This window comes from Pleurodeles waltl, chromosome 7 (assembly GCF_031143425.1).
Source record: "Pleurodeles waltl isolate 20211129_DDA chromosome 7, aPleWal1.hap1.20221129, whole genome shotgun sequence".
Taxonomy (NCBI): Eukaryota; Metazoa; Chordata; class Amphibia; order Caudata; family Salamandridae; genus Pleurodeles; species Pleurodeles waltl.
This window is the reverse complement of record NC_090446.1, coordinates 26791301-26863389: the sequence shown is the minus strand read 5'-3', so window position 1 is coordinate 26863389 and position 72089 is coordinate 26791301.

The window sequence follows — 72089 nt, the reverse complement described above, 5'->3', positions numbered from 1 at the left end:
TGTGTGTACCGGCTGTAGAGTGTGTACTGTGTATGTTTGGTTGTCTTTGTGACTGTATGTGAGTATGCATGTCAATGTACAGTTACTTGTTAGTGTCACCCACACCCCCCCTTATTGTTGTGTAAGTTTAAAATAATTAACAATATACAACAGTAACAGGTAAGTGTGTGTAGTTACAGATACTGCCGTCACCGGCAGTGAAGTCTTTCAGCAAGCAGGAGCTGTGGACTGATGTCTAGTTCTGGTTGTATGGTGGCTCAAGACGAGTATGGCTTCCTGAAGATGAGTGTTTCCTTTTATAGAGTTAGTTTCCGCCTGGGTTTCCGCGGTGGAATTCTTGATGATGTACAGGCTTGTAAAATGTCTGGCAGAAACATGGATTTCCGCCGGCCTGCAGGTGCATTCACTCGTCTGTGGTGGTGCTTTGGCTATATTCCACAGGAAATACTGCCAAAGTCTTAATTTGATGGTCTTCTCCGCCAGCCTGTTGGCAGTATGACTGCCACTTCCAACATGGCGGTCCTGGGACTGCCAGACTCTTAATGAGGCCCAATGTGATTTGCTCATAATCACAGGAGTGGAATCTTATTCCCTAGTTCGAAAGTCAGCATGCAGGTCAGCTCTCCTCCTCACATGAGCGTGAAATACACATATTTACATCACGTTGGGGCACTATTTGGGCTTGTCTTCAAAACTACATCGGAAGACTTTTAACTGCAGATTAGAACACTTGTGAGACAATGAATAATCCATCAATGATGTGTATTTGTTACATTTTATCATCTGTCACGTTGTTTTATTCATTACACATAGAAGAAGCAAAACATCATTATTTAATGATTCTTTATGTGCAGGAAGGGACACCGTCCTGCAAATAAACAATCATTAATTATGTTTTGCTCTTTCTATGTGTAAGTATTTCACCTCATTGTGCCACTATAACGCTAGCCCTGATGTGGCATTCGTTTTTGGCATTGCCTCATGTTTATGATTTCTCATAAATCTGAGGTAGTGTCGAAAGCAATGGGTGGATTGTGGAAAAGCCCACATCAACACCCCATGAACACCCCTCTTCCCCAGAAAACTGAGTATTGGGTGGCATATTTACAAGGCAGCATTAAGGCACACAAAGTAGCTTAACGCTGCCTTGTAAATGTGGAAAAGGGCACAGTACCACTGGAGCATCACTGAAAGTGACACTCCAGTGGCAAAAGGGCCTTGTAAATGAGGGCCCAATCAAGTGGTTGATCAAATTGGAGCATCAGAAGAAGAGTCCAAATATCAATACAGTAATGGAATTAAATTCAAGAAGCCAGTAGACCATGGTACTCCTGAGAAAAGGAGAGAGCCTTTTAGCCATGACGACAGTGTAATGCAAGGGCTTGCAGATTGCCAAGTAGCGGTCAAATGCCATAATGGCTAGTGTATTTTATTCAATGATTGCATTAGTGCCAATGAAATATTCCTGTGTCATACAACCAGCAAATTAAATAGCTTTGTGCTGCAAGAAGTGTATTTCCACTCATTCGGGAAATGTTTCAGAGGAGTAACAGACATCTATAAAGCACAGGTTGCAGAGGAAAGTATACATGGGGTAAGCAGGTAAGAATCATAGCATACTAATATGATGATTGATGTGTTTCCTACTAGAGTTACCAGGGAGATAAGGTAAACATAGAATGAAAAGGGGAAACTGTAACATTGGATTATCAGACAATCCTAAAATAATGAAGTCTGTAACTGTGGTTTGGTTGTTTTTTTTTATGTTTCCAACATACATTAATCTGGTGGAACAACACAACCTTGCATGAAACCAAAACAACTTTAGCCAAAAGACAACATTACATTAGTAACTAATAGATATTAGCTTTGGTGATTAGCCATTGTTCAAATGTACCTGGTCCATCTCCTTAAACTGAGAATTATGTAATTAAACAGAGAACATTGATAAAAATCACATTGAACCAATTCAAGGGTTTTTCCTTCTGTCTCAATTTGTATACTCATACTTTCAAACACTGGATAATTTCAGAACATGTGAATTCATATTTAAAATACAGAAGCTATCCGATAAAAACAGTAAAACATAGTACAATGCCATGCCAAAACATGAGGCACTTGCATTATATAGGGCTGAGTAACTTGTTGAGCATGTACCTAGAAGGTAGCTTGTTAGACACATTGATTCATTTGATGCTGATCCTAGGAGGGGGCACAGGGACTGAAGTCATTGTGTAAATGTTCCTTCCAAAAATATTTACCATCATACCCATACAATCATAACCACTGACGTTCTTGGTGCAGGAGAAAATTAGCCCTAGAGAAGGGATTTATTGGTTCTTGAATTGACATTTCAAATAAAATCTTAAAATACGTTATTCATATGCCTTTTAATGTATTAGCACACAAAAGAAAGGGAGGACTGAAATCTGAGGAAGTAAAACTGATCCTGATTTACTGCCCTTGTGCATCAGTACCTCCGCAGTGTATTTGATTATTGGGTATTTTAATCTGCATTTGAATTATAGACCATTTTCACATTATGGATCAAAATGGCTGACTCACTCACAAATATTTTGAAAGGCTTGTCCATAGCTGAATTAAAAATTACTATTGTGAACCAAAACTTCCACTATTCACCTGATGCTAGCTATGCTAATGACTGCTGCGACCACATACTCATAATCTCTACCGAGAATCCCCTCCTCTACCACTCCCGTCAAGTTTTGCAAGTGGGATGATGTATTTTTTCACTGTGTCCCACTCCTACTACTAGTGAAAATACCATCAAACCACTCAGCAAAAATCTTTTATTTTTTAGTTTAAGAAGCTTTATTAAAAATTAAAAAAAATAACCATGAGTAATAAACGTAACATATGTGGACTTGAAACCATAAATATGTGAGCAAAATAGAAGGAAATAAAGATGTTTACAATTTATATATTTAATTGGGGAAGAAGGAGGATAAGGAGGCGAAAGGAAAGAGAGCAGGGAAAGGATCAACTAACAATTGAAGATCGAATAGCAATATGCATTAATTAATATAGTTTGAGGAAATAAAATACATGGTTGGTAAGAGATAAAATAAATCAAATAAGGCAGGGGAAAAAAGGCAGTTAACAGCAGTTTAAAGTTTTCAGAAAATACATAACTAAGATGATGCTTAGCTTTAAGATCTAAGAAATCAGTTAATGACACCAAAATAAGTCTTTAATACCATGTGGTCTGCACGATAATTCAAAGGTGACATCTAAACAATTATAATGACAAACATTATATCACCAAGCTTCGAACTAAATATTAGTACCACATTTCCAGTTGTGTTTGTTGAAATGCTAAGACTACCATAAGGATAGACAATCCTCTTATTTGTGAACTTAGCATGATAACATCTGATAAGCTTCCTTCAAAAGCAAGGATTAGGAGATAGGACAAAAGAGATGAAAAATTAATTTAAGTTGAGACCAGACTTTCCTCCAAAAAGCAGCAGTGAGAGGGCATAAAAAGAGAAGATGCATGAGGTCACCGTGAAAATGTCAATATGGCTTATGACCTTTACTATGTGTATGTGAAACATTGGCTATATATGCAGGAGTATGATATAATCTATGATATAAAAAGGACATAGATTGAGTAGTAGAAGGTGTTCTGGAAACTATGAGTGTTGTAGACCAGAATTTTTTCAGATTAAGATGGACAAAACACATCCTAAATCAGTTTCCCAGCAAAGCTCTACCTAATCTGTTAAATTTCACTGTACCACTTTTGCAGGCCTCCTTGCGCCGGAATGCCCCCTTTAATACATCATGCCTGCCTCAGGCATAATGTGGCACAACACTTTACAAAATGGCGCAATGCATATACTGCACCGCTTTGTAATTATAGCATGGGTAAAAACTATGTTAGTGGTGCATAAGCATCAAATAAATTACGCTTAGGTGGTGCTAGGTGCTCTTAAACATGCCTTCAAAAAAGTATTCCATATATTGAAGGCATGTCTTAGATACTGTATGCTAGAATGAGAAATCCAACAAGGTCAGACCATAGACATTAAACACAGTGCAATATTATTTAACAATCAGCCAATGACCTTCAAGTTTTTCTTGAGGAATAACAGTACATTTTAGCTTTTTATGAAATAGAGTAATGTCTCCATTCTTCTATTTGGGTGTACGGGAGACAAAAACGAACACATCCAATCACGTAGAAGCTTTAAAGACTCTACCGCTGTAAGATGGGTTTTAAAAATATTAAAAATAGAAGAAGTAGAGTAAAGGGAGAAAAAAAAGAAAGTCATAGGAATATGAAATAGTGACCAATAAAGGGAAGAAGAATAGGAACAGAAAAAGGGAAGGAGAAACGCAAAATAAATAGAACCATACAGGACAGTACATGTTAAAACTGATGACTGAGATGCGTACCTTATGAAGGAACAAGAAGGAAAATTGTGTGGTGACACACAGATGAAGATGGTACAACCAAAAAAGGGCAACATACCACACCACAAAATAACAGAGAACAGCAAGAAAACAGGCATGTAAACAATCTCAAAAACCTGCATGGGAAGTAAACAAAGGTTAACCAACAACCTATATGGGAGGCAAGAAAAAATTTGCAACAGAATAAACCATTTCACAAAGTCAACATGAAAAAGAGATACCAGCAGGGTCCTTCTAGACTTCAGAGTGAGAGTTAATATATTTCTTGAGATGAGCTGGATTTTTTAAGGTGGTAGAGCTATTCTGGAAGGTGACTTTGAATGTGCATGGATAAAAAAAAGCTATAACAAGCACCTAAAGATTGCAGTGCAGGGTCAAGATTGATGAAGACCTGCCTGTGTTTAGCTGTAGCTATAGAGACATCTGTGACAGGAAAAGTGTTGCAGCAGACCACAGAACTTGGGCCCTGATTTAAGCCATAGCAGTGCCTTGCTGCGCCACCTTTGAAAAGCAGGGATATGCCATATTTACAGGAATACAGCATAGGCCTGTGGTTCCCCCTCTGCTGGCGGTAAATTAAGCTGCCTGAGCCAACCATGCACCATAGCGCAGGGGTGTCTGCGTTGAGGGGATAAATTGTTTTGTGTAGGAAGGTGTCCCTTCCGGCACATAAACAATCTATTATGGCGAATTGGCACTTCTATTGGTGCTGCAAAATCTACAACCCTTTCCACAGATAAAACAACAATATAATTTTAATGTCAGGATATATAAAGACATACCTTGCTTTTTTATTATGCAGCACCCTACCTTGGAGCTTGATAGGCCTGATGTATGGGTGACTTCTGTGTCTTAAAAAGGGAGGCTTGGGCTATGCGATCAGTTTAAGTGCCAAAGTCGAGTTAGCAGTTCAAAACTGTACTACCAGGCGGCAGTGGCAGACTGGAGACATGTTTTCACATTGTCACAGCCATGGTGGCACAAGTGGCTCTGCAGCCCTGAGGTCGACACTTAAACTTACAATGCCTGAGTAACTCTGGTAATATATGTTAGGTACTTATAAGTAAGTATAGTTAAGCCAATTGGGTATTGCCAATCTAACATTATAAGGCTTAAGGTTCAAAGCACTGGCATCGAGTTCTGGTTGGCAGAATTTAATTTATTTGAAAAACAGCAGCATCAGTACAAAACTCTAGGTGTGATCATGCGAAAAGAGGCAATCCTAACAGTTATTGATAAGTTGTAGTGAGCATGCATTAGTGGATTCCTGGAAGCAAAGGACTTTCTTTTTTCTCTGATGAGTCTAGTGCAGTCCATGCCATAGTTTGGTCACACAGCACTATTATAGTAAGGTTTAGATAGTTTTAGTTTTTTTGTAAGGAATGGTGCATAACCCTGTGACAGGTTAAAACAAAATACCCTAATGATTTCAATTAGATCTAAGTGAGTAGGCCATATGTTGGCAGGGGCAACGAGGGTAGAGTCTACAGAATTGCTACAATAGCCAAACTGTCCTATTCATAGTTCCCCGCTCCCAGGAATTTTTGCCAACACAGCAGGAGCACCTTCATTGAAAATCCGGGAAGACAGCCAAACCACCACGCTAAAGTACCATGAGGGACCTGCAGAATATTTTTCATTTTGAAATGCCAAAGCAGGGATTTTGAAACAGGAGAGTGCTATGTCCCTGAAGTGGCGGTAATGTTCTCAAAGTCCATTGGGGGTATTGTTTTGTACTTGTGTGAAGTATACAGCCTTGCATGGTTACGTGGGCAGGAAAAATATCATAAGTATCACATCCCTAAAAAGGGTGTACCTTGAAACATCATTCAGTTGGAAGTCCTACAAAGAATGGCCCACCACATGGGGTTCCCAATGGTGGATCTAGTTGAGGATTCATAACTGTAAACAAGCAGCTTTCCCACTCCAAATGAGGTAAGGGAAATGAAGAAAGCAGGCAGAAAAATCCAATGATTTTTTTTGCTGGATGCCGCCTTCCCAATCACTCATTTCTAAATGAGGGTCCTTGAGTAAACACAAGAAAAGAGCTATTCCAAATGAAATTATGAATGCTGTTTACAAACTTTTCCTACTAAATGTTGACTGTATATTATCCTCCTTCAACAGTGGTTGTTTTTATTTTTATCTAATGTCAGATAATTAATACATCTCAAAAAACAATATGAACCTAAGAAAGGCACATTATTATTCTTGTAGTTTAATTTAAAACATTTATTCTAACAACTATGTTTATACCCTAAAGTTAAGCCTGAAAATACACTAATGTGTCACTTTAACTAATTCACAAGCTAAAGCTTGTATGTAGTCTGTGGATGACACACCAATCAAAGCAAAGCTCCAGGTAATATCACATATTTTTACAAGTACTAATATGTACAAGCAAAGCATGCAAATTATTTTGAACTTCAGTGTAATACTAACCTATTATCTGCAATGCTTAAAGGCACACCCAGCAGTTAAAAGTGCCATTCATTTAGCTTCTCTGAAAATAATGTACATATCCATTAGTCCATTTTTATGAATATATCTAAAGTGTGAAGTACAAGGTTTCCCTTAACACATTCTTTCATTACGTATCCAAATGACTTTAATCTCAAACATTTGCCACTAGTCTGCATAAAAAATGAATGGGAAAAAACTCCCATTGATCATCAGGCACCAACTATTTAGCACCAGCCTTGAAGCTAAGATTTTTTTTTCTCATTGTCAATTCTATTTCATTTACTTCATCTGTGTAACACTGTAAGATGCAGTTGATAGTATACAGCAACATTATTTGTGCTTTCTTTTCTCCCTATCAAATACTCATCAGCACTATAAGACTGTATTAAAAATGGCATATAACACATTTTTGGATATTTTTAAAATTTGTTTCATAGCTGAATGTATATCATTTTGATAGAATGTCCACATATGTAATACATTTAGCATTGACAGAATGGTCTCAGCCCTTGATTAACATGCTATGCCTATCGTAAGATTTTATTCGCCAACATTCTCTTTGTCACAAGTTTAACAATCAGTGCCCTCCCATAATTAATGACAGATCAATGTTTATTCATATGAAAATTTACCATCTCTTATTATAAATCACGTATTCTCTTGCCATGTTGCATTCCTGTGATGGGTTCTTATACGGCTACATATATGCTTTGACACGCGCTACTTGAACTCTAAATGTGAATCAGCTTAAGGATTTTGTGGGTTCCTTACAATACTGATTTTGGGGGACGCTGTAGAGAACAAATGTGAATTTGACTATCTATTTTTCTGCTAATTCAAGCCTGCATGCTGCTAAACAACAGTGAACCATATTGTATTTTAACAGGATAACAAAAAACTGTTGGAATAGCTCTTGCTTAGTACCCCAAACATACTTAGATACAAAAGTCAAATATAAATAAAGTTCACTTTCTTTGGTGGCCTCATGGAAGGTGGGCCCATGAGCATTTGCCCACTTTGCCCAAACCTTTAAACCTCTCATTGTAATATGCTGAAAATAATGTATGTTGTTTTATAATACCGTTTGTCATTTTTGCCATCAAATTCAGCATTTGTTTGCTCAGCACTCATTAAAAAACCACAAAGTCTCAGTATTTAGAATGAAAGTAATGACAGCTGTGAGTGGGCCTGTCAATATTTTTAGATTTTCAGCTCAGTATTGAGGGATACATAGTTCTATGCTTTTATATTGCATCTACCTTAAATGTTTTTATTGAGAGATACACAGTTGTGTTCTTTTTATAGTATCTACTTTATGAAGATTTATATTAAAGGTTTTTTATTGAGAGGTAAGTCGTTCTATTCTGTTTATCTTATCTACGTTATGTACAAGTATATTAAATGTTTTCTCATTCTCCTAATTCTTCTGTACCATTCCATCAATCCACAAACCGGATGATAGCTCTGGAAGCTCAATCTAGACTTTCAGGCATGATATGACGTGAAATAGAGGCTCATCATCCCAACACCCAGCTTACCTTATGCCTGAATAATACTACTACTACTAGTACTCTTTTACTTCCCCAAGACAGTAATGGAACAGAGTTTTCAAAAAAGCATAATAGTAAATTCAATAGATTAATTTTACATGTGCTTGTAGATTGGATTATCTGCTCTAATCATTTTGAGGCACTGTATGAAGTGACTCTTGATGGTTAGAGGTGGGATCTATACGCATCACCAAAGACATTCTGCACATCAGTCCAATATTCCAATGGCAATATTGTTCAAGTATGTCCAAATTCAGAGTGTGTACATGGAACATCCAAATTTAGCACTGCAAAGTGGCCTAGTTGTTGCATCCTTGACAACAAACAGACTAGTCATCAGGGTACACACCGTCCTGCTTAGTAGAGGTGAAGCTGCAACTGAAAGATTTGGAATGGAGGGAGCCACTCACTTGTGTCTGTGTGAATGACAACAACCTGTCCCTCGAAGGGGGCCCTAATCACATTCTAACATTATAATGGTTATTTCAGATGGAACTGAGCCATACAGGGCATATAGGGAGCCTCGCAATTGCTGTGGTATACAACTGTCTTGAATGCAAACCACATGTCATTTGAACAAGTGGATGCCACTGATGCACACGTGTATGTTTCCAAATGATACATTTAATAAAAGAATTGCACTGAATGAGAATATTTTATTCTTTTTTCACTGTTCACAGGGTCAACTGCTGCCACACGGTCATCTCCTGCCTCCTTCTCCCGCAGAAAAGGCACATGGCATCCCAAGGTAATGTTTTGCAACATGCAGCATGCCACGATTATCTGGCAGACTTTCTTGGTGAGTAGCACAGGGATCCACCAGTTAGATGGAGGTACCTGAACCTGGTCTTCAGGAGGCCAAAGGTTTGATTGATTATCCTTCTATCACCCATGTGCCTCATTGTAATGTTCTTTTGCCCATGTCCACACATTCCTCACAGGGGTCAGTAACCTTGATAGGTTGGGGTATACTGAGTCAGCTGCAAATATCGAGGGACATAATTTAGCCACACACTATCCTAAATGGCCCACACCACACCCAAACACCAACAAATACTGGGTAGGAACCAGGGCTCACCTATTAGCCACACCCGGTGCCTCCGTAGTTGGGCCATCACATTTGGGATGCTGCTATTCCTCAGGATAAAGGCATCATGGACAGACCCAGGATTCTTAGCATTAACATGGGAGATGTACTGGTCCGCCAAGCACACCATCTGGACATTCATGGAGTGGAAACTCTTTGAATTTCTGAACACCTGTTCATTTCGACGGGTGGGGGACAAATGCAATATTAGTCCCATCAAATGCCCCAATTATGTTGGGGATATGTCCCATTGCATAGACGTCTGCCTTCCCTGTGGCCAAATCCTCCACTTGGGGGAAAACACTGTGGCTGCACATGTGTTTAATCAGGGCATACAACATTCTGGTCAGCACTATTGAGAATATGGGCTGTGACATTCCTGCTGCCAAGCCCATTGTCACTTGGAAAGAACCATTTGCCAAGAAATGGAGCACAGATAGGACTTGCACAAGAGGGGGGATCTCGGTGGGGTGACGGATAGCAGATATCATCCGCAGCAGTTGCAATCTATGGGGCAAAAGAGTGAGGACCTGGTCACAAATTGAACATTGGAGCCACAACAGTACAATGCATGATGTTAAACTTTTTATGGTTAAGTGGGATTGTCCTGTATGTCCAATTTTAACTGTGATGCAGTTTTGATCCAGGGCCTGCCTCCTCCCCCTCTGAAATGGCATCGCCTGTCCTGTGTGGAGGGGCAGGTGGAAGTGAGGTAATTCTGATGACATTGTGCGCCATTCTGAGAGACGGTTGGTTAATTGGTTAACCACTGGTTAACATTAAGCCCTATGTGGAACAGTGGCCAATGGTGATGTACACCGGCGGTGACGGTATGCCCCACTGTGGACGTGACAGCCATTTTCTATCTGATCACTCACTTGCTACCTGACCTTCAACAGGAGAGGACCTACACTGCATGTGCTGCTGTGACCTGTGTCTGGAACCTACCATGGCCCGTGTGACAGGGGAAAGGGCCCCTGCCTTTACCTCAGAGGAGTTGGAGAGACTGGTGGATGGGGTCCTACCCAGTACAGACTGCTGTATGAGCCTCCAGACCAACAGGTGAGTACACTGTGGGCTGATGCATGAGGCATGAATGCAAGGAGTTGTGTGTGAAGGCATTGTGTTAGGGTGGGGGCTGGCTGGATTTCCTCTTGGCGGTGTACATGTTGTGAGCTAGCCTATGTGCTTTGCAATATGGATGTGATCGGGTATGGTGGGCCATGTGTGTTATTGGCAGGATTGTTTGTTTAATGGACTTCTCCTGTATGTACTACCTCTGCAGGTCATCACTCATAAAAAAAAAGGGATTAGGGCGTACCAGCGCCAAGAAGGTGCAGACCCAGGGGGTCTATGACAAGCAGAGCACCCACTGTCGCAAACGGTGTGAGACCCTGAGACGCTGGGCATGGAAGACCGCGGAGGCCCAGCTGGGGATAGCCTTCCCAACGAAGAAGGGGTAACCATAGAACTATTGAACCCAGACCCCCTGATGGCCCGCATACTGACGATGGCCTACCTTGAGATGGATAAGCGCTTGAGGGAATCACAGCAGCCACAAGGGGGTGAGTACAGTGGGTATCATTACAACTAATGGCTGCTGGGGTGGAATCCGGGTTACGGCTGTGTGTTAGTGGGTGCCCCTAAGTCAAGGCCAGACATAGCAGCGTAGGTCGCCTGAAGGGTAAGGGTTGCCTGTCAAATACAGATATCCTAGCTTGTTATTATTCACTTCTAGGCAGGGCTGCGTGGGTCCCAGGTGTGCTGCAGTTGGTGGAATGTGCTCCTCCTCATGCCTTGGTGACTAGCCATATCACTGGTAGTGCACTGCATAGTCCGTAGGCCTGTCCTCTGTGTGTGGGTGCTGTGTACGCCAACAATGGTGTTGCTGCAGTCATTGACCAAGTGTATCCTTTGTCTCTCTCCCCCTTTCTTGTTTTGTCATCCTCTCCCTATGTGCATTAGCATCATCTGGTGGAGGATCAGAGGCACTGGTGACAGAGGGAGCTGAATTCCACAGGACCCTGGAGGCAGAGTCCTCCGACGCCGAGGGAACCAGTGGGACGGATGGCGAGGGGAGCACCACAGTGGAAACTGGAGGGGAAAGCACAGACTCTGATATATCCTCTGAAGGAAGCTCCCTGGTGGTGGCAGACACCTCTGAGGCTACCCCAGCTGCAGGCACAGCAGCCACCCCCTGTATCAGCACCACCCTCCCAGTATCCCCTCAGCGAGTTGCCTGTTCCCGTTCATCCAGGAGGGTGGGCCTCTCCTTCACCCCAGGCACCTCAGGCCCTGCCCCAGTGAGCCCTGCTGCCCTGAGTGAGGAGGCTATTGACCTCCTGAGATCCATCTCTGTAGGGCAGTTAACCATTGTGAATGCCATCCAGGGGCTGGCATCCCTGATACAGCAATGCAAGGCATTCCTAGAGGGCATTCATGGTGTATTGGAGACCCAACAGAGATCGATTCAGGCTCTGGCCTCCTTTCTGATGGCAACCATTGTCCCCCCTCCAACTTCTACTTCCCAGTCCCATTCTCCTCAACCAAAACCCATCCCAAGCACACAAACAGAGGAGCATTAACACAAGACAACACCCAAGAGTGTCACAAGCAAACACAAGCACTACATTTCATCCCACAGGCACTCACACAAATACCATACTGTTGCAGACATGACAACATCCACTGCCTCCACTGTCTCCCCCTCCTACTATTCCTCCACCTCCCTCCCAGATACGTCCACACTCACACCTACAATATCCACTACCAGCATCACCACACCAAGCAGAATGCACACCTCACTGGCACACACCTCCACAACATCCATGCACGCGTCCCCTGTGTCCTCTCCCACTGTGTCTGTCCCCCCTCCTAAAGGACACAAACGCAAGCACTCAGACACCCAACAGCCATCCACCTCACAACAGCATACAGCCCTTGCAACTGCACCCAAATCCAGCAGACATACACCTCCAAAAAGCACTCCCTCATCCTCCACTCCCATTACTCCTCCCTTCAATTATAATCACATTATTTACTTACAAACTTTATTTATGACATGTTAGAACAATTTATGTGTGCATTTACTTTTTTTGCACACATGTAACTCATGTTAATTCAATTTGTGTAATTCAATAAAAGTACGATTAATTCATATTCATTTGATACTTTCATGTTAATATTCATTTAATAAAATATTTTTTACATTATCTCATGGCAGAAATACAGCCGAATATAAGTGCACAATGTCTTCATATTAAACGTGATCTCAAAATACAAATGGCAGCCACAATGTCCACAATTTTCTAAACGTGCACATCTTACACTACCACATTAATTTCTCTGTTAGGCTTTTAGACAAAAGTTAATTAGTGACCATATGCTAACGCCAATGCCACTGATGTATTTTTGAAATTTGATCTGTATTACTCCTTAGTAGATTTCCATTTAAATATAAAACTTTTGCCTTCATGGAATGGGCTTGCATTCGTTTTCTCCCTTTTTAAGTGCTCTAATGGGTTCTCTACATGTGCCCACTAAACGTTTTAAATAAGTAAAAACATAAACCAACAAAAAAGTTTTGAATGTTTGTTAAGAGCAGTTGGAACTCAATCAAAATAATTACTTGGAGGATATTTAGGAAACAATTACTTTTATTGCTGAGCAGTTTGATTCTATAGCTATTATTGAGGTATGTAACAGATTACTGAAAAGTTTTTTTTTTTGTTTTTGTTTTTTTGAAAGATCAAAATGCCCAACAGTAAAAGTACTTGCTACCTAAATTTCCTGCGGGAAATTACTATTCACAAACTTATCTTCACAATGTCTGGTCATTATCTGGCAGTACTACTTCAAATATTAACTTAGCTGCTTACCCTCTCCTCACAATCATGATTTACCCATTTTTTAGAACACCAATGGGTCGAATTTAAATGGCATCATAATATTTTAGGAATTCCAAAATAATCACAGGCAGATTTCCATTTTTTCTTCATTTGTGAACTATAATCAACCTTTTTTTAATGAGGGCATTTTTCAACTCTTCATTTTTCAAGCTATAATTAAAGGGGTTGAACAAAGAAACTGCAGAAACATGCATCAAAGAATATATCTTGTTGTAATTCTGTGAGTGAGAAGAGGCTGGCTGCAGTTCCCCAACACAGAGTGCCCTATAGAATAGGATAATGACTGTGAGGTGAGAGGCACAAGTGGATAAGGTTTTACTTTTGCCCATAGAAAACCTTATTGTCAGGAGGGCTGAGATGATATAGATGTAAGATGTGAGTATTAGCAGCAATGTGCCCAGAAAAACTATGACAGCAATGCCATAGGTTACAGTGTCTATGATTTGTGTGTTGATTTTATTAGACTCACAAAAATGAAGTTTTGATATGAGTATAGCACCATGAGGTATTAGTTCCAAGAGTCCAAATATCCAAGCACTGGCCGACAATTGAAGGCATCTAACTTTGTTCGTAACAACAGAGTTACATGGGGGATTACAAATGGCAACATACCGATCATAAGCCATTACCGCAAGGAGAATTAATTCTGTCCTTACCAGAGCAATGATGAAATACAACTGGGGTAGACAGGCAGTGAAAGAAACATGACTTTCCCCAAAGAAGTAGTTGGCCCATATTTTGGGGCATATGGTTGAGGTATAAGTTATATCTAAAAAGGAAAACTTTGCAAGAAATAATATATGGTAGTGTACAAATTGGAGTTGTAGCAAATAGTTCCTAAGATGACCAGGTTGCCCACCAGTTTTATCATGTAGCAATGCAACAAAAAGTAGCTCTTGAAAATGAAAATCAGAAAATCCTAAAAGTAGGAATACATTGGCAGATGTCTGATTTATCACAACCAATTTCTCCAAATTGATCTTGAGCTGAAATCCCTCAAATTGATCTTAGGCTGAAAAAAAAGACAAAGGATTGAAATGCAGTATTTACTGTATAAGGGTTCACTCAAATCTTATACCTACTGGGCATCACAAACAATTCATTATGATTTAATTAGCTTTGAATGTTGCATGTGTCTCTTAAAATGGATGTGGACTCATTTGATACATAAAGAACTGAAAAAAAAGATATACCACCATTGTCTCATTTTCTCTAACTTTTCTACCATTCTGTAAATAAGGCGTTCATTTAATGTCTGCTAGGAAGACTGCAGGCCCCTGGGCCGGCTGAGACTCATTTTTTGCCCCACCAACAGTAGCCCACCCACCATACTTGCAGTTCCCTGCCACTCCGGGAGGGATTTTTAATTAAGGATCATTTGTAGATGTGACAGAAAAACATGTAATGTTGTTCTTCATAGTTGACTTTTCAGAAGTAAACCCTGTTAGTGTTTCTTTCTATGATGCAAAAAGTCTATGACTGGCATGAATGGAGTTTTCCTGTTGTGATTTGGGGCCTTCTGTCATTTTTCATGCAGGGTCCACCGAGTGAGTCTTGAGCTGGAAAAATATACATGGGGAGGCCTATTCTAAATAAGTTAGGCCATTAGACACATAGCAACCTGGGGCTCTCAGGAAGATACGCTGCTAGAGAAGGATTGCTGGCCTCAGAGCGAGATGAGTCTCCACCCTAAAATACCTGGCAGCTCCCTTTCCTCTAAATGGAGCAGTGGATCACATGATTTGGAAAATGGGAGCACCAATTTACAGTATTCTTGGTTTAGCCATGTTCTAAATGATGGATTATGTTTAAAGCAAAAACAATTGATATTTTGTCTTGTTTGGGATGTAGCAATGATGGTGAAAAAATAGTCACCTTCACAGTCATTCCCCTTCATATATGTAAAAGTTAGTGAATAATCAGGATTTCTCTTTGATAAAACAGTAGTCCTCACAAATAAAGATATCTGAAAAATATGTGACACCTAAATTTGCAATTGTTTAATATTTTGTTGATTTCTCCATGTCTGCTCTCAAAAAACAAAATATGCCTGCTTCTAGGAGTGGATAGTATCCCATTGTTCAATCAACAACAATGGTGAAAGAGAGCTTTTGATTCATTTATGCATTAGTGCTAAGTGCATGCAGTTGTGACTATTGGCTTTAAAATCTGAAGCCATCTTTTCCATGTCTCGATTTCTAGAGAGGAATGCTACCAAGTTATCATGTATTGAAATTATAACTGGGGATAACAAATTAACAATTTGAAAATGTGATCTCTAATCTTGTTGAACATTAGATTGAGCATTTACAGCTTTTGATGCTGTGTTAATGTAAAACACATTTTAGCCACATTAAGTGCCTTGGTGGTGTATCCCATTCCACATGAGTCCTTAATGTGAGTACACCATATACACAAATAGCAACATAAAGCCTCCGTCATGTGGTATTCTGATGGTGACAAGAAATTGTGATAGGTGAATTGTGATTTTTGCTTCACTTCTTCAGGTGACAGCCAGCAGATGAAGGGACTTATTTAACAAAAACAACTTTGCTGAAATGCAGCCTGACACTCTTGTAGACAGCTGGGGGCATATTTATGGGATTTATGAAGCACGCAAGGCCACTTTGAGTGGCCCTGAATGGGGTCATGAATTTTGAATATTGCAAAGCAGTGCAAATCGCTGTGTTGCATTACTCTGCACAAGGGGGTTGCTTAAGGGGCATTATGTGGGTGTTCCCACACCACTAGCATGGTTTTTGACGCATTTCCAGATTTACCATAACTAATAAATCTGGGAATGTGCCAAAAATAAACGACTCCCCAGGAGAGGCTGCAGCACCCAAAGAAAGAAGAACAAAATCTCTCATGATTGTTTTGTTCAGGGATGGGCTCCTTCCGGCATAATAACAATTCTTTATGCAATGCAAGCATCCTTGCGCAATGGTTCAAGGGAGCCTGTTTTGGTGGTAGGCAGCTCATTGTGCATCAGTGCATGGGAAAGGAGAGGAATGCAACATACTGCCTTAAATATGGTGCATTCCTGCCCTTTCCCAGTGAAGCAACGCATCGTAGCAATGTGACTTTCTTGCGCTGCATGAATATGTCATAAATATGCCCCCTGGTGTTTTCCTATGGTGGGAGGCTTGCTTAAGAGATGTCAAGCAGGATGGGATCCTCAGACGTAGTCTCAAAGTATTGTAAATGTTTCAGCACTACACTCCAATGTTTCTTCTGGCTGACCAAAACTTTGAAGAGCAGGTTATAACCTTGAACATTTTCCTTCATAATCTTTATGTTGTAACATTAAAATGTCTGGTGTTTGTGCTCGCTGTCGCTCTGCTTCAAATTTCAACTTTTTTAACAGACCAGGTATGTTTTGCTATACACAATATTAATTTCCCAATTCCCCTCACTGGTGATCTGCAAAATACTGAGATGGGCTACTCACCAGTTAAGTGATACACTGTGTAGATGATGGAGTTAATCCAAAGAAGAATCTCTTTCAACATTGATGTCTGTCATTTACCTATTTAGGACATGACTTGCAGTTAGTGGCAGCTATGTAATAATTGTGATTATAGCATGCATTTCATGAACTATGCTGGTGCAGCACAGAGCAGAGCACATGTTTTATGCACCATCAGGGACATATTTATGGCCTGGTTGGTATCGCTTGTACCACACAACATGGTGCAAGAGCAACACAAACCTTAATTGAGAGTTATGAAGCCACACAAGAACACCTTGCATGGTTCTGCATAGCTTCATAAATCTCAAGTAATATAACGCAGTGCAAATCACTGGGTTAAATCACTCTGCACCAGGGAGACGTTTCCAAGAGTGCTGTGTGGGTGTTGCCACACAACATCTGTGGATTTCAACACTGTTAGACCTGGCATCCTTGGTGAGGTCTTCCCTGACTTTTTTGCCTCTGCTTCCTATGTTGTGTCTAAGTGCTGGACTACTTTGTTTTTGCTGGTTTTGGTACTCTGGGGACTTTACCACTGCTGACCAATGCTAAAGTGCATGTGCTCCCTGTGTAAATTGTATGTGTACTTGGCTTTCCATTATTAGCACATTTGATTCACTAGTACGTCCCTAGTAAAGTGCACTAGAGGTGCCCAGGGCCTGTAAATCAAATGCTACTAGTGTGCCTCAAGCACTGGTTGTGCCACCCACGTAAGTTGCCTGTAAACATGGCTCAGACTTGCCACTGCAGTGTCTGTGTGTGCAGTTTTAAACAGCCAATTCAACCTGGCAAGTGTACCCATTTGCCAGGCCCACGCCTCCCCTATGTATACATGTAAGGCACCCCTAAGGTAGTGTATCTTAAAGGTGGGACATGTGCAGATGTGTTTTACATGTCCTAACAGAGAAATACTGCCAAAGTTGGTTTTCACAGTAGCAAGGCCTATCTCTCTTATAGGTTAACATGGGGGCTGCCTTAAAATAACTTATAAGTGCAGTTTCCCTTTAGGAGCAGACAGAGATGAGGAGTTTTGGATCTCTAAACTCACAATTTAAAATTCATCTTTTGGTAAAGTTGTTTTTTAAATTGTCTGTTTGAAAATGCCACTTTTAAAAAGTGGTCATTTTCTTGCTTAAACCATTCTGTGACTCTGCCTGCTTGTGAATTTTCCTGTCTTGTTCAGATTGACAGTTGGGCTGTTTGTTAAACTTCACTAGATAGTGACACAAAGAGATCTGGGTTGTAGCCTGCATATCCTGATGGGCCATCTGGGCTAGAGTGCTGGGAGGAGTGGCCACTAACACCTCACAAAATGCAGTCTCCAACCCCTGGTGGGTGTCTGGGGCCTGGCTTGGCAAGGCAGGATCTTGTGAACAACAGAGACTTTCCTTTGAAGTTTGCCTACTTCAAAGGCAGAAAGGGTATAAGTAGTGGACCCAAACCCCAGATTTTCAGATTACTTCTGGAACCAAGAGGAACCTCTGCTAAGGAGAAAAGCTGAAGAGCTGGAGGAGGAGTACTGCCTCTTTGCCTGTGACTGTGCATTGCTGGGTTGGTCTGCAGTTGCTGCTTCTGCCTGAAAGAAGACAGACAGGACTTTGTGGTATATTCCTGCTTTTGAAGTGTCTCCAAGGGCTTGGACTGAGCTTGTCTCCTGTTTTGGGTTTTCGTTCACACCTCCGAATACGAACCTTTCACACTCCTTCTTCAGCTGGTCCTATAGCAGATGCAACAATCGGATAGCTTGGCCCATCATGCTATTCTCCTTGCTAACTTCCTGTGTGAAAACCTCAAAAGGGAGCAGCATCTGTGTCAGGCATTTGTCTAGGCTTCATTTGTCCACACATCCATGGTCTTAGGTGTCCTAATTGCACCCCCTTCTCTTAGAATGACATAGTCATTGATCTGTGTGTACTGCCTAAACAGACACTGCATCATATAATAAGTTGAGTTCCAAAGCATTGCCACCTCCTTTATCAGGGCTTTAACTGATAATCTGTTACCACGCTGAATAATCCACAACTGTTTCTGGGTTTTCAAAGAATGGCTGAAATGAGTGCAGACTCATCTGCTAGTGGTCAGTATGTTGCTGACTAGGTCTTTTTGTAGAGAAAGTCTTGCTCAACCAGATTATTGCAGTGCTCAAAACACAGGACCCTGAAATAGCCACCATATGCCATGGCCTTGACCATGTTACTGCTATTGTCTGTGGTAACAAATCCAATTTGAAGACCTCTGGGTCGCAGCCATTCAGACACTTTTCTATTGAATTAGTCCAAGATGTTTGCAGCCGTGTGTGATTTTTTCAGGTGAAAATGGCTACTGTTGCATGCCGCTGAACGCTACAAAACATTTCTTCAAGGACAAGACTTGTAGATAGCTTTTGCTTCACCTCTGCAAAAGAGATGCAGTGTGCAGTGATGCACATGTATTTAGCAGCTTGACAACTGTTCCAAATGTCGTCAGGTGGATAGTGTGGACAACACTTTGCTACAAAGCTTGTCCAACAAATTGCAGCATATCATGATGCAGACCTGGAACAGCAACTCTGGAAAAATAGGTTTGACTTGGAACCTCCCACTCATTAGACAAAAGTAAAAGGGAGAAGGTCCAGTGCAAACATGTTTGCCTGCTTCCTATTGTACAAATGTGCCATTGGGTGGATGTGGTCGAAGGATCCCTCCTGTCTAGACATGCCTGTAATTGTAGCCTGGATTTTTTTTTTTGTGGGGACACTGACGCAGATGACTTTTGGGATGTATGTGTTGGTAGACTCAATGTGTGTTGCAGTGCAGTCACTGAATGCTGTGTTGTCTCCTTCTGACTCTGAGTCTTCCTGTGCCATTGTGAGATCACCAAGGCAGGTGATTTTGGTAGACTGCTAGGGACAGGGCTCTTTTGCATGAGGATGGCACTCTCTTCTTCCTCACCTTCCACCATGATTTAACCAGTTGTAGCTGATGTTTCCTGGCTCTCCTCACCTTTACCACTTTGAACGCATTCAGCCATTATTTTAAGGTGCTCCTCCCACCGGATTGTGTGATATTTTTTCATATGTGTTGTCTGGCATCCAGTATCATGATGTGAACCAGGCTTACACAATGAACCCTCAGGTAGCAAATGGAGCATATCACAACATACTCCTCCTGCTTGTTAATCATAAAGAGTCCCAAACTGGAAAGAGTACTTTGTTATTGGGCCACTGCCAATGCCTGAAGAAGAACTGGAGGTAGGTAGTGTGTCAATTGCCTCTCTGCAGTGCATAAGTCTTCTGAGGTACAGGGTGGTGCAGGTCTCCTAGAGCCTTACAAAAAAGGAAGCTGGCAGTACTGCTTGTGCCACATTCTTTGGAGCAGGTTGGAAAGCAATGTTGGACTTCTCTTTGCCAGCTTCCACAATGACTGCCTTGTTATCATCATCCTCCTCATCATCATCCCCTTCCATGATTCTAAGGCTTTCTTTTCTCTTGCCTCTCCAGGCGTCTTCCGGATTCTGCCGGGGTCCACTCCATGTTCCTATCATTGTTATTGGAAATGGTGCTTGGAGAAGATGGTGGAGTAGTACCCTTCCTTTTTCTTGCTGGAGATCTGGGAGCCATTGATTCTAAAAGAGGAAGTTCTCACTCAGTAGCAAGCTTGTCCTCCTGTTCTGTTCCAACTTAAGGAAGATCTACTATAGCTGGTTTTGGCTGCTGTCTACTTTTCTCTGTTTCCTGAAATAATCAGGTACTACTTTGCAAGAGGGACAAATCCAATTCAACTTCACAGTTCATCGACGTCATCATTATTGCAGTGGTTGCCTTACTGGCAGGCATGGTCTCGGGCTAAGGTTGGGGTGTTGCTGTTGATGTGGGAGAGCTGCTCCCAGATTCCTCCCCGGAGGCCGGTGTGGTAAGCACACGTCTCCCAAAAAAGGTTGTGGTTGGCACGCCATTGGTGGAAAGCTGCTTTTTCTGACTGACCACTTTCTTGGGTGCAACACTTTTTGGGGCCATCTTAAGCTCTAAGTTTACAGTCCCATTAAGATGCAGAGTTTGGAGGATTGAAGTAACTGTAAGGCCTTCTCTTTGGCAGTACAACTAGTGATGTGAGATCTCTTCTCTTGTGCACCTAAAAGCAACCAAGCAAGAAAAACATGTGGTTGGTGAAAAGAGGCATTATTGTGAGCTAAAATAACACAGACAATTGCAATATCAGTGTTGTTGGTTACTTATATAATAAATACCAATTCAATCAAACATTGCAAAGTCAGACCACACCACCACACCATACAATTTCATTTCACATCAGGCACCACAGCATGCAGATATAGTTATTTTCTTTATCTCCATCTGTTCTAAAGGAGACACCAGGAGTAGTCAGAGAGAGGTGCATAGGTAAATGGAATAATCCTTAAAACATCCTATGGCGGCAAGGTGGTCCAGGGGAAGTGGAATAATTATTAAAAATAAATAATGCGGTTGATTTTGTGCAGTATGTCACATCCAGGTTGTCCAAGAGGAAATAGAAATATTATACACCTAAAGAAACTGAATGCTGTAGTGCAGCTGTGTGCCTTTGGTGGATGAATATGTAAATGGAGGGATGTATGTGGATCGATAGATGGATCAAGTAAAAAGGCAAGATGAAATAAAATGAAATTAAAAATAAATGAAACTTAAAAAATCTAAACATTTTGAAAACACTATAATAAAAAAATAATAATAAAAAAAAAAAATCAATATTAAATAAAAATCTAAAGAAAAAAGAAAAGAAAAAAATTAAAAGAAAAACTAATTTAAAATAATAAACACAATTAAAATAAGAAAATGAATAAAGTAAATGAAAATAAGCTAATAGAAATTAAATTAAGAAATTAAAATAGATAATAAAACAAATCAAATTAAAATATAAACTTAAAGAAATTATCAATAATTAAGGATGTTCGCATGTAGGTCTATGGCAAAGAAGCACTGGCTGGATGCAAAAAAACCTGCCAGCCATATGGTAAAACATCAACATCAAGGAGTAAGGAGGCATGGCAAAAAAGAACAGATGCAAGTCTATGGCAAAGGGACACTAGCTAGGTCGACAAAATGGCCACCAGTTACATGGTCAGACAACAACAAGGAGCAAGGAGACATGGTCAAAAAAGAAAGAACGCATGCACATCTATGACAAAGGAATACTTGTTGCATACACAAAATGAGCACCAACTGTATGGTCAAACAACAAAAACAAGGAGCAAGGAGACATGGTAAACAAAGAATACATGCAAGGCTATAGCAAAAGTACACTGGCTAGATGAACAAAATAGCCACCAGCCATATGGCCATACAACAACAAAAAGGAGCAAGAAGGCATGGAGAACAAAGAAAAAACACATGCAAGCCCACGGCAAAGGAACACTGGCTGCATGAACAAAAAAGCGTCCAACCACTTTGTCAAACAACAACAGCAACGAGGCATTGGGAACAAACAAAGACCACATGCAAGCCTATGACAAAGGTACACTTACTGAATGAATAAATTGGCCACCAGCCACATGGTCAAACAACAACAACAAGGAGCAAGGAGGCATGGCAAACAAAGAAAAAATACATGCAAGCCTACAGCAAAGGAACACTGGCTGCATGCACAAACTGGCTGCCATCCACATGGTCAAACAACAACAGCTAAGAGCAAGTAGGCATGGTAAACAATAAATACATGCAAGCCCATGGCAAAGGGGCAATGGCAGGATGGACAAAATGGGTGCCAGCCACATGGTCAAATAACAATAAGAAGCAAGGAGGCACGGGGAATAAAGAAAGAATGCATGCAAGCCTATGGCAAAGGAACAGTGGCTGTCTGCACAAAATGGCCACCAGCCACATGGTCAAACAATAACAACAAGGAGCAAGGAGGCATTAGGAACAAAGGTAGAACACATGGAAGCTTATGACAAAGGAACACTAGCCGCATGCACAAAATGGCTGTCAGACACTTAGTAAAACAACAACAACAAGGGGCAAAGAGAAAAAAGAAGAACACATGCATGCCTATGGTTAAGACAGACTGACTGGATGTAGAAAATGGCCACTAGCCACATGATCATACAACAACTGTGAACAAGGAGGCAGGGGATACAAAGAACACATGCAGGCCCCTGGCCACAAGGCATTAAGAACAAAGACAGAAGGTGGATGATAACAAACACACACACACACACACTGACCATAAGGAGGAATGGTGGTAACATTGAAGAAAATACGAACAGGAATTCAGCAATGCAAAACTTGAAAATTATCTGAGCTTTTTGAAAACAAAATTAAATGCCAAAAATACCTAACATTTTTATTGTGATCCAATGCCATCCTTGCCCTAAATGAAGTTTTAAAAATATATTCCACTGAAATATTTATTTAAAGCACTAATAACTACTAGTACAGGGCTTATTGGCTAGATGGCCCTTTGGAAATCCAGGCCACATAGTAACATAATATTGCAAATGTTATAAACATGTAGATAAGGACAGGTACCGAGCTGTGCAACAATTTTCCTTTGCAAAAGATGGAAAATCAATAAAATGCAAAATAATTAATTAGGCCCATACTTAACCTCCAGGCAATCCCCCACTATACATTTTTAAAATCAAATTAAAGTACAAAGAAATATTGGTGCATGCCCAAGCAAACAAACAGCCCTTACTTAATAGTTTTGGAACCTACTTGTGTGGTTTCACAAAAACCTTAAGTCCTTAAATCCAAAGGTATATCCAGGAGACAAAGAGAGTGATCATTCCACCTCGATATCCAAGTGAAAAGTGACTAGGAAATAGACATAGCGCTGGGAGGAACCTGCTAAACAGGAATAGGAAGTCGAAGTCTCTGGGGCACTTTCTTCCTATTTGAAAAAAAAAGGCTTTTCAATCTAAAAAACAACTGAAAGGGTCCACTGGAGAAAGGAAATCCACTCAAAAAACACATTTGACTAGATTTCGATTCATCTGGAATAGAAAATCTACTCCAAGTGCATCGTTCTTGTGAGCGTGAGTGTTTTGGCTGCCGTCACAACCAGAAGCAGTGAGAGTAAATGCAGAGTCGTGCAGAGCCGGAAACAGCAAGATTGAATGCAAAGTCTTGTGTGTACTCACTTGCAGCCCGGAAGTATTGTGGCACTTATGTGGAAGACCCAACTTCACATGTGCGAACAAACTCTACTCCATTCCAGAAGCGGAACTCAGGAACTCTGGGCTACTCTGTATAGTGCAAAGTGTCCAAATTCCACATACACTGTTGGCAGGGCAGAGATCTACACACACGCCCAATAATAATATTGCTAGCCCTTTGCTAATAAATATGTGAAAAATTGAGCTCATGGAAGGTGGTCTCTGAACAACAAAGTAATTGAGTACATTATCTCTTATAACTATCTTGACCAATGCTTCAACTCATTTTGATCCAATTAACACACTAGTGGGTAGACGCAGGTCTAGGGACACAAACTAAAGCTGACAATGACGACATTCCAAAAGTACTAATGTTTAAATATTTTCAAATCAGACAAAGGCTCTCAGAATTAAGTCAACAAGTGAAATCACTAAGCAACAAACATGTTTATCTCAGAAAACTTTGAAAATGATACCTTGAATGACATAGAATGCAAAAACAAATATTAATTTGATATCTTTATGTTTTGTAATAAATCCAGATCCATAGACCGTGCTTCTGCCCAGCAATGGGTAATTATATGGATTTATTTTCTAGGAAAACATGGACTGCTGATGAACTTTCAGTGTCTAAAAAATATGATATGGGTTAAAGGATCCTCTGACGTACATAAAAAAAAAGAGTTCTGTGCCCACATAGAGGAACACAGTTGAAGGCAGAGTTTCCTTATAAGGTTATAGAAACTTAAAGTGACTTGCAATATCCATATCATGGACAGAAAGGGGTAACTTCTTCCATGTAATAAACTTAAATCCTTGATGCACAACCCTTTCATATATTAGATAGAGCATAACTACAAAGAAGAAGAATGAAATTAGAATCTCTAGTGAATAAACACCTAAAAAAGCTGTTAGGTATGTATTACAAAAAAATTATTTAGTTTAATAAAGTCAGTTTTTTTAAAACAAACACACCACTGAGGCTTAGAATGTGTAGAAACATGCTAAAAGATTTTAACTTTACCATAATTACTTAAGGAATGCAAAAAACAAACATGTGCTCATACACATCTTTCTACTTTTCATTGTAAGCTAGAACAACAGCACAGAAGAAAGAAAAGCAATGTTTCATTTTTATTTAAACAGCTGCTTTGAATATGCTTGTGACCTCACCTGCCTTTCCCCTCATTTGCTGGCAGCAGGCACTATGATGTCCAGTCTTGACTATAATAAGTTATAATCGACAACTGGATGTATCACATTTCATCAATTACAAAGAAAGAAGAGGGGCATTGCAGAATGCCATATATTATAATAATTGGAAACCATTACCAAGGGTTCTACTAGTGAGAGCTCATGGATGCTGAGTTTCCAGGATAAGAATTGTTCGATCCTGTACACATCATCAGAAGAATACAGTGAAGGAGACAGTCTCCAAGGCAAAGGGGGCAGTAAGTCACTTCAGTTATTCACAGTTACAGGGGTAACAACAATGAGAACGGGTCATTATTTAAAAAAGAAACTACAAGTTTATAGCTTCTCCAGGAAATTCAGTTTTAAAGTCTAGTCTAGTCTAATGAGCTGACCATGGTAAGACAGTTATGAAGTCAGTATCTAAAAAATAAAGTCTGTAATATTTCCCATATTTTAAATAGGCCTTCATTGCGATCCCAGATTGTATTGACACTTCTCTTTTCTAACTGCATCTTATATAAACAATGGTGAAGTAATATACATTTGTCTGTGGACCTAGGCACAAAGCATGTATGTCTTGTGCAACATACTCCTCAGTTCTAGAGCATCCATGTTTATAACAGACTAGTGCCTAAATCTAAACTAAATCACAACCACCCAGATGCCAGACAAAGATCAGCCTTTTCTTTGTCTATATGGACCTATATCAGCTTTTAATTCCAATTACAAAACCACCTATGGGAAACATGGCAGCCATTTGGTTGTTGCCTTTCTTTAGTAAGGGTTATTGCTGTATTATTTTGAGATGAAATAGACAGATTACTACTTGGAACTGTGTGATGTTTGAGTGAAAGTGTGTGGTTCAACTGGGATGTACAAGCTCAATGCCCTGATGCCTTTGCCTATCAATCTTACTTTTGATGTGTTTTTTTTATATTATTTTTGCACGTTTTAGCAATAAAGAACAATAATGAATAAATAAATGAAAGCAACCGATTTCTCTAACCGTGCCATTCAGGAATCCTGAAGACTGGCTTGTTTGATACATTATATTAGTACAGGAGCCCGATATAATGAGAGCATTACTGTGCATTAACACATATTTAATTGTTGATGTGAGCCAATAGCACACCATCTTCCTAATCCGTGCATATACCTTCTAAACATTTACTTCCTTCAGTAACATTTGGCTCTGGAATGCTTCAAAGCCTAGTTGCATGTTAGACAGTGTGATGTGGATGCCTAACAGACATGGGTCCCGTGCACACTGTTCCACTGGAACTAAGCTACACCCAACTAAAGAGCTTCAACTAGGGCAAAACGGATTTTGGGTTGCTTGCTTTCTGGGTTGAAGCAGATCTGGCTTGGCAGTTCAGGCCAAACTTTTCCTTTTGAAGCACGGTCAAGGCTGATTTGTTTATCTGAGGTGACATGGTGGGTAAAATGGATTCACAACAGGGCACAACAGGGATGCCTTGTTGTGGGTCCCGTGCTCACTGTGCTGCTCAAACCAAGCTATATCTTACTGAAGAGTACCCAACTATGGCTAAATCAGTGTTGGGTTGATTGTGTTCTGGACTGGACATGATCTGTCTTGGTAGTTCAGGCTGAACTGTTCCTATTGGAGCAGGGTCAAGTTTGATTTGCATATGGCTGTGTATAATCTGAGGTGACATGGTGGTCAAAAAACATAAAATCATGATTTGGGATGCAGTCGTGATTAATTATCAATGGCTATGATTGATCCAAGCATTCCATCAATCACATTTTTGTACTTCCAAAGGGGGTTGCATCTGAGCATATAATTCACTATTTTCATTACAGCATATCCAATATTTATTTCATGAAGCTATTTGCAGTGAAGGACCATAGATCCATTTAATGGAACGATTACTTTTTGCCAGCAACAAATCCAAGGGGGTAAATTTACGAGTTGCCGTGGGAAGGTCATGAACATGCCAGAGGAATGCAGTCAAAAAGCCCTGTATGTGCAACTCAACCTTCAATGACAGAGCTTTAAATACATCTCTCCAATATTGCATCACACAGGCACAACTCTATGCCAAGTGTAGAAAGTCTGCCTTGAGATGTCACAGCAGTCCAATCCGCACTCCTCCAAAAGTAGCAGGCTCCTAAGTCTAACCAGTATGTAATGAACCATTTGTAGAAATGTATAGTGAATTGTTCTGTGTCTGCAGTCATGGAAACCTTCTGTGTTTGTTGGCAGCAATACCAACACTATACAGTTGTCTGTCTGCCCAAGCCTCCATTCCATCCCGCTTTACCCTTGGGAAGTGGTTTATCCTTAGCCATCAATGACGTGATAGATTTTAGAAACCCAGGGCATTAGCCATGAAGGTAACCTACATTTCCAAGTAATTTACACTTTTGAGTAAGCTTACTACAATGGTATTTTTACTAAATCTGAGTGTAAATGTATTCCAAAAGTGTGATTTACTCTGAATTGTGGACCATTGGCCAGTATGTGATGGTACAGATTCAGAAAAACACAATTTTGAACCAGCTCCTTCACATACCAAGGCCCATATGCGTAGAGCTACTTTACTTTGAGTGTGAGGTTTTTTGAGTAAAGCTTTATGGACCTCATTTACAGTATGACAGGTAGGTCTCAAACTTACCAAGTAAGTGAATCCCATTACTTATGCCCCCCTAACAGAACCTATCATATTTAGAGCCCAAAACCTGCCTAGTGGGGATCCTTATTACTTCAGCTGAGTCACTGCTGTGGCCTATTTAATGAAGGCACCAAAGCTTTGTCAAACAGGTGCGATGTTCAACAACAATTTGTTTTTACTAAATAAACTCCAAAAAAGTGGGTTTAGATTCAGAAAATGATAGAAACAAAGGCCCTTCCACACTACATATTTTTCTTTTTGAGCTCAAGGAGGCCATTGAGCTTTGTCTGTACACAGAATCAAAGTGACTTGCAAAATACCCATGTAATACAAACAATTAATCAAAACAGAGCTTAATCAGCATACATGGAATTAATTTGTATGAAAGAGCAAACCAATGGCTGAAGTAATTCACAAACATTTTAGGGTATATTCAAGAGCTCCTAGCACCTCCTTGCACCATATTTTTTTATGCTAATGTGGCCCAGAGTGGCCAAAATCCCTGTGCCATATCTACAAAGTGTTGTAATACATGCATTAAACCACTTTGTAACCCTTTGCTCTACATTATGGCTGTGCCAAGCATAATGTATGCAAAGGGGGCGTTCCCCGTTAGTGGAGGCTAAAAAATAGTGCAAAGAAATCCAAGAGATTTCTTTGTGTCACCTTTTTTGGCACTTTTAACGCCTGCTCAGAGCAGGCGTTAAAAGGAGGCACGCCATTGGTTACAATGGGCCTCAATGGGCTTTGCAGGATTGGCGTCAAACGTTTTGACGCTAATCCTCCAAAGCTCTGGACTAACATGACAAATTATAACACTACTCTCCTAACTACTGGCATAGTGGGCCATATTGTAAATACGGCGCACACATTCTGGCATTTGGGAGTGCAAAGGGGCACAAGAAAAGTGGTGCTGCACTACGTGAAGCGACACTTTTCTTAAATATGCTCCTTAGTGCTAATGCATCAGTTACAGTTACAAGAAACTAATATTTGCAGTAAATGATACCAAGGGAATACTACAAAGAGAAAAAGGCAGTATTGCACAAAAACAGACATTTGTTTTAGTTGACTTTATTTAAGTACATAGCTAGGCTCCCTTTCAAGTAATGTGCATCATCATCATCAACATCATCAGCATCATCATCAATGTTCATGTATCAACATATGGTAAATAAAGAACACCACCAGTTCCAAAGCAAAGGAAAATCTTATTGATAAATTAAAAAATAGGTGATATAGTCCCATGTAAACAATCCAGATAAGCAAACCTGTTTTCTCAGCATGAAGGTCATGAAATCTCCACATCTTTATCAGTAGCAGGTAGTGTGTTTATTTAGATGAATTCTAGGAGTCTTTCAATATGTGCCAATGATTTGATGTTTGTTTATGTCTTTAAATACATGCACATAACAATGGAAATTAGAGGAGGGGTTCATAACATTATATAGGTAAAGCAGGAATATGGAAGAGAAGCATGTGTTTGTATTTATCCTATCAAATATGAAATGAAAGTAATTCACACAGTTTTACTGTGATCTGTGAGCATTGGGCTGTAACTCGTTTGATTCCTTTTGATTTTTACTTCTTTGACCACCCAGTTTTCGGATTTGTGCACCGAGTGATACTCACTGACTGATCATTACTCACTGTAGGCGTTGTTAGAATGGATTGTGAATATCTTTTAAGATAAGGTCAGCTGCTTCATAGAGGGTACGATCTTCTTTTGCAGGGACACATGCACATACACAGGCTTACACATGTGTGGGCTGAGCAAGTGAGAATACTGCCTAACCCAGCCCCCCAGTATCTGCGCACAAGCACCTTGTTACAAGGGAGACCCATTATGGTTTTTTATTGACCTGTGCCGGTGTTATAATAAGAATGGGCATTCAGAATGTGTACCTTTTTAGTGACTTGACCCTACTGAGGTGAAACATTACATGACAAACTCATGCCTTCCCCTACCAGCCAAGATACTGAAAAAGGCCATGAATGATGAGGTTATAACCTTCCTCAAAACTACTCATCTTCTGGACCCTGTGCAGCATGAGTTTAGACCCAACCATCCTACAGAATTTGCCTTCGTGGAGGCCACTGTAGAGACCAGAGCCATCGTAGACAGAGGTGGCAGTCTTGTTGGATCTATTGGTTGCAATTGATACAGTTGATCACTTTCTTTTGGTATTAAAGGCATGACTTTAAAATTGATCAGGTCTTTGTCTAATAGAGAGCAAGTGGTGACCTTAGAGGACTTTACTTCTTAGAGGACTTTAATTCAGCCCCCTCCTCTCTTCCTTGTGGGGTCCCTAATTAGACTACTGCAATGCCTTATCTGTTGGCTCTCAAAATCACCTTCTAAATAAATTGCAGATGCTTTAAAATGCTACAGCCCAAGTGTGAATGACCTCCCAAAATTCTGTTTAGTCTCCCAAGCTATTAAGGAATTGCAGTGACTTCTTATTAGTGTGCAAATTAAGTTTACAGCCTTGTGCTGGTCTCATAAGGCCTTGCATCAGGTAGGCCCTCTCTTGTTTCAAGATATTTTTATATTATACTCTCCATTTGTACCCTGTGGTCTAGCACTGCCAGGTAGGTGATCATCCTTCGAGTCAATAAAAAACACTGAGGAAGAAGGAGGTTTTCCTACCCCACATCGGGTCATCTTAAAGCTCAGCCTAATCTCCTAAAATGTAGGAAACAACTAAAAACTTGGATTTTTGCTCTTCTAACTTCCCCCTTTTATCTTCACAAGATGTCTATTGGTATTCACACACTTTACAAATCTCTCAATATAACATAACATTTTGCTGAAAGGTGTGTGGGCTTTACTGTAACCTGCACTATAAGTGCAATCTGGAACAAAATACAGTTTTTACCATAGGTGTTTCTAGAGAATAGGTGCCTTATTATGAGTTTGGCGGACAGGAACACCAGTCCGTTAAACTCCTAACAGGGAGGCTACCACTGTAATGGCATCCTCTGCATTGGACCTATATGACTTTCCCACTGGGCTGATAGGCGGAAAGCAAGGTCATAATCAAGCTGGTAGCAATACTGCCATTAGCAGGGGGCACCAGCACCCTCGTAATGTACACTATCTGCACAATATGCAATATGAAGGTGCTGGGAAGAGGGACCCCTGTACTGCGTATGGGCCCCCTGTGGCTCCCCCTTACACCTGTTTTCTGCCAGCTTTTTCATGGCAGTGAAGCTGCCATGAAAAGGCTGGCAGAGAACCAGGTTGTAATCAGCAGGGAGGTGCTGTGTGTAACACCTCCCTGGCTGATTGCAACTTGCACCCACTGTCAGCCCGTTGGGATCAATGATCCCAGCGGAGACAGTGGTACCCTCACAAGTCGGTCCACCAGGGTCTTGATGTGGCGGTCGGGCCGCCACATCAGCAGTGGTTCAGACCGCCACCACGAACCTGTGGTCTATGACATTAGTTCCATATATATGTACTCCTTCTGGCACTTTGAAATGTACCCTTTTTATCTGACTTAGATCCTAATTAGATTCTGACTTCTAGTCCAAGGTATTTACTATTCCAGTCAGCTAGAGGAGTAAATGGCTCCCCTGTATTATAGGGCTAGTTGACAGTAATAGATATGTTAATAGGTAAATATACTATTGCTAATAAGGGCACTATATTTCAGGCTTTCATGGACCTAACAGCCACATTTGACTGCGTTTTAGATTTAAAGCTCCAGGCTCCCAAGTATGAAATGAGATTTGAGGATGGCATCATTGTTTTCATAAGGCAGCTGTACTCGGACACGAGTGTCTCGGTGCGCTAGGGTCAGGTGGGAGAATGCGCAAACCCTTTTAAAATCAGATGGGAGTACAGCAGGGGTGCCCTCTTGCTCCCTTCCTCTTTTCCTTGTATATCAATAGAGTGGAAGCATCTCTGGTGGGGAAGGCTAGAGATGTTCCATACATTGGCACCTAACAACGTCCCATACTCCTCTATGAGGGCGATGCCATGCTTATGGCCAGGACGGGCGGAGCGCTGCAAAGTCTGATCGAGGATTACACTAGTTTCATGAAGGAGCTAGACTTACAGGTCAATGAAAGCAAGAGCTTAAGAGCTTTACCCTGATTTGTGGTAAAAGTCCAAAGAAGTGTCTGGTCTTTTCTGATAATAAGCATAGGTTGGATGAGGTTAAGAACTTCTCTTATTTGGGTGTCCTTTTTGGCAATAAGTATTCTAGGAAACCAATAGTGGCTAACTGAGTGGCCATGTTTGAAAGGGCCATCTATGCAGTGCCAAACGTTAGTAAGAAGTTAGGCATGAAACCAGTGCATGAGCTGTTGACCATTTATGTTGCAATATCTGTCTCAATAGCCACATATGGGGCTGCTATCGTTGGTATGGTGAACACCCAGGAGTTACAGCGTGTTGAGGATGCTTTCCTAAAAAATCTTTTAGCAGTCCCACATAGCTGTGCTAATATTGTATGCCATGATGATTTAGGTAGCCCTTATCTTATGAATAAAATTATGTTGGCCCCCTGATATTGTGGCACTCAATTTGGACAAGACAATCTGCTTCTTTAAATCAGCAGGTTCTTGACAATTGTCTAAAATTAGACTTAGCCTTGAAATTCCATGGATTTCATCTGTTAAAACAACCCCCAGGGGAAATGGGGCTCCCCTGTTTATATGTCTCTCCAAACTCATGCCTGTTTAGCTATTTTTAGCTAATAATATGGCCAAAAGTGTGGCCTTTATTAAAAATAAAGTCACAGCTGTATTCTATAGATCAATTCCCTTGTGATAAGGTTTGAAACCTCATCTGTTATCTGTTATCCATACAGAACCATCAGCATCGTTTCATTCTTATGAGGTTTAGCTTTAATTACTTACCACTAATGTTGGGGTACCTTGAAAAATGCTACTCTCTGGAGGAGCTAGGCCCTTGTTCATGCAATAGAACTGCTGCCCAGTCTAATCTGTTTATTATGTTTTTCAGTCCTGTACAGGGTTCCTAGGAAAACAAATCTTTGTTCCTCTTTTAAAAAATATAATTTTAGGCAGTGCAGACCTGCCTCTCATTTTTGCAAAAACTGGGCCGTCTTTTGGAATGCCAATGTAGTTCCAGCATTCATCTGGCATTGACTATGATTAAGAAGGAGAGTATCAGCATTCGGAAATTGAGATAGGTTTAATGTGCATTTGTACTTTATTTGTATGCCCTCTCTGTCATCACGAAAATTCAAAAACATATGATCCTGTATAAGTTTGTTGCAATTTTTAATGATTTTTAAAGAAATGTTGGTTTGGGGGGCATTCAGACTGGACTTCTAAACTCTTGTAAGGGCCTAAAGCTAGTTTAATATATATAACCAGATTTTATGCTGCTTTTGGAAATTTGTATTTGAGTGTTATTTTATGTATAATTGTTTACTTGTTCTTTTATGCTTGGGAATCGTAGGGAAATAAAGTTACAGGCTGACTGACAGTAATTAGGTTTTCCCTGGTTGAAGAAAGAGTGGGACAAAAATCTCTATGTGCTGATTACATTTTCAAACGGCACTATGCCAGGCAAGGCTCAGCCCCAAGAAAACCAAGTAGCCGGAGCTCTGGAGCCACCCACAGGAAGGTCTCCCATTTGAAGTTTTGGAAAGGAGAGACCAGTCAGCTGTACCAGTTAGGTTTAGAGCTTACACCCTCAGAGAAGGTCTTTTAACAGCCCACTTGCAGTCACCATGTTGAAAAGTCTCAAAATGCTGTGCAGATGGTAAGGGACAGGGGTATAATAATAATGTGTCATCTTGGGATTGTGCAGAAATGCCTTTGTTCTGGAATGTTGCACCCCCTCCTAAGACCCCTTTAAAAAGAAGAGATGGGTTTGAACAATATGGATTTAGAGAAAACTACACCCAATAAATGCTCAGCTGACACATGCCTAATGCTTTAAGAGGCTCAAACAGTCCTGACTCCCAATGGAAAAGCTGAGTCAAGTAAATACTCCTGGGGATGGTACTTTAGCTCTACTATTGGAGAGTGGAGGGATGTTTGTAATTATGTCTTGAGTTTATTTTATATAATGTGTAAAAGTAGACAGAAAGCACGTGTTAAATGTACACTGAATATTGAATTGCTTTACTGACAATGACAAATGTGAATTAATATCATGGTGCTATCCTGAGAGATTTTTGTCTTTTTGCATTGGGTTCTAATGATATATGTTTGTTATTAACATCATGGTGACTCCCTGACAAATCATGTAGGCCTGGCTTTCGATGATTATATCCGAATATTCAGTGATAAGCATAGCTTGGGGGTTAAACACATGCATAATAAAATACATTTTCTTTATAAAATACATTTTCTTTATATAAATAAAAACACTGAATGGTCACTGATTTATTGAGTGCTGATTGTTGCACACCTTAGGACTGAGGTATCATCTCACACCGCCTCCATTGAGTATGACTTACATGCTTCACAACTAATTAAAAAAATACTTATGTGATCAATGTGTTGAATAATCAATGTGGTTTTTGGAGTTTCTAAGTATTTTCCTAGTAAGATAATAATGTTCAACCTTTTAAGAATGAAAATGTGCCTGAATTGTGTTCCTGTTAGTTTGTGTTCTTATAAATGGAATTATGTCTATGTGTTTTAAATTGTGTTAACTGGAAAGACAGGAAGAGTGTCAATTGGACTGGAGTGTAATTGAACAATAACATATCATTATAAATAAACTAAAATTCATAGAAACAAAGTGTATCATGAATCCTAGTAAGTGAATGACAGCCATATTTACAAATGAAAAATCAGTGTTGAACATCTGCCTCCTGTATGTTTTATTAGGTTTGCTTTTTTGAGCTTGAAACATTATTCTACTTGATTTTAGTCTTTCAACTGAGATGGTCCTTATGCACACGTTTCTTGATTCTTCTTCCTGACTTTTGTTAAAAAAGAAGAAATGACTATGTATTGAGGAATTGGCCATTTCAAATAGATAGGCACATTTATGACACTGTGCATGCATTTTGTATCAAGTCATTCTCACTCACTCCTGGATAGCTCCTCTATAACTCTATTATGAAAATACCTAATATTACATCAGCTTCTGGCATTACCACTTAACCTCTTTCCTAGCTGTTCTCCTCTAACTACAACATTACGTCAGCCAATCTATAGAAGAATAATTGGTTTCAAATTAAATGGCACTATAATGTTGACAGCAACACTATGCTCTCAATGTTGAGAACAGATTTTTATATATATCAGCAATTTAAGCCCTTTTATGATTGTTTCCGAAGAGGGCATTTTTCAATTCTTTGTTTTTGAGACTGTAAATAAATGGGTTGCACATAGGGACTGCAGCAACATAAAAAAAAAGAAAATAATTTGTCGTATTTTAGAGAGTAAAATGAGATTGGCCGCACATACATAACAAAGACTGCAGCATAGAATAAAAGAACCACAATTAGGTGTGAGGCACAAGTGGAGAAGGTATTTCGTCTACCTTCAGAAGTCCTTATTTTCAAAATGGCCCTGATGATGTAAACATAGGATGTGAGAGTCGGAAAAAACAGAGCCAAAATTATTATAAGAGCAATAATAAATGTTAAGGTATCAATGATTTCTTATCTGGAGCAAGAAAGCACAAGTAGGGCTGACATGTCACATAAGAAGTGGTTGATTACATTAGAGCCACAAAAAGAGAGTTTTGACATTAGGACAATATGTACAACTGGGTAAGAGTCCACCTATCCAAGCACCAACTGACAATTGAAGACAGGTAGCTTTGTTCATTATGACTGTGTAACGTAAGGGGATGCAAATTGCAACATACCGATCATAAGCCATTGATGTGAGAAGAATGAATTCTGTACATATCATGGACATACAGAAGTATAATTGTAGCAGACAGGCAGCAAGAGAAACACGAGTCGTACCTTGAAAAAAGTTGACCAACAGTTTTGGAAATGAGATTGAGGTATAAGTTATTTCTAAAAAGGACATATTTGCAAGGAAGAACTACATAGGTGTGTGTAAACTGGAGGAGTTGCAAATAGTTCCAATGATGACAAGGTTTGCTGCTAGTATTATCAAATAAATGAGCAGAAAGGAGACAAAAAGAGGTACTTTTGCTTCAGGATAATCAGAAAAACCCACAATTAGGAATCCTGTGTCTGTTAGATTTATGGCTGCCATTTGTCCAAATGTAACCTTCTTTTGCAAACTGATAGTGAGCTGAAAAGAAAAGAAATGTGGATGGTAATTAGCAAAGCATCTGGCGATTCAGTATCCAGCATGACTTCTATTAGCACTTTACCATGGTTAGCTGTCAGATGAGTAATGTTGTCTAATACACTGAAAACCATTATCATCTGATTCTATTTAGAACAAAGGCATGTTTGGAAATTGGGTGGACAAGAACCTCTTTGTGCAATCCAATTTAGTCGAATCATAAATGTCTCAGTGTCCCTGAACTCAGTTATTGGGTATAGGATAATCAGACCTGACTTTGCTGGCCAGAAATCATGTCACTAAACTTGCACTCAGCTTCGGCTGCACAGCAGCCAATCCACATCTCCCTGCTTCCTGCCAATCTATCTCTTTACCAACTATCCTTCTACTAGAGCCATTTCTCCCTTTCTTTCCCATACCACCACAGACCCTGTGCTGGTACCTGTGCCCCACACAGAAGCCCCTGCTTCCAAATGCCACCTGCTCTGAGGGATAAACCCCTTGGAATAGGAACAAACATGCAAGTTCCAACATCATAATTTTATGTCGAAACTATTTTCCTCATTCAGAGGGATTTAACTTGCAATTGATTGGGACTGGCACGCTGTTACAGAAATTGCTTATGAAGGGTATGCACTAATCATTATGCCATACATATTGAAGGGAATTAGCATAGCAATTGAGAGAAGAATGAATAGTCCATGAAATGCTGATGATCTGTTTCTTGAGAGTGACGTGAGAGAGGTTACTCAACAGGCAGTGTGCCCGATCTCTCTCATGGCTGCTCAAAGTCCCATGCCCCAAGCAGAGTGGAGACTGTCCTGAGAGTCTGGTAGGTCAGTGGAGAGGATGATTGGATCTAAAGATCATTGGAATTGCGGCAGGAGGTCATCAGACTTAAGCTGTGGCCACACCACCATACTGCATTGATGAGTTTGCTGTACTGTGAACAGAGGCGTAGGGTCAAAAAAAGGGATGGATGCCATGAAAGCCTCAATGGCAGGCCCCCAGACAAAGAAGGAAATTTAGCGAGTTGTTTTAAAAGTGATGTGAATTGTGACAAAAATTAGATAGTAGGGTTATGGGCAGAGATCCTCACAAAGATGGGACAAGTTGTTAAACTATGGTGGTATATCATGGATCCCTTAGATGGTGGCCTTGATGGTGATCAGCCTCCATGTCAATGGGCATAATATTAGTGTGAAGAGGAAAGCTATTTTTGCTTTGTACATAGAATTTAACCCCAATGTAATCTTACTGCAAGACATGCACTGGATAAGGGGAAAATAAATTAATACAGTACAATCTCTTCGACATTGGGTTTTTCTTTTCTCTGGTCACTCCACCCAAAGGGAAGTAGCAATTTCGGTTAAAAAAGAGCTGCAAAAGAGCCCCTAATCATAGATGGTGGGGAATATTGGGTAGGCTTCCAAATACATTAAATAGATGTAGAGTTAATTTGACCTATTACTATGGACCATTAGTGATATTCTGATGTATCTATTATCAAAGGGGAGAGCCATTAATTGGGGGTGATTAAAATGTTGTACCAGATTGTGGCTGAACTCCACATACCCATGTAGGATGCAAATGAGGAGATACAGAAAATATGTTTTATAGCTATTTCTCTTCATTTGAGGGGGTGGGTATGTGGTGGGTAAGCAAGACAATAGCTAGGTCTTACACCTATTACGTTAAAAGGTTCAATACAGCTTCTCTGATTGATATGGTGCTAGGTCCCCTTCATTCCCTACTGTTCACACTTCACATCACACCACTAGCTTAAGGGATCGTAGGGCAGTCATTTTGAGATGTGCTACCCCTATAACAAGCAGGGTGAAAAGGTGGTTGATGGATCAGTGTTAGACCTGGCATCCTTACCGTAGCTTCCCCTGTCTTTTTGACTCTACTTCCTGTGTTTTTGACTGTGTGCTGGACTTTGTTTTTGCAGATTTTTGTACACTGGGCACTTTACCACTGCTGACCAATGCTAAAGTGCAAGTGCTCTCTGTGTAAACTATATGTGTAATTGGCTTTTTTATGATTGGCATATCTGATTTACTAGTAAGTCCCTAGTAAAGTGCACTACAGGTGCCAGGGTCTGTAAATCAAATACTACTAGTGGGCCTGTAGCAGTGAGTATGCCACCAACGTAAGTAGTCCTATGAACATGGCTCAGACCTGCCACTGCAGTGTCTGTGTGTATAGTATTAAACTGCCAATTTGACCTGGTAAGTGTACCCACTTACCAAACTCAAGCCTTCCCTTTTTGTACAGGTAAGGAACCCCTAAGGTAGGCCCTAGGTATCCCCATGGGCAGGGTGCAGAGTATGTTAAATGTAAGACATGTACAAATGTGTCTTATATGTTCCGATAGTGAAATACTGCCACATTTGGTTTTTACTGTTACAAGGCTTACCTCTCTCTGACTTTAACATGGGGACCACTTTATAATATATTTAAAGTGAAGTTTCCCATTGGGAACAAATAGAGATCTGAACTTTGGGGTCTCCAAACTCACAATTTAAAAATACATCTTTTAGTAAAGTTGTTTTTAGAGAGCCAGTTTGAAAATGCCACTTTAGGAATGTGGACATTTACTTTCTTAATTATTCTGTGCCTTTGCCTTCTTGTGTATTCCATGTCTGGGTCAAACTGACAGTTGGGGTGTTTGTGAATCTCCACTAGACAAGGACACAAAGGGAGCTGGGGTGTAGCCTACATATTCTGATGAGTCTCCTGGGCTAGAGTGGGGAGGGATCAGCTGACACTTACACCTAAAAGGGCTGAGTCTGCCCTCACAACATACAGGGGGTCATTCTGACCCCGGCGGTCTAAGACCGCCGGGGCCAGGGTCGGCGGGAGCACCGCCGACAGGCCGGCGGTGCCCCGCAGGGCATTCTGACCGCGGCGGTTCGGCCGCGGTCAGAAGAGGCAAACCGGCGGTCTCCCGCCGGTTTACCGCTGCCCTTAGAATCCCCCATGGCGGCGCAGCTTGCCGCGACGCCATGGGGGATTCTGAGACCCCCTACCGCCATCCTGTTCCTGGCGGTTCGCCCGCCAGGAACAGGATGGCGGTAGGGGGTGCCACGGGGCCCCTGGGGGCCCCGAAAAGTATTTCAGTGTCTGCTAAGCAGACACTGAAATACGCGACGGGTGCAACTGCACCCGTCGCACCCCTGCAACTACGCCGGCTCAATTCTGAGCCGGCGTCCTCGTTGCAGGGGCATTTCCTCTGGGCCGGCGGGCGCTCTTTTGGAGAGCGCCCGCCGGCCCAGAGGAAATGTCTGAATGGCCGCCGCGGTCTTTTGACCGCGGTGCGGTCATTCAGCGGCGGTACCCTGGCGGACGGCCTCCGCCGTCCGCCAGGGTCAGAATGAGGCCCACAGTCTCCAACCCCCTGGTGTGGGCCTGGGGCCTGGCCTGGGCAAGGCAGTATCTTGTCAACAACAGACTTTCCTTCAAAGGCAAAAAGGAGTATAACTAGTGGACCCACACCCCTGGTGTGGGTCTGGGGCCAGGCCTGGGCAAGGCATGATCTTGTCAATAACAGACTTTCCTTCAAAGGCAAGAAGGAGTATAAGTAGTGGACCCACCCCCCAACATTTTTACATTCCTTCTGGAACCAAGAGGAACCTCTGCAAAGGAGAAGAGCTAAAGAGCTGGAGGAGGAGTACTGCCCCTTTGCCTGTGAGTCTGCTTTGCTGGGTTGGCCTGCAGTTGTTGCTTCTGCTTGTGAGAGGACAAAGACTTGCCTTTGCTGTGTGTTCCTGCTTGTACATTGTCTCCAAGGGCTTGGGCTGAGCTTGCCCTCTGTTTTGAAGTCTCAGGGCCATCAAATACATCCTCTGTCTTCACCTGGGCTCTCTTGCTGAGACTCTAAACCTGCCAAGAGGCACCTAATCAAGTCCCTTGGCCCTTGAAATGAGAAGCTGGTGGAACCAAGATCGAAATTCATGCACAGGAGCCGTGGAGGAGAAAAATCTATGCAGCATCTGCTTTGCGCTGAAAAATCAAAGCATCACCTGCATCGCGGCCAGGAAATTGACACAAAACCCATATGTGGCTGCCACAATCATTGCATCATCCAAACACTACGTTTCTCCAACACCGTGGGCCAGAATTTTGCATGCATCATCCCTGGGCATCAAAACCATCCTGAACCTGTGCGGATCCAGGATTGCCCATCCAGAAATCGATGCATCACTCTCTTGTGGTAGAGAAAAATGACGCCTACCAGACCAGAGAAGAAACCACACACGGCCTCACTTGCTAGTAAGGAATTGCTGCATCACTGACTTTTCTGACACACCCTTGCCCGTTGGCTTTATTTTTTACACAAACCATGTACTTTGTATAACTTCAACGCATCCATTGTTTTCTATGGAGTAAGACTCTTTCTAATTTAAAAATTCATAACTTTACTTGTGTATGTTGGATTTTTTACGCTTTGTTCTAGTTTGATTTAGTTAAATCTTGGCTATTTTTCTAAACTGGTGTTATGTCCATTTTGTAGTGTTTTCACTGTATTACTCTGTGTGTTGGTACAAATACTTTAAGCATTGCCTTTGAGATAAGCCTTACTGCTTGTGCCAAGCTACCAAGGGGGTGAACAGGGGTTGTCGTAGGAGTGTAACTCCATTAAACTGACTAGAGTGAGTGGACAAAGTGTAGACTGATTGCCACCAAAGAATTCTAACAATTCTAACAATCAGACAATTACTTTGGAAGAAGATGTTATAGACATGATCGCATTAGAGATTTTGAGATTCTTTATAACCAATGAGGCATCAGCAGATATATCTATTATTTGGGAGGCATTCAAATGTACTATCAGGGCAGGTATTCGGAGCAAAGCAAAAGAGGAAAGAACTGGACACTTTGCAAGTAGAAATAGATAGAGCTTATCAGACTTCAGGGTCAGCCTCGTCAGTGGACTTATGAATTATTGCAAAATAAAAAGTAAGGGATTTTTTACCACAAAATACTTTAGTAAATAAATAACCAGACCTTTCTACAACAAATCTTTGAAGAGGGGCTATCATTATGCCATTTTCTTGCATGGTTGGCAAAGGAGATGGTTTCCCATAACTCAATCAAAGTGGGCAGTGCATGGAAAAGGTAGAGGAAATTCTTATATACTCATAATTTTGTTCAGTTTGAATTATAAGGTCTATACTAAAATTTTTGCAAATCAAATTGACAAGGTAGCTTAGCATCTTATAGCTGGAGATCAGAATTTTTTTGGGGGGCTGTATTTATATTCTAATACTAATTTTAGGTTCATATTTATGGATAGGGTGACAGCAGATACTATGGCAGCTGTGATTGTTTTCCTAGATGCGGAGAATGCTTTTGACCTCAGAAACTGGAGGTGTGTATTCTGAAATTTGGAGAAATTTCAATTTCCACCCCAGTTTACAAGAGCTGTCCAGTCACTACATCAAAGGGAGACAGCTAAGTTAAGAATAAATAGCTCTTTAGCAGGGCAAATCATCTTGAATTGAGGCACTTTTCAAGGCTGTCCACTTTCACCTTTATGTTTTGCCGCTTGTAAATGGGTGAATCTATTTATCACAACAGTTGGGGATTTTTTCAAAGGGGCCAGATTGAAATCTCCCCTGGCCCTATTTCTGGGACAGACATTTTATGTACATATTAATTTTTTATATACACCTGAATAAGGTCTCTTTCAGTGATTTGTTAGGGGAGGATATTGATTCCTCAAGGAATAGGACTAGACAGCTGTTTCGGGATGACAAAGTCAACCCTTTTTTGAGCTATTGATACAAAGAACTGCATCTGAAGTTAAATGATATGGTTTTGAAGATACAATCAAAATCGTTTAACCTTACACTGTGGGAAAGATATTTTCACCTCAGTTATCCAACCTTAGAGGGGACAATTTCCATTATATGGGTTTCTTGAATGGTTGGATGTTATATATAATCCTAAAACTAAAGATGATGCTTCCCAGCTGTTCTGTAAATTGTCTGAAATGTGACCAGGCAGAAGATTGGCTGTGGACATTTGGAGATGTTTTGGAGAGTTGTATTTCAGGCAGTTGGTGAGACAAGTGAAAGGGATAGTCATCCTAACCGGAGAATGGTACTTTTGGATATTTGAGATTGTAAGATGACAGGGCAAAATGATAGAGCATTCTATATTTACTGCAATGCTTATGGCTCATTCTTTGATTACTACTGATTGGAAATTCCGCTTTGCTCCTAGGCTGGAAGCATAGGTGGAAAAAATTGAGGAAGGGCAGCAAGTGAGAAGCCTGGTATCATTCCAGGGTTTAACCACTCCTTACAGTATTGTAAGAAATAGAAGAAATGGGCCTGGAAGGAGTAATATTCTTTAGGAATACTGACATAGGTTAGGTACTTTTAAAATCGTTAGGCACTGTCACTTTCAGTTTGTAATCTTTAGGTTTTGTCTTATTGAGAAAGGTCAGCTGCAGAGAAAAGAATTTATGTAATGTTTAATAGATTTTTCTTAGAATAAATGCACTTTAAAGGAAGCTCTGGCACTTTAGGAGATGGGTTTGCTGTATTTAGTAGGATATATTTGGGTGGATTTTTTTTTTTAAAGAATAATTGCACTTTATAACCAGCACTGCCATGTTAGTAAGTATAATTCATTGGGGTTGAGCTGAAGGGTGTGCTTGGGAGAGGAAAATGTTAAAAGATGAAAAAGGGGTAAGGAAGAGAAAGAGGAGGGAGAAAGAAAAAGGAAAGAAAAGCATGAAAGGATGTAGTTCGTGATTATCCATCTTTCTTAGTGGGTGGTCTTATTTGTTGTGATAAACTCACATCCACCCCAATTAATAGTCGTCGTTCTTACACATATACTATGTACAAAAGAGCCTTCAATTAGTCAGTTGATAAGATGTCTGGGAATACGGAGGGCACGATTTACAAAGGTAAACAGATAGTTTAACTTTATGCAAGAAGGCTAAGTTTGGAACGAACGTCTAAGGGCCTCATTTACAAAGCTTTGGCACAGGACAGCGTTGCAATCCTTTTTGCTGCACTGCCCTGCCCTGTGTCAAAACAAAAGGGCAGCAATGCATCATTTATACAAGATATGGGACATTCCTATCCTTGTCCTCTATTCTGATGCACAAAATGCTGCCATGCGCCAACACAGGCACTCTTTTACCATGGAGCAATTATGCCTGCACTATGGGGATGATTGTTTTTGTGCAGGATGGGACACTTTCCTGCACTAAAACAATCACAAGACATGTTTTCCTCCTTCTATGTGTACAACAGAATGCAGCACAAATAGAGGCTCGTTGTGCCACCCTTACGCCAACCTTGGGGGTGCATAGGAAACTGACGCATTCCCAGGTTCATGAAAACTTGTAAATCTGGCAATGTGTCAAATTCCATGGGTGTTGTGTGGGAACACCCACAGCAACACCCTTGGAACATCACTAACTGGAAGGAGGCTCAAAGCACACAAAATAGTAAAAATGAGGTATAACCCAGTAAAATGTGGTTTTCTGATTCAGGTCTGCCTATTCCTGAAAGCTGGGAAGATGGTGATTGTAGCACAGCAAATCCTTTGTTGATGCCATTTTCAGGAGAAAAAAACAGAAGCCTTCTTCTGTAGCCCTTTTTCCCATTTTTAAAAAAAAATAACGTTTCGCTGTATTTTGGCTAATTTCTTGGTGTCCTCCAGAGGAACCCATAATCTCTGGGTACCTCTAGAATCCCTAGGATGTTGGAGAAGAACACAAATTTGGCATGGGTAACTTATGTGGACAAAAAGTTATGAGGGCCTAAGCGCAAACTGACCCTAATAGCCAAAAAAGGGTTTGCCACCTGAGGGGGAAAAGGCCTGGCAGCGAAGGGGTTAAGTGTATTTCTGTTTTTTTTAAATACATTTCCTAACTATAAGGTCCGATTAACCTTTGTTTTTTTCAGATAATTTCTATGTTTTTTTAATGTAAAGTTATTGTCATTACTATACGTTAAGCCAACCACCCACACGCACTGCCTTCAGGTATGCCTTGGACACCTGAGATGAGGGCCTTTGCTCTCAAGAGCCAGAACAAAAAGCCTTTCCTGGGTGGAGGTGTTACACCTCCTCCCCCAGGAAGGCAATCTGAACCAGCGTCCAACCTCGAAAGGCTTCCTGTCTTTAAAACTCGACCCCCACCTTTTCTGCTAGTGCTTTGGGTGGGAAAAAAATGGTGGGAAAGATTAGCAAAGGTCGGAATAGTGGCAACCCTGAGCCGGCACCAACCCTGAGGTTTGGCAGGGGAGGTGACCACTCCATTTCATTTTCTTGCATTTGGATGGCAGGAAAATAGCCTATCAGGATTAGGGAAGTGACCCCTTCCCACAGGAAGAGATCACTTATTGGGTGTAGCTTTCCCAAAGGTAAGTGGTCCATTGGCCACTACCAGGTACTCCTGCTAACACCCCTTAAATACAGTTATTAACAGACATCCATAGATCAGAGATTCAGAATCACCGGACACAAGAAGACCAGTGACAAAGAAGACCCAAGACTTGAGAACAGAATACCTGCTGCAAGAAGGAAAAGACGCAAAACTCTGCTTGCTGCACCTAGGACTCGACAATCACCGCTGAGGGGTCGACTGGACATTGGACAGACTCTAAAAAAATCCAGAGGACCTCCAGCCTTCTGAAAATCACCAGGAACTTCCCTTTGAGCGAAGGCATATGTCCAGCACCCTGTAGGCAAGAAACCAGTGAAGTCCAGTTCACTGACTGGCCAATGACCAATGACGTAGCAGCCTGACCAGATCCAGCCCAAAGGACCCAGAGGACAAGCCCTGCCAGTGTACCAGGTTTGGTGGCACTATGGCTTTCAGTGGCTGAGATGTACCATAGCCCATGGAACTGGACCCTCAACACTGCACACCCAGAAGAACAGTCCACTCTGGACTCTCCAAAGACCAGAATCAAGCACCAGTCAAGGGATTTCAGGAATCCCAAGAACTACCCCCAGAGTGGCCCTGCAGACCTGCAATCCAGCCTCAAAAGGACCTGCACCTGGCTTAAAAGAATTCATGATGCCTGGCCCTTCGTTTATCCATCTGCACTGCATCTAGCCTCCCTGGCCCCTACATCAGAGCACCAGCTGTGTTTTTGTGCCTAGGGGTCCATAATCCCTTGCAACCTCTTCACTCCAAGGGGCCCACCGGACTTACCTTTAAGTCCTCCTGTATAGTGTATTTCCAAGTGGTCCCCTTCTCCATTCTGCACCAGCTCCAAGACTTTCAGCCACTCTACTGCATGAACTGGGAACCACCCAAACTTCTCCCACTGGCCCACAGGACATCTCAACGACCTCAATGACCTCAACCTAAAAACAGAAGGCATTGCCTGATTTAATATGCATTTTTAAAGATTTCTCCCATTGAGTCCTACGGTGCATAATTACGCACAAAAATACTATCTTTGCTAAATTTGGAAAAATCATAACTTAAAAAGTACATACCCAATTTTGATGATCTTGGCCTTAAAAATACTATACAAATCTAATGTATTTTTGTAAATTGGTCTTGAGTTATTTTTCTGAGTGTGTGTCCACATATATTAATACTGTAAGTACAACATGCTTAACACATCTCCAATATGAGCCTAACTACTCACCCACACTACCACAACACATAGCATTAGGTGGTCTGCTTTTTTCCTCTGGATACCAAGATGGGGTTGCTTGGACTCTCTGCACAGTGCACACCTTTTTCATGCATTCTATAGAAAGCCAGCCTCCTACATTCGGTGGTACAGCAGTGGAATATAAGTCTTTGCATTTGCTGAAACCACTTTGTAACTAAGTGATCACATGAAAAATTCCACAAATTGTCTGTAGTTATATTTTACAATTAGACAATTTTTTAAAAATGTTTTAATTAATGCTAGGTTCCTGGTTATGTCTCTAAAAGAAGTGATTGGATTTTAAAAATGCTTTACTATAGTTAGGCCTTAGAAAACATTTCCAATATGTTTTTTTAAAGTTTTCAAACGTTTTACAAAAAGTAATAAAAGGTTCCAATCTTAGTTGACAAGATTTCTGATGTGGAGAACCAGTCATAGGAGCACAACCCAACCCTCTGGCTGGAGTTGAAATGCCTCAGGTTGAGGGCTCCCTGCAAAGGATACCAGACTTACACTGGACCTCATACCACCAGAGAAACCCATAGAAAACCTGTGGAGGGTATGAGATTCCACATGCAGCAGATGAGGTGGAACCCTCAACAACAGATAATCAAGACAATGCAGAAGAAGCTGAGGAGGAGGAGGGAGGATCCTTTGTCTCAGAAGTAGGAGCCCCCTCAGAACAGGACGTGGCTCTGGGTAGATTCACCAAAAGGATAGCCGTAGAAGCTGAGCTTTTAGAAATAGTGATAATAATAAGAGAATTGGGCCTAGGACCCATATCTGGTGGCATCATTCAAGTAACTTTCAAGCAACGTTCAAGTAGCTTTCAAGTAGCCCTTCAAGTAACTTTCAGGTAACCCTTTTAGAGAGGGTGGTGATATTATCAAGTGATTTTCTGCCTATGAGACAGCCTGCATAGCCAGGAAAGTAGACAGAGAATATTAAGGCTCTCTTTTTTGGGAACTGTTCTCAGGCAAGTGCAGGGATAGACTCCTGACCATGAAAGAGGCAGGTGCCAATTCCTATGCCATCCTTAAGGCTACCCTGATTGGGCTTTGGGCTCACAACTCAAGAATACATAATTAAAATTATGGAGACTAGAAAAACCCAGAGTAAGTCTTAGGTAGATTTTGTGAACTATTAAATAAAAATGCTGGGTGGCTGGTTAGAAGTAACAAGTGACAAGATTTTGATGGGCTTTATAGTTTACTTATGAAAGAGCACATTTTGGCTAACTGTTACAATTAGAAACTACTTCAGTTCCTGGTAGACCTAGGTCCACGTTCTAGTCTAGAGTTGGGGAAGAATGCAGACCAATGAGTCAAAACAAGAGTGACAAAAACAACCACTGGTGGGGGAGACCAAAAGAATGAGGTGAAAAAGTACCCTAAGGTAAAGATGGGAACCACGGAGTCTTCACAAGGCACCCAAAAACCCTTTCAGGAGGATGGTCCTGAGACTCTTCACAGTCTACGGGTGTGTACAAAGGTAGAAACTATGATCCCAACAAGGCTTGGTGCCATGATTGAAAGACTAAAGGGCACCAAACTGGAGACCCTAGCTGTAAAAACAAGAAACATGCCTCTAGTCCACCTACAGCGAATGCATTTGCCAATCTCCAGATGAGATCACAGTTGTGGCCTAACCATGTCAGTGAACCCACAGAGGCAACATTAGTCACTGAGGAAGGGGTAGTTCTATCCTGTGCTGCCTAACCCATTAATATTCAAAAGTACAGGCAGCACACTTAGATTAATAGGAGAAAGGTGGAACCCTTAAGGGACACAGGGGCTAGTGTCACTATGGTGACCCAGCACCAGGTCCAAACAGATCAGTACCTGATACGGAAAACAAATCCTGCGGTCAATGTCACAAAAATCCATCCCATGGCTATGGTATCTTTTGACTAGGGGGAAGTAGTTGGACAGAAGGAAATGGCTGTGTCCCATCCATGTCCCCATCCATCTCTGTAGACTGTCTGCTTGCGAATGATTTGGAACAATCTCCCTGGGCTGAAGTATAACTGAGGACCCATGCAGCAATGCTTGTGATCCCAGAATGGGTTTGTGTCAAAACAAGGGCACAAAGCAAACTCCAGAGTGAAAAAGAGGTGTTAGATGCTGAAAGAGTGGACCAACCATCCAAGAGAAAAGGCAAGAAGACCAGGGGACAAGATTCTGAACAGATCATAGGTTAGAACCCCTCTTCACATCATGATGACTTATTATACCCAGAGGGAAGGGAGCCTGCAGAGCTAGGGCCTTACCACCCAGAGCTCTAAGGACCAGAGGGCCCTCTAGGGAGGATCTTTGCCAGGGGCAAAAAACCTTTCCCACTCTTGAAAGCCACAGGGTTTATTGGTAGGATGGACTCCTGTTTACTGAGGCCAGAGACCTCAAGCCTGCTTCAACCAGGAGGGTGGTAGTGCCCCAGCAATACAGAGAGTTCCTTCTCCCTCTAGCCCATGACATTACCCTGGCTGGGCATCTGAGCCAAAACAAATCCTGGAGCAGGCTAGTTATTCACTTTTACTGGCCTGGAATGTCCCAGAAGGTGAAAGACTTTTGTCAGTTCTGTGCCACCTGCCAAGGTGGTGGCAAGGCAAGAAGCCACCTGAAGCCCTCCTTAATCCCACTACCTGTGATTGGGATGCCCTGTGCCCATTTGTGAATGTGTATCCACCTACTTGAAATTGGTTGGTGGTAACAGTGACTGTTTTGAGACCATGTTCACAGTTACATAATAATTTTACATATCCCTGCAACTCACTTTGAAGAAGGGATGCCTTTGACACGCCCCTTCCTAATAACGACTCAAAGACCTGTTTTACTAGTCAGTAACAGGTTACTGACTCGCAGAATAGGATTGCTGCATGGGGAAATGCCTTTTCCTGGCCGCAAATGGCAACTGGGAAAATGCTTTCATACATCTGGCCCTAAGATATTTTCTCAGCCACTTACATGCCCATTTAGACCGCGAATTGCATTTTTTCCTCAGCTAACCTGTGACAACATCTAGGGGTCTTGGAATAACACTCAACTGCACTTTTTTGCTTTAGGTTGATGCATGGACATGCATTATCTACTACTGTTCATTTTATTTTATTTTATTTTGTACAACCACTTGTCAATCTGGATCGTACCCCTTTTGTTTATCTCTCAATTTGAATCTGTTTCATTTACAATGTTGCATAGGAACTGTGTTTCACTTCTGTACGCTTACTACTATATTTTATGTTTGAGTCCATCCTTAAGTTTTACATCATGCATCGAAAATACTGTTTTACATACGTTGCATAGGAACTGTGTTTCACTTCTGTACGCTTACTACTATATTTTATGCTTGAGTCCATCCTTAAGTTTTACATCATGCATCGAAAATACTGTTTTACATACGTATCAATGTCCTCAGTGATGTACTACCGCCTCTGGGTTAACTTTTAAACATGTCTCTGTATCTCACTCCTCTGATACACCAGCATGTACTATCATCTCACGTTTTTATTTACCTAAGATTAGCTCACAACAATCTGCTTCTTCCAAGATATTTGTACCTCTTTGCTTCTGACCTTTCCTCATCTCTTCTTACCTGCACTTAGCTGCCACCTAACCTTTACCATCTTAAAATGGCCGCCTCCTTTTCCATCGCTCGCAGCACTCACGCTGATGCCCCTTTGCAGCTTAATCCTTTCTTTATGTTGCTGCAGGCTGATTATTTACAAAGGAAGCGCAGGCTCTCAGACCATAGACGCGCTCCATCGGACTTATCAGGTCTGGACTTCTCTATGCTTACCACACCATGACACGGGACATTCATGTCTCGTTTACGTATTTCGTCCCCCGTTGTCTTTACTAAGTTTTTAATATTACGCCGGTCGGGCGTTTTTTACTCAAAAAGCGATTCACACGCTTATGGGCAACCCTTTTTCGTTGCTTAAGTAATCTATAACATGCCGTCCTCATAATTAGGCTTTTTCACCTGATTCTGTACCATTTTATACTTAACATGTCGATTTGATACAGATAATTATGCACCATATTGGCAGGAACTGGCCTCGTTATGAGACCACCGCCCTACCTTCACTTCTTCCCGGTCCTACATTTCCCCGTTCCCATATGCACTTTCTTAAGCCCAAAATTATGCCCCCTTAACTCTTTAGGGTTTCCCTTATGCCTTCCTCACAGGCGTTTTTCGTTTAATTAACTCCAATACTTCTTATCTTACTCCGGATTCTCTCACTTACGCAGGGTCACGACTGGAGGCTTATCAGGGCCTCTACATCTCAACCTATGATCACTGGATCAGGAAACACTTACTTCTGTCTGGTGTTACTGCACAATACCAACATACCTCAACATCGGTTTTGCCGTTACTCATTTCCTTGGCCAGACGGCCCAGGTATGTTCCCAAAAACGACCCCCTCTGTCTTACGCCTCCTTCTCTACCCTGCTTACATGTTCCATTCTCCTCTACAGGAGTCTCTTACTGGGCATTCCTTCTCTATACTATCTCACGTTATTTGTACTCTTATTCTCTAATACTCTAGCATGTGTGCTTTACGCCATTTATTTTGTATGCGCATTTAGTAATAATTTGACTGCTGCGTGCTCACGGCAAGGCGTCCTCTATCCTTTACTCACATCTCATTTCTCTTTCTTCCACAACACAGCCAATTGGAATTCCCCTGTACCACTTTGTTTGCCATGCCTGTTTTTCTCCACTCACATGCATGTGCATGTTCAATCACTCATCTGGAGCAGATCACGGGCACTGAATCTTTTATAGACACTGAATAGGCCCACTTTCCTTTCGGTAACTTTACATACCATTCTGTATTGATTACTGTTTTGCAGCCTTGATGAAGTCACCTGTGTGACGAAACATGTGTTGGCTGTTTCTTCAAGATGACACAAACCTATGGCAAACTGTGCCTATGAATAAAGACACTGTGCAACACCAACCTGGGATCATCGCATTTTTCTCTGCTTCCTGAATCATACTACCAGGGATACTTTTCCTCAATACGAATCTGGACTTTACATCTCTGTGTGCCGTGGTCATCTTGCATCAGTTTTGAACCCTATCTGGATAAATAAAGTTCAGAATCGGTGTCTTGTTGTTTAAGAACACTTACATCAAAATAGGATAAAAAGGTGTTCATCACGTAGAATACTTTTCTTCTGCCCAAGGTAAGCACTGCCTCGAGAGAAATGCATTTCTGCAATATGTAAACATTTTGGTCTGAGACTTTATTGGGAAGCCTTAAGGGTCATGAAAAGCGGTTCGAAGGAGCACATTGGTTATCCTGATTTGTGCACTGGGCATGAAGCATGAGATTGGAACTGGTTCCACACTTACGATACTTAAATTAACTAATAGGCTACAACAGTGGTTCCCAATCTGTGCGCCGCGGCTCGCTGGTGCGCCATCAAAACTAGCCAGGGGCGCCGCACACAGTTTGGGAACCACTGAGCTATTTATAGCCCTTGGGCCAGTTCGTACAAAATAAAACTACTCAGTTGTAGCAGCTCTTTTTTAATTTTGTCCTTGAGCGCCCTCTGGTGGTTAAACACAACTAAAGGGATTCTACATTTCACAATATTTAAACAGTTATGTTATAACTACATAAAAATGAGACCTGCCCATTTTACTAGGGTTACGTCAACCAATATTTTCCCCTTACTAAAAAACCCTATGCATGCTGTAATTAAACAACTGTTACATTTTTATTTTTTACAGTTATATATAGAATTACAATACCTTCATTGGCGTCATCCCAATTCTTTTCAGGGAGAAAAATGGATGTACTCCCTAGGCCAGGCTTACATCCCCCACCCGCCAACAAAAAGTAACATAATGGGGAGCCGCAGCCAGTGGCCAATAGATCAAGGGAGCCGTGGGTCGAAAATGTTTGGGAACCACTGGGCTACAAGGTTACAATAATGGGATATATGTGTGTTAGTTTTACTATTTCAAGTTTCTAAAAGTTTCTATGTGCTTATAAAAAAAATACAGTATTTGTAAATCATGAGAAGAGTTCCTAATGACATGGCTTAAACTTTATAGTTATTGTACTTTACATTTTTTCGCTGCTAACACCCGAACGATATTTGCACTTTAATGTAATGATGACAGCTGGTATCCTAATAATTGTATGCAGTGCATACTGCACTTTGGGGTTATTTCCTGTGAGTAGCTTTGTATTTCACTGTATGTATTTGGTCCACATTTTTCACAATGTATTGCTTGATGATGAAATCCTATACTATGAATGCACAATTTTTATACAGGTAAGAAATCATCTGTGATGCCTTTAGATGGTTTACAATGAGTCCCTATGGATTATGCAGAAATTTTGAGCTATAATCTAATTTCTCGCCAGGCTGCTTTACTCAGGGGAATAATTGTAGAGGATCTGTCCCCTCTGAGCTTCCACAGGTTGTTGTGGCAGTAACATCATGTGTTCTAAGCTCTAAAATATTTCACTTAGGTTAGTCTGTTTTGAGAAAGAGTGTCATCTGTTCCTGTATTTAGGCAACTCCCTCCCTTTAGGTGGCCTTAAACCCACCAAATATTAAATAGCCCTGGGAGTAATTCCAATGAATGGATGAATAAAATGAGTCATTTTGGTATTTCTGCATTACGCTTTGAGGCGGAATTATCAATAATAACACTACTAATTTGTGGGTAAAAGATCCTACCACAAAAGCATATTTATGGGCATATTTAGGAGAGGCTTGTGCCAGCGTTGCATCAGTTTTATTGACGCAACGGCGGTGCAAACCTTTCAACCGAATCTATGAGGCCACACAAAGCCACTTTTTGTGGCTTTGGACATCCTCATAGAAATGCTTAGTTGTCTTACTCTGCTTTAAGGAGGCATTCCATGGGCCCTGTGGTTGGTGTTCCCACACAACACCCATGGATTTTGATGGACAAGGCCATGTAAACCTGAGGATGGATGTGCCAAAACCTCATGCTTCACAAGGGGAGGCGCCATGAGGGGAAATATATTTATTTCTTCTAGTGTTTTCCTTTTTCTGCAGCATAGATTGAAAGAGGAAAAATCATCACAGGAATGTTTTTGTGTTGGAATGTGCCCCTCCCTGCACAAAAACATATCACACATATAACACAGACACCCTTGCACCACGGTGCATGGGTGCCTGCGTTGGCACTAGGCAACCCATTTTGGGCCAGGGCAGGGGAAAGTACATGAATGCACAATATGAAATAGAGACTGAGCATTCCTGCCCGTTGACTTTGACCGAGGGCAGCGCAGCACGGTTACTTGCTACGCTGCCCAGCGCCAAATCCCCATAAATGTGCCCCTTAGTGTGCATTAGTGGCTGCTCACACTGCTGTTTATGATTTGCCATTTTGGAAGAAAGGGTGCATTTAGCACTAAGATGCTAGCACTAAATGCTCGGGCAGAGTTGGGGGGCTTCTTGTACTCAATGTTCATGTTCTGATGCCTTTAGACAAAGTACCACCTTGTGTCCATTTTGGAAAACTGCCCTAAAAGCAGAATTACTCTTCTCCCGTAATTCTACATAATCTCTTAGAATGTTGGGGTAATTCTGCATGAATACGCTACACAGAATTATGCAAGTTAACCCAATCATTTATATTAAGCTGTAACATAACCTGTAAGTTGGAAGACCTAAGTTCAAAGGAACATAAATGTGGTGTTAAAAAGAAGACACTTGTGTGTAGACATGATTATTTCAGTAAAATCTGAAACTAGCCTAAATGGCCCTTTACTCTGCAGATTTTTAAGACACTACCCACCTCACAGCTGTGTTGAAGTCTGCAGTAGACATGATGACATTTTAATTGTGCTGGTTTGTGAGAGATTTACCTTTTGCCAAGGCTCTCTACATAAGATGTAGATTGGGTACCTTTCCACACTATTTACTGCTACATGGAGGGAACTCATAGAGAGTGATAAATTATGCCCAGCTTCTACCAAGCAGGTGGAAACAGGTGAACATCTTGTATTTCTGACATAAGTACATTAGGCAGCGCAAACGCTGGATTGTCTCATTTTGTCGAGCCTTGGGGATACGTCAACCATGGGTAGCACTGCAAATTTATAGGTCAGATACTACATCTCTTATTGTTTTCTCAGTTAGAAAATATCTTGAAAGTGTATGGCATATGCGGTCTAGAGCTCTACCCCATTGATTTGAATGATTTCAGTTTGTTCACTAAGTGCGTTGGCCCAACACCATTGGCTAGCAATGTATCTCTAACATCTTAAATACTGCGGGTCAGATTTATGGAAAGTGGTGCTGCACCAAGTGCAGCACCACTTTCCCTGATCCCCTTAGCACTTCCCTAGCAACACCATGTGTGTACCGTATTTAAAATATTTTGCATCATGGCACAGGGTATGGGGCAATAGCATCATTTCTCATTACGCTGTTGATGTTGATGTACTCTGCTGGAGTAGAGCCAAAAAATTGGCACTACTCCTGCAGAGTACATAGGGACCCATTCTGAAGGCTGAAAGCCACCTTTTAACGCCTGCTCTGAGCAGACAATAAAAGTGGCATAAAAAATGGCACAAGGAAATCTCAAAGATTTCCTTGTGCCTTTTTTATGGCAACCCTAACGGGGGAACATCCCCTTTGCATACATTATGCCTGGCGCAGGCATAATGTAGCGCAAAGGGTTACAGAGTGGCGCAATGCATGCATTGCGCGATGCTGTAATTATGGTGCAGGGACCTCGGCCTGACCGAAATGCAGTACAATTATGTAATGAGTTAAATGGATCATATTACTAAATGTATTTTGCTTGTGCTTTTATTGTCCTTGACTAAAACAAAAGGCCCAGATTTAAGTGGGCCTAGCACGTCCTTGTGCCACATCAGCATCATTATGTTATGCTAATGTGGGCCAACGAGGCCAAAATCACTACACCAGATTTGCAAAGTGGCATAATGCATGCATTGCGCCACTTTGTAACCCGGTGCACCACATTATGTCTGCAACAGAAATAATGTATGAAAAGAGGGCATTCCCCCATTAGTGGGGCTGAAAAAACTGCCACAAAGAAATCTATAAGAGTTCTTAGTGCAAATATTTCAGCAATTTTACTGCCTGGTCAGAGCAGGCGTGTAATGAGGCACACCATTTTTATTTATAGTGGCCCTCAATGTGCTTTGCAAGACTAGCGTTAAGCATTTTGATGCTAATCCTGCAAAGCACCAAACTAACTTTAAAACTTTGAGTTTGAAACTACAAAACAGAGATAATTCTTTCAATATGAATGACCAGCAAATTAACTTGGAATTACATTTTCCTGTTAAATTTGTACCCAAGTGGACCATTGTTTGTCATCTTTTGGGGCATAAAACACATTGTTAATAATTTTTTCTAAACAGGAAGAAGGTGTCATAGAGATTGGAGGTTATGGTACACACATATAGTAGCAATGTCCGCTTCCTGTCTCAAAGACACCTACCTTTTATTTTGTCCAGCACTAGGTCATTTTGGATTTGAGGTTTGGAGAGTTTTGGGGAGAAAGATTTTGCTTTTGGAGAAAAGCCAAGTAAGTTCATTGAAGTAATTTACAAAATGCTTGGTGCTTTAGCGAGGGCTGGCCCAACTATTTTTGTTTCCTTTTGTTCATTTTTTTAATTTTATTTTTTGTTGTTGATTGGCCAGGAATCAGTTGCAGGGGCCCCTTTGAAATTAAGCTGCCAGGAGTTAGTTGCAGGGGCCCATTTGGAATTAAGCTGTTTTAAGCAATAATGTTTGCTAATGTTTGGGATGGAGGAGGCCTGGTGTTATAAGTCCATGTTCTTCGTTTCCTTGTGGGTTTTTTTGAGTTTTGAACAGGTTTATTAATAATTTTAATGTGTTGTTGTTTTACTGTTTAAGGAATAGGCTGCTCCTCAGTAGGCCGTGGCTGTGGTTTTATTTTTTTGTTTTGCATTTTCACTGCTTCTCTGTCATTTGTTTTTAAAACCTTTTAGGAGCTTGTGTATAGCCCTGTATTAAAGGCTAATAGTAGGTTATTTTTAGTCTTCATGTGTCTATTGGTGGCTAGGGATGGAGTGGCTCCTGAACTGCAAGCCCATGTAGGACCATGTTCCTTTGGTCTCTGAAACCTTCTTCCTCATGTTCTTGCTCACCAGTTTTTTGAGTTTTTTATGTGTGACATGTTTGATATTGAGTTTTTTTGGAAGTGTAATTGATGTTGCTTTAGGTTGTTTGTGGATGGAGAAGGTTATTTCATTTTCTTTTCTTACATTTCTGATTTACTGGTGATGAGTAAAGGGCAGTCCTATGTGTGGCTCAGACACATTTTGGTATTTATGCCCACATTTTCCCTGCAATGCTAAAATATTCTTCTGGGTATGAAAGGTGCTTCAGGTACAATAGGGCAACATGTTCTTTGTTGTCCATGTCTCCTTTTTTGAAGGCCATGCAGTGATAGCCACTTTGTCTATCTACTGTGTATGTTTGTAATAGTCCCACATTTTGTATTTGTTTGTCATTCCTCCTTGTTTCTAGCTATGAACCAGTGGCAATTTTGTGCCGCCAATGTGAGTGTGTTGTGTATGGTGGGCATTTTGTCCTTGTCCTCTTTGCCTCCTTACTTATTGGCTGTACAGAATATATTAATGTCAAGCACTTTTAAGCACAATTCAATGCGGGATAGAAATATTACCCAGGCCACTCAAAGTAAGCAACATAGGGTAAAAGATTTTGGCCCATATTTATACTTTTTTAGCACCATATTTGCGTCATTTTTTGACGCAAAAGCAGCGCAAACTTACAAAATACAATTGTATTTTGTAAGTTTGCGCCCGTTTTGCATCAAAAAACGACATAAATGCAGCACTAAAAAAGTATAAATATGGGCCTTTATTTTTTATTCACCATTGTTTATTTAAGCTCTACTGTACTATAATTTTTTCCTCAAAAGATGAGTTGGAGGCATTAACAGGGAAAGTGAATGTCTCATGACTCTTGAAAAAGAATGTGTGTGAAATGCAATTCAGAAGCACACAGACACCTTCTTAAGTTCAACAGTTCAGAAAAAGGTACCATGACACGTCCCCAAAATGTTAACCTTTCAAATGTCTGTCCTCAAAATTTGATACTCTGTTTGAATTTAATATATCTTTATCTAAATCAGGGTTCTCCAACCTTTTCTGTAGTTGGAGCTACATCTGATCAGTCAAAATCATTGGGAGCTACTGAAGGCACTATGACAGGGCTGTCTTGTGTGTCAGTGAGTGTTTGATCCTTGGGGATGTATGACTGTATCAATGACTCATATATGCGTATGAATGAGATCTATGTGTATAGGTGACTGAAAGACTATCATATATACTTGTGGTACAGGGCATGCCTTTCACCATATGTGACACTGTTAGATGTATAACAATTTTTTATGTAGAAGAAATGTAAAGTGCAGAAAAACTTTCAGCCAAAATGTTCAAAGTATGGAACATTTCTCTGCACTTAAATTTTCTTCCACTTCAAAACAATTAATGTATTTTGTAGTTATATAAATGGCACAGTTTCCACTGGCCACTGGGAGCAGGGTGCCTTCTGTCAGTAAATGCAAATGCACCACTTTGGAATTGGAGAACATTTTTAAAGAGTTAACTTACTCATTTGGGTAACTTATAAAAACATTCATAAACATAATTTTGTTCTCAGCTCCAATGTTGAATCATCAAGGACTTTTTTTTGACGAGGTAAATATCTCAGTGCTTCAGCTCTTCATCTCTGTTGCCCAGTCCCAGCCTGTGCCATAAATCTGACTGTACTCTTCTCATTATCAGGCCCTGCTATCTGCAGCTTGTTTATTAAGATGTCAAATAAACACAGCCTTCGTTTAACTTTAAAAGGCAATTGTGATCCTGCGCCTATTCAAAAATGAACTCAAGGCTGTGAGCTGCCCTAAAGGTTACTGGGAGCTACTGGTAGCTTGTGATCGACAGCTTAGAGACACCTAGGGGCATATTTATACTCCGTCTGCGCCGAATTGACACACATTCAGCAAAAACCTTGCCCCTTATTTAAACTTTGACGCAAGACCCAGCGGACGACAAAATTCCTCCGTGTGCGTCATTTTTTGGATGCGGCAACCCGCCTTGCGTTAATGATATGCAAGGTAGGCGTTCCCGTCCAAAAAATGACTGAAACGGCCGTGCGTCGTATTTATGCTTTTGGGCAAAAATGACGCATGGCTGGGAGGTGGAGCCGGAAAATACCGCACAGCCCGATTTGCGTAAAAAATTAACGCCTGGGTCAGGGCAGGCGTTAAAATGGGGCAAACACACCTGTATTTAATCAGAACACACAGAAGCAAGAGCTGAGCAGCAGAGCTGCAAAAGGGAGACATGGAGGTGATTCTTATCCAGTGTGCACGCAGACGCAGAGCCCAGCAGCTACAACAGCAGCTCCCACAACACCAGCAGGGACCCCAAAGGCAGCGCAGAAGGCAGGAGAGGATATTCCGCCCCAGAACAACCCTTCATGGCCTCAAGGAACATGACATCATCAAGAGGTACAGGTTGAACTGGCAGGCCATTCAGCAGCTGCTGGGCAACATTGAGCCGAAGTTGGCACCCACTTTGCTGACACCCCGCACCATTCCAACAGAAACCAAGCTGCTTGCCGTACTTCACATGCTGGCAAGTACTCTTTTCAAACAACTGGTGCCCTGGTTGGCGGAATATCACAGCCATCATTCTCTGCCTTTTTGCCCAAAGTACTGGATGCCATTATTGGACTTACATCCCGCCACATCTGCTTCCCTAACACACTGCAGAAGAAGCAGGAAACAAAACAGGGGTTTTACCTCATTAGTGGCTCCCCACACGTCCTTGGTGCAATCGACTGCACACATGTAAGCCTTGTGCCACCTGCTGCAACTGAACACATTTACCGCAACAGGAAGCACACACATTCCATCAATGTGCAGGCCATTGTCGATCACCAGGGATTGATCACCAACATCGTGGCTAAATATCCTGGGAGTGTCCATGACTCATTCGTCTTCCGTCACAGCACAATGAATCAAAACTTCCAGGAAGGACGGTATGGCAATGGACTACTTGTTGGTAAGTACAAAAACCTACTTATATACACACTGCACAGAAACCCTCTAGGACGCACAACACATTCACCACAACAGCAACATGTCGACAGGAACACACTGAGGTTGTGACACCGCTAGCCATGTTTCTTAGGTCATCATTGAACCTGTCACACAACAGAAATTACTATAATGTTAAGACATCAATGATCACAACGTTTGGAGTGGGTTTCCTAAATGTCACCTTGCAAATTGTAAGTGTCTCAATGATGTTTACATGAATCCATTGCATAAGATTAAAGGTATGGGATGTCCAGGGTACATTGATATGAACGTGTTAACAACACTGTCAATCTTAACCTGAGTATGGAACTATCATCTCACCCCCAGTGAAGACACAGGGACACCTGTATCACAAGTCACAATGCTAGGGAGGGCACACTGTACTGCAAATCCCAAAACAAACTGCTGACAACCGGTTAGCAGCCAAACACTCGTTCAGCCAAGGAAACAACACAATGCAGATGGTACATCCTACAAGCCTAGGATGCAACATAATAACACAAAAGAGACACAGACAACACAAGACAACTACTGCCATGAAAGGTGATTTCAATAGGGCTAGCTATATCAACATGATCCCATTCATTTTCTCTTGCAGCTGATCAGGGGTATGGCATCCAGCCATGGATAATGACACCTATTGGCAACCCGAGTACTGCAGCAGTGCGTGCCTACAATGACGCACATAGGAGGACACGCACCATAGGCGAGAGGAACTTCGGCATCCTCAAGTCAAGGTTCCGGTGCCTCGACATCACTGGTGGTAGCCTCCTATATTCCCCGGAGATGGCCTGTAAGATCATCCTAACATGTGCTACTCTGCACAACATTGGCATAAAAAGGAACATTTCCCTCCTGGAACCCGAGCCACACATGCCTGAAGAGGAGGAAGAGGAGGATGGTGGCCTGCAACATGAGGGGGAACTACAGAACACGGCCGCTGGTTTACGCAGGTGGCAACATATCGTGAACAGTTTCTTTTAAATATAATCACCATCACCACTTTAGGAACTAATTTAAATAAACACCTATAATCATCGTTTGGCTATTCATTTTTGCACACCTTCATCTCTAACTATCAGAATAAGAGTGTTGCCTCATGGAGCATTGCTGATATAGCGATTAGGACACTGAAAATCCCAGAGCAAATGTGATGCTTATCATACAATGGTCACATACACACACACTGTAAATGACATATATCCTGTACATTACACCTTGGAAGGGCAATAGCAGAGGACCACTCCTATTTCACACATACATGTTGAAATTATGGTTCATCGCAGCATATGGCTCACAGCTAAGACACCATCACTCAATAAGGGGAAAACAAGCCTCATACATGAGGCAGTGGATGTGTTTTTGCTTCAGTAACAGGAATGTATGACCAGACCATTGACAGCAGTAATTCCAACTGCATTCAATATTTGAAAGGACTATCTGTGACCAGAGTTCCAAAGAAGCAGTACATAGACAGCACAAGTGCCACACATATGAGCAGCATTGCACATATGACATTCCATGTACATGTCAGCCCATTTCCTAACTCCTGACACACCCATGCACCTGGTCACAACCCACCTGTCTGAAGAGGTCCCTGGAATAGTAAGATGTGTACCCTGATATTCCCTCCTCTACACACACAGCTTGTCAATAGCAATCCAGTGTGCTACACCCTTTCCTATGGTATACCATTGTCATAGAACATCTGACTGCATGGACGTCAGGTCAATTAATACACTGGCTTCTAGTTTCCAAGCCCTGTTAGCACCTATAGATTGCTTCCCGTGTGAAAATGTCTGTTACCAATTAGAATGCAAATCTCACCTACAGGACTTGTGAGAAACTGATGCAGCCCACACCTGTGATCACCTCCATGCACACCACCCATTTCAACAAGCAATGCCCCTGATGATGCCTGAAACAGCATAGGAGTTGCCATTTTGTCAAATACACCGTTAAGCCTTGATACTAATTAAGCCATGTAAGACAGCCCTTGGGTTCATTTGTCACCTTCAAAAACAAAGGAGATACACAGTTTGACATGTCAACTGTCTAGTTCGTCCTCCAAGCAGTCTTAGTCAGACCACTGATTATGTAACTTGTCAAATTGCTGGATCCTGATTCACCCTGCATCCTGTCAGCCTGACTGGCATCTGTCTGTGCATCACCCTAAAGTATCCCTGTGGCTACATATGTACCACACTTGTGTTAGGAAACCTCTCATTCATCAGAGGGTATTTGGGCATGTGCTTCTTTAATGCATACCCAAATACATTGTATAGCATCATCTGCCTTTTAACTGTACCATATGAGTTAAATCCTCTGTGAAAACCAAAATTCATGGTCCATCCCTTGTCTGGGTCTCATTTATGGATGAATGACAAAGTGTGACAGTGTCCCAGGGCTGTATGCAGGGATTGGGTACGGGGCCTTCAGCAGAACCAGCAACCTCTGAAAATGTCCATGAAAAATCCACACATGTCAGAACCCTGACAGTTCACACACAGAATTACATTGTTCACAACATTTTGATGGGCCGTGTGTGGTGAATAGCTGCGAGAATAATCAACACAGAGGCTATGATGTTCCCAGATGCAGTGGGAATTGCAGAGGCTAACCTGTGTGCAAATGTTGTAATGACACCTGCCGGAACATGACACCTGAGACATTATCTCACTCAGCACACCAAGGTTGCCCTGTTGACTGTCTCATTACATGTCTTTAGTGACAGGGTGGGACCATCCCCATCTAGGTTCTGATGTCCACATCCAAATTACTCACATTGATCAACAAAGGATACTCAGTAGATACAGGAATAGCAGCCACTGACTCATGATGAGTCCTGGACCTAACTGGGAAAAATTACACCCCAAAAAATATACAGGCTCAACATTAGACCATACACATGAACAAGACATCTATGTGCAATTGATCACTGGAAATATGTGGACACGTGCTGCCTCGTCTGCTGGTCCACCGCAGCCACTTGAGAGTTGTGGCTCAGTTATATGACCTCAACTGTGGCATCATCATTTGTGGTTCACCTTTGTCTGTCTGGGCAAATAACATGGTACCCACTTCCTCAATGCATATGTATGACTCACTGTGGGATTCACTAACAAGTGCCTAGGAAGCTGTTACCAAAAATCTAGGACATAAGATGTTGAAAATGGGGACCATTGACATGAACAAGCGTCTGCCTTCTATCTGGTGCATGCTTTGTCATATGTGGTGTCTACGTTACCCTAAATCTTGGAAGTGCACATAACGGATGTTGCTACATGTATGACTAACACATGTCCTATCTCAGTTCCACAATGACTTGCATCTAAGGTTTGGACACATGGACTTCACATTCATACAAGCATATGTTCAATAATGCATCATGTGATGCACACACACTTGGTCAACAAATACATTAGTTGCCACAGCACACACATTGAGCCATAGGCATTTAGGTATTGTACATAAGTGGTCACATTGCTATCCTCTCCTGATGCCAAACATGCCCAATTTGTGCAAAACATATATGTAGGCCACACATATGGCCATCTAGTGAGTCAGCCAACCGTCAAAATACTGTGAAGGAAGTAGCGGGTCATGGTCCGCTGCAGTATGATGTCACACTTGTGAACATACACCATCAACACCATAGTGGGTGCCATCAGCCTATCTCTGAGGTGTCCCAAATGTAACATAACATAAAAACAGAAACAATGCCCAAAACCAGTTCATGCACTGAAATTTTGACTTTGCTAGCTCTATGCATCATTTTTTGTACACCAATACAGAACTTGTGTCATTTTTTTTGATGCACAGGGTTGAAAATTAGGCCGCATCCAGATAATTGTACAGACTTTACTATTATTTGGATGCGGGCTCATTTTCACTCCTGTGCGTCGAAAATTATGACACACAAACTGTACGCGTGAAAAAAATATGACGCAAAACGCAAAAAAAGCCGGACATTTTATTCAGGAAGAGATGTAATAGGATATCCTGTTTACAGATCATGTACAGTAGGTGTACTTTCACTTTCACTTCTGTGATTCTTCTAGACTGTGTGGTTGTGTTGAGAGTGATGTCCATTGATTTTGTGCTTTTGTGTCCTGTGTGCTGTCTATATTGTCAATTTGTGAAATAAATATTGTTGGTGTATACTGTCCTACTGTGTTTTGTGTACATTTGTCCAGTTTTCTAGTGTTTTTGTTGATTGTGGGAGTCTGTTGTGGGTAGTGCTAGTTTGGGGATAGTTGGGCTCTTTTAGTGGTTAAGTTTACTTTTCTTCTTTTTTTGTACCCCTACTTTCACCCTTTTCCCCTTTCTATTTCTTTATCCCCTATTCCCTTTCTCATTTGTACAATGTCTGGTAGGCCACGTCTTGGCAGGATGGGTGAAGAGGAGTTGGAGGGCTTCATCTGGCTTGTGTGCCATTTCTTGCCACTGATGATCGAGGCAGGGGGCAGGGTGATACAGGGGTATCACACTGAGGCTTGCAGAATCCGGTGGGGAAAGGTGCTGCATCACCTGCAGGGTGTGTATGCCAGCCAGAGCAGGGACCACCAGCTGAAGCACCGGTGGGCTGACCTCATCACCATGGAGCAGGATCTCTTGGACCACCTGGGAATCGTGATTGGTGGCCCTGTTGGTGAGTACTAATCATGTAAATGTGCACGATTAAATGCTCTGTAGTGACATCAGATGATTTGGACAATATCTGCAAGCTAACTAATGTTAGGGAAACATACAAGCTAATTGATGCACTATGGGAAGGATCACAATTGCTAGCTGTCAGGTAGCACGTACTCTGCAAACTTACAGGATACTTTTCCGTTAAGTAAATTGGTGCTGACTTTGTGTCAGACAACCAAACAAAATAGGAGCCAATCATGTCTATATAGGGCAAATTTGCCAGAGAAGTAAAGATGTACTAACATATTGGCTAACTTTGTTGACGCAATAGCTAGACTGACTTTAGATTCATTACATGATGCAGAAAATGAGTGCTGGCTTCACGTCAATTGATGATAGCTAAGTGGCTCAGACATATGTCTCATGTGAGTCTGGTGAGTGTGGAAGGAAAGCGTTCACGGAAGTTCTATGAATGTTAGGGATTATTGTGGTCCTTCATCTTTTTGGATACATGTCAGATCTGGATTTGAAAACATCATGAAAAGGTTTAAGGTGTCCTCAGCTAACATCTTAGAATGGTTTTTGGAGTTAGTTGTGCCACATTCCAATTAGGGATGGCAGTCCAAAGGTATGCACATGTGTTCGCATCTTCATGGTTGGTGCAAATCACCATAGCTGGCCCACATCAAATTAAGAAAGTGTAACAACATGAGGGCTTACAAAGGTCCCTGTCCCTCTGTACATTGTACCTATGTGTAATAAATGTGTCATGGCCACATAAGCTGTTTGACTGGTAATGCAGTCCTCAAGTAACCAGGCTTTGGATGTCTCTCTTTGATGCACATGATGGGACGATTACACTCCATATTTTTTTCTGTTTACTAATGACGGGGCATGTTTGCCACCACAGGATAGTTAGGGCCACTGCATGTGTGCAGATATGTGTGTAACTGTCACAGGAGACCCATGCTATGTACAAGTTGGCCGTAATATATCAGATGCAGTATCATCATGTCTGAATGGCTGTCATTTCCTTATTTAGCCTACACATTGTAAATGGCCTTGAAATTATTGGTCATTGCACAGATTTTGAGCACATTTCTTCCTTCCATGCCTTACAGGTGGACCGGCACCCTACACTGTGGGAGAGGTGGCTACATTTGAGGACCCCGACCACTCCAGTAAGTGTTGATATGTGTGTTATGTGTTGTGTTTGCTGGTTATGTGTGATGGACTCCTGTGTGTTGAACGCATAGCAAGGTGTGATGCGTTTGCCAATCATTTGTCTTGTTCCATGAGTGGGATTTCAGTTTCTCAAATGTTTTGAGTTGGCCAATGCTTATCCTATTGCATTATCTAGGGATTGTAGGCCATTCCTGTAGGCACCACAGTGAGTACTGGGGCGAGTCATGTGGATGACACTTGTATCAAGAGTTGCACTGGAAGTCAGCTCAGATCTAGTCAGCCTGTCAGACCCACATTCTCCAAATTGGTACAGCAAATTGCTTTCCAACAGACTTCTGCTTCCCTATTTACCAAGGTGCTTATTAAACTGTAGGTAGAACTTCCAAGCAGCATGTACCTCTACATGTAGTGCTACAAGTATGTGGAACTTGAGTGCAATGGCCTAGGTGTGCATGCTAATCATGATCATGGGTGTTCTTGCAACTCTGTGTCTGATGTAAGTCATGTCTTACTGGAAGTATATGTTGTGTACCAAGCTCTGCATTTCCTGACATGTGTGGCGCTATGATTGGTCTAGGGTTTACAGACTCCTAATTGTTGATAGACCTTACCTGTGGTGTGTGTAGAGCCAAACATGTGTGGAGTTTTCTATGCACTCCTCGGTGTCCATGTTGTTTGGAATTGTTAGTTGTTTATCCACCCCCCCACCCTCAAACACAGGCATGGGTTTGTGAATAGGGTACCTAGGACTGATGCTACCAGTATGTTACACATACATGTCAATAAGTGACTGTTTAGTCTGAACCTAGTATACACACTCAGGTATGGCACATGGGTACTATACTGGCAAGTCCTGTTACAACTTGCAGACCATGTGGCTTTAGTTTTGCATTCCGTACACTGACATTTGTAGCCCAGGTATTGGCGGAGGATATGCAGCATGATTGTTAGCTGATAACTGGCAGAACTCAGATGGCAAGTCAATGCCAGTTGTTACCCATCTTGTAGGTTTTGGATGTACTATGTGTGATGTGACCTTTGTAGGCTAGCCTGCCATGTACTTACTCAGGGACATTCAATGATCTGCATTGTGATATGAGCTGTTACAAGTACTGTAGATGTATTGTCTGATTAACTTCTTGTGTCATTTCACACAATGCAGTTCCTAATGTAGATTATTTGCATTTGTGTTCACAGCTGCAAACATGATTCCAGACCAGGTCCGTGAGTTCCAGCGGCGGGCCATGAGATACCAGCACATCCTGCTGGTAGAGCCGGGGTTCAGGAGGATGGCCCGTCGATACCGTCATGAACGGGCCTCCGGGGCATGGAGGGCCTTCCCACAGGGTGGCCCTACTTTGCCCACCACAGCCACCCCCAGCACAATCACCGCTTCAAGCCAGGTGGCCCCACCCACAGCTGGGAATGTTGCCCCTACATCTGCCGGACTTCCAGGCCCCAGCATTGCTACAGGTGCAGGACTGGCCTTGCCTCCACACATGCACAGACCTCCTCCACCGGTACCCAGACTTCCCCAGCTCCATCAGTTAACAGCATTCCACAACATGGAACGGAAGATGGACCGTGTGTTGCGAAAGTTAAGCCATCTGAGCCGGGATGTTCGCCACATAAACAGGTGTGTGAAGTCCATCAAGAGGACCCTCCGGAGGGCCAACCTCTAGACTTTTGGATATGGACATGATTCTCTCCCCTCCCTCCTCTCTCCTTGTTCTCATACTTAGTGGGCTTAGGGGGCTTAGTGTTAGGTTAGTATAGGCTGTTAGTTTAGTTAGCGTTAGTGGGTGGGGGGTCCTGATTCTTTCTATTTTTACTTATTAAGTGTGTGGGTGGGTGGGTGGGGTGCTATGTTGTGGTTCTTGTGTGTTTAGTAAAAAAAATAAAAACAAAAAAAATAAAAAAATATTTTAAAAAAATACAAAAAATATATATTTGTTTGGGATAGTCTAGTATGTGTTTAGGTTAGTATGTGTTGTCCTCCATGTGTCCCGTCTCATAAGGGTGGTGGGGGTGGATGTTTAGAACGTTTCGTCACATGTGATTAGTAAGTTTAGCTTAGGTTAGTTAGGGACAGTTGTGGGTAATGGGTAGTCAGGGTAGATTAGGGTAGGTAATACTTTTCCCTCAGTTTCCTCTTCTGTGATTAGCATTTAATAAATATATAGTTAACCCTTAACAGTATGTGTTAAATGCTACTTGATCATGGCCTTGGAATTAGTGTACATGAATGTTGTTCTATTACATTTGTGTCCTATGCTACAAACAAATCCCAACTGAGCTGTAAGATTGGCAGCTAACCCAGAGCTACCTTGCAAAGTTTCCACCATTCATTGCACCCACCAATCACAGTTAATATGGATCCCAACATGTTTCTGTCAATACTGTAAGTATGTTTTATAAGTCACAAACAGTGCTTCAAGACTTGGTATTGGGGGAACATTTTTAGGTCTGACTGCAGTGTGATGATCAAGGACACCCGTAAGCACTCTTGTATTCTTGTCTACATGACTCACATACGTCTTTTGTGGCACAGTTCAGCATGATTACCTATTTGTATGTAAACTCAGACAGCTTCATTCATGCAGTTTTTGTAGTGTTAGCTTAGATTTGTGTGCACTGTTCTATGTGTTAATATTGCATGGTGACAACATTTTGCTGACTCTATTTGATGACTTAGGTATCCCTTGACGAAGCATTATTCTGGCCAACACAACATGATGGTGTATGGTTTCTCACTTCATCAGATATGTCCCTCAGGAGGGCAGAGTATGATGCAATCATGGGCACTGTGCAGAATTATCTGACTACATAATATCAGGACAATTGTATTGACAAGCTACGTAATTTGACAGTAGGCACATTTCAGTTATCTACTGCACAGTTGATATGTCACATTACCCAGAGACGGATTTGTTGTGTAAGTGGTATTTATTGAAAAGTGCTGTAGTGCTATATGTACCTTGTCCATGATTGTGAGTCCATTACAGTGACATCTTACATTGTGATCCCACACAAGGGATTAAGGAAATGCTTTTGACATGCTGGGGTGATGTTTCAGACAGTGCAGAGGGACAGGATTTGCCGATGAGTAAGAGAGAGACAATCACTGGACAGGCTGACAAGATATACAGTGGTAAGCAGAACAGTCATTGAGTACAGTTGTTGTAAGATTGGCATGTTACAAAGCGCAGGACCTTGGTAATAGTTGGCCATGTGGGAGGGACTAGTGCTTCCGGGTACTTTTCAGTGTGGAATTGATCTGTTCCACGTCTTCTTCTTCTGATGTGTGTGCTGCCTCCTCTGTCCTTGTTGGTGGTGGTTGTGAAGGGGCAACACACACCTCAGTGTTTGAAGACGTGGAGTCAGACATCCCGGTCGCTGCTACCTGGGAAGGTCTTAAGGGCAGTACTGCAGCAAGGAGGATCTGCTGGTTCTTGAGAATAGCAGCCACATTACAATGGTAGGCAGCTAGGTCAGCCCTGAGGGGTTCAATGTTGCATTCGTGCACACGTTGACAGGATTGCTGTTGTAGGTGTTGGGTCAACTGTATTACAACTGTGCTGATTTCCTTCAGGCTTTTTTGCTGTTCCTGCAAGATAGATGTTAGCGCTTCCATAGTTGCTGCCTGATCTGCAGATGACATCATGCACGAGCGCACCCCCTCAAGGCTGGCTGCCATAGTTTACATCCCTACCCGCACCTCCTTGGCCAGCTCCCGCTGTACTCCGACTACAGATTGCTCAAAGCTGGTGCCTGTGTCGTCTGAGTCCTCAGCTGTATTGGAGCTGGCAGGTCTTACAATTGGGATGGTGGGTGGCTCCTCTGCGATGGCTGCTTGTTCTGTGCTCCGCCTTGTGACTGAAGGTGGTATCTGGTGGGTTCCAAGGACCTCTTGGATGGTCTCCTGGGGAATGTTTATCAGCTCGTCATCCATGTCATCAGGGTATTCTGGGACAGGCATATCCACAGGAGATCCATTGTCCTCTGTAATGAAACGGGGTACAATTAGTGTGTCTGTGTTGTGGCATTATTGATGTGACATGCCTGCCTTGTGATGAATTCACAGTGTGATCTCGTTTCGTGTTTATTGCTCCAGTCTTTCAGATGGGCATTCTCCCAGGCCTATGGCCCACCTGCATGTCACATGTATAGTATTGAGTTGTTGGACTTCTCAGCATCATCTCCTCTAGTCTTGTTTTAGGCCAAATAGTGATTTGCCACCTTCTTGTCCTACTCAACCCTCCGTCTACATCCATTCTCATGGTGAGACCTTTCACTGGCTGTGGGTGTTCTGATGGCACTGGCAGCACACTTAACAATCTGGACCTGCCCCTGTCCCTGATCTTTAACATCCACTTAAATGTAGTTGACATGTAGCATATCCTATGCATAGCAATGTTATGGCACGATATGGATGTTGGCATTGGTAATGTACAGCTGATGTTGGGGAATGTGTGGTACATTGGATTACCCTGATAATCGTATCAGTGTCCTATTTCCTCCTCTGACTGTGCAGGTGTATTTCAGTGACCAGTTACATGTGTCCTCCCCCTCAATGCTGTTGTCTGAGCAGTATGACACTTGGGATGTTACACTGTGACCCAGGCACAGGATGGACCCTGACATATGCAGCATGGGTATGTCCTTAGTGCTGTGTAGCTCCTATTGTTGTTGACATTGGATGATGTTTGCAACAACTATGGGCATTGACATTTGACTACTTAAGCTGCACAAACAGCAGAGGTGGTAGTGGCAACTGTTGTTGCAGTTACATTCCAGTTGTCAGTATGGCTAGAGGTTGTTAATAGGGCCCTAGTTAATGTAGGGGGTATGGTGGCTGATGTTTGCCGGGATGTCAGTTTGACGTTGTGCCCTTCCCTCCTGGCGTGGCTTTCCCTTTACTCCATTGTTGGCATGGCAGCATGCCCCCATGGGACTGTTGTTGGTGTAGTGTAATGGTATGCCCCAGCTTCTGTCTGTGCAGACCATGCCCCTATGCCACCCCCCTTTACCCATGCCACTCCATGTATATGATGACTTACATGCATTGTGTAGTAGGTATCCCCCCCGCTGGCAGTTAACATTAGTGCATTTTAATTCCCCATGTGACTTACCCTGCATGTGCGTTGTCTCCTGATAGTCTGTGCTGTCCTGTCCTTGAATCCCTGTGACGATCTCCTCAGGGATGACGGCTGCGACCATCTCCTCCATGTGGTCCAGGGCCTCCTGGTGTGCTGGACTCCCACCTCCAGTCTGCAGTGCTGCCTTCCTGTTCCTGGCCATCTTTTCCTTGGTCCTGCACTTGCAGTCATGCCAGCGTTTCTTGCACTCGATGACTGTTCTGCGTACTTCTGCCACACTGTTGATCTTGTCGACAATTTGTTGCCATATAGCCTCTCTTCTAATAATTGGCAATTTAGAGGTGATAAAAAGTTGGTGCTGGTGTTCCGTCACCTCTTTTACCAGAATTTCCTGCTCCTCTGCACTGAAGCGACACTTTCTTTTCTTCTTAAAAGTGTCCTGGTTCTTGTGTTGGTCCTCCTCGATGGTTCCTGGTCTGTTGTCATCTTCCTGGGGTCTGTAGTGGCATCTGGGATCCATTTTGGCTCTCCTCTGCTGAAATGGCAGTGTTCGCGGGGTTTTTTGACGCTATTGCATCAAAAAACGCCGCATATCCGGTTTGCGGGCCGTAAATCGACCCACAGTCATTTCCGCCACGTTAATGTCATTTTGCTTTATGACTTGATGCTGCAGTGTGCATCAAAATAAATGACTCCCACCTGTGGTTTGTGCCGCTGTGTGTCAAAGTATACATTTTACGCCTGCACGACGCACCAAAATGCCGTTAGCCGGCGGTATTATTTTTTACACAAAAATGCACTGGCGCAGTTTTGCGTCAAAAAGTATAAATATGGGCCCTGGTCTAGGTTGAATGCGTAAAATATCTTCGCAGAACTTTCAAAGTACTTTATCAGTAGTCACTCCTACATTAAATGTGAATATCTGGCATTTAAATGGTAGTATGCATTTAAAAGACCTCAATGACATTATGAATAAGGAAAAAACTATATCATGAAGGTCTTTGCTGGCTCAGCACAGAGCCAAAAAACTGTTTTTTGTGCCTGCAGTGTGTAAGGTAAATTAATTTAGCCAAATATTTCTCTCTCTGAGTTACTGTTTAGTTTCAGACAGTTCATGACAGGAAATAGGAAGCAATGATTGGCTCTGTTTGTCTCTGAACTATACCACCTGAAAATAAACCACTTACTCAGTTGAAATTAATTCACTTTAAACACTGCAAATGCATAAACAGATGCATAGCTCTGCACTGTACAAACAAAGCCCATCATGATAGAGCACACAAAGCAAAGCAGTGCACAATCTAAGGACATATGCTTAATTGTGGTTGAGCCAGCCCTGCCCTGTATATTTCTAAGGTTAATGCAATTACTCTGCTTAAGAGAGTATCAAAGATTAGGTATCTGGCATAATAGGATAATCTCTGTGATCAGACTTTAGACTGGTGATGGTTTAATGCTTTATAGTTAACTGGCTGGTATGCACCAAATTCCTCCTCCCACCACCTAGTGAACAATACAATTACTAGTCAAGGTAGGACAGATTTAATGTGAAAGGAGAGAGATGAAACAATTATAAATTAAACAGAAGCTAGAGACAATGAATTGAAGTAATTGCATTCTTTAGTAAAGTTCCAGTCTCAGTTAGAAATAACATAAGTGATAAAAATAAATAAATAGAAATAAATAGAATAAAAAATAAATAGTGTCCTGATTGAGAGACCGGTGCTGATGTGGGATTTTGTGACGCTTCAGCTTGTATGTTAAATCATCTGCAATAGCACATCTATTCTAAGGTGGTAGAACCTTTTTATCAGGTAGATCCCACGTGGGATGGAATCTTAGGAGTACTGTAAAATGCACATTGCTATCATGCAATGTACCATGTGAACAGAGGTGCAGGCTGGTGTGCATTAACAAGATGTGGCGTCCCCTAGCACAGTTTCTGGTGAACAGGAGGACTTCCAGTGAGATTTTCTAATGTGAGCAGTCTTGAGTGGTTGCTCAAGGGCTGTTGCTCGAGTAGATTTTCTGCTTGATCACAGCCAAATAAACTGAAATGACTGCACGCTCTTGTGCACTGCATTGTGCCATTTGCACTGTTTTTGTTGGCACAGAATGCGCTACATGTGCTAAATCACAGCGTGAAAAGCATGACATGCATATTTCTGCCCGTTGGCTGAACTCCAAGGAATCTCCCAAAGTTGATATGTAATGCTGTGGAATTCCATGGTGATCGGCACTATGAGAGACTGATTTCAAGAAGTGACAGAAAAATAGAGTCAGGCAATTTATACTTCCAAATG